The sequence below is a fragment of the Macrobrachium nipponense genome, chromosome 4, assembly GCF_015104395.2.
Source record: "Macrobrachium nipponense isolate FS-2020 chromosome 4, ASM1510439v2, whole genome shotgun sequence".
NCBI classification, from domain to species: Eukaryota; Metazoa; Arthropoda; class Malacostraca; order Decapoda; family Palaemonidae; genus Macrobrachium; species Macrobrachium nipponense.
Window position 1 is genome coordinate 92,304,903 of NC_061100.1, and position 72,089 is coordinate 92,376,991.

Sequence of the window (72,089 nt, forward strand, 5' to 3'; positions counted from 1 at the left end):
AATCATATTTTTTTTACTCTTCTCTAACCCCCTGTTATAACTCGTTGCATTTTAAATCTAAAGCCTGTTTGTCCATAAATACGCTTCTATTTCCGGCATCTCATTCCTCTTGTCTCTGACTTAATATTTTTTTTATTGACCTATGGTAGAATTATTAAGACACCTTTCCCATCATTGTCAAGTTTGTTTTACAGACCCTGACTCCCTTGACCATCTTGAAAAGTTTTCAGTACTACAGTAATTTTGTGTGTGCGTGTATACATCATAATAGATTTCACCTTAATATTGGGAGTTAATATTGGGAGCGTTCGTTAACGATTGTTTCAATTTTAACACTTGTCGAACCCACATCAAGTAGTCACAGATAAAGCTAAATGATAAGAGGATAGGTATCACCTAAAAAAAAGAATTATGACTAACTAAAGGCAGTTTTTTCAAGCAAATTCTTTTTTTTTTTTAATCACATGTGTGTAGATGTATGTGAAATTGAAATAATAATTCCGACTTAGGACACAGAATCAGAAGATTTTTGAGATAGCAAAGCATTTTGAATGGGAATCCGGTAAGCTTTCAATTATGTCAGTCGAACCGGCTTCCATATAAGCGTTTCTCTTTACTCTAAAGTGCGAGATAAGATCTCTTCTTGCAGTTGCATCTAAGGTTTCATTCCGTTTCTCCACTGATCTTCCGACATTTCTTTTTCTCTTCTGATTTCCAAGAGCTTTAGCACCTCTAGTCGTGTCCATAATGTTTATATGGCCCCTCCACTTCAGCTGATCTCCCTCTAAACTATACATACTAAGCAGCGTACGTTTAAAGTTCTCCAGACTTCTTCGTTCCTCGTTGCCTTTTAAAATCTAAGCGCTTTCATGCCAGCTGCATGTGGTTAGGCCATGTAACTGGAAGGTGCTATATCACCAATTGAGTCACAAAATGTCTTTAATTTGTAACATGATCTACACCGGGATTTTTTTTTTTTATTCCATACTTCAGGAAGAAGGCAGTATGCTTTTAACGTAGTGATGAGAATTTTATTGTAATGTCTTAAATTTATAAATCGTGGAACGTGTTAGAAAGTAATGATACATCTAGTGTTAATCAAGACAAGGAAATGTGAAAAACATGTTCAGTATCTGAAGTTGAAATGTATGGTAAAAAGGTAAGTGTGAAATAATAATTGCAGCACCATTCGTGAAACTTATTTGTATCTGTATTTGATAGATGTCTCCTTTGCTCTTGAATTTTCCCTCGCTATCAGTGCATAGTTATTATTCACATTATATTCAATTATATGTACATGCGAGAAATTTGCCTCTATATATATTATATATATATATATATCATATATAATATATATATATATATATTTAATTTATTGAAAGAAATAATAATGGTATTCAAACATTGTGTTTCCGATACACGTTCTGTTGATTGCGCGGTTCTGACCTCACTTCATATTCAAAGCAATTGATGTGTGTGATGTGAAGCGATATCATAGAAGTAGTTTGCAGTCTTTTTCGTTTTGGTTTCACGAGCGCTCTGCTTATGAACCGAGGCTGTTAAGGGCACTGTACTGAGCGCATATGAGTGAGGTTGATCGCAATGATTCATCTCCCCTACGCCCTCGGAAGACTTTATTCTTTGTATCCTAATTAATCATTTCCTTTTTACAAGTTGGCCACTTTAGAATCTCTCTCTCTCGTCGTCCCTCCCCTCCCCGCCCCCACACCCCACCACCACCACCAAAGATTACCTCATGTGAACGGTATTTTCCTTCTCTTCTTTTCCCGCTTCCATGTTACACAATATCCTCGGCAAGACATCTCCGCGGTTTGTCTAAATTTATCCAGATGATTCAAATTCCGGTGTCAAATTCAACACTGGTAATTTCATACGTTTCAATTATATTTTTTTTTGTTTTCGTACATTCTTTTTTCGTATGTGTATATCATCGACAGAACGGCAAATGGTCTGTTCAGACGCGTATGCAAGTTCATGTCCATGCTCGCCTGAATGCAATGTCCCATACTTATGTAATGATTAGCATAACCTTATCAGAAAGACATAGAGCTTCAATAAAAAGCCACAACAAATATCGCGTCTTATTTCTCCTACAATTCAAGCTTCACTGATTGACGAACACATGCAAAGAAGTTTATTCACGACACTTGTTGCACAATTCTGTTTGCAAATAAGTTTATTCACGACACTTGTTACACCATTCTGTTGGCAAAGAAGTTTATTCATGACACCTGTTGCACCATTCTGTTTACAAAGAAGTTTATTCACGACACTTGTTGCACCATTCTGTTTGCAAAGACGTTTATTCACATTACTTTTTGCACCATTCTGTTGGCAAAGACATTTTTTCACAGCACTTGTTGCACCATTCTGTTTGCAAAGACGTTTATTCGCGATAATTGTTGCACCCTTCTGTTTGCAAAGACGTTTATTCATGGTACTTGATGCACCATTCTGTTTGCAAAGACGTTTATTCACAATACTTGTTGCAAAATTTTGTTTGCAAAGACGTTTATTCACAATACTTGTTGCACAATTCTGTTTGCAAAGACGTTTATTCACGATAATTGTTGCACCATTCTGTTTACAAATATGTTTATTCACAAAATTTGATGCACCATTCTGTTTGCAAAGACGTTTATTCATTCTACTTGTTGCACCATTCTGTTTGCAAAGACGTTTATTCACAGTATCTGTTGCACCATACTGTTTCCAAAGACGTTTATTTACAGTACTTGTTGCACCATTCTGTTTGCAAAGACGTTTATCACAGCATTTATTTGCACCACTTGTTTGCAAAGGACGTTCATTCATCAGTTACTTGTTGCAACCAATCTCTTTGCAAAGACGTTCATTTCAAGTACTCGTTGAAAGACCATCATGTTTCCAAAAGAAGTTCACAGTACTTGTGCACCCTCTGTTTTGCAAAGACGTTATCACAGTACTTGGTTTGCACCATTCTGTTTCCAAAGAGTTTTTTCCAAAACTTTGTTTGCACCATTCTGTTTGCAAAGACGTTTCATTCACAGTACTTGTTGCCCACCATTCCTTTTGTTACAAAGACTTTTCAAATTCACCCCGTACTTGTTGCACATGTTGCAAAGACAATTAATCACAATACTTGTTGCACCATTCTGTTTGCAAACACGTTTATTATTTACAAAAATTTGATTTGCATTCAATTCTTTTGGTTTGCCAAAGAACGTTTATTCCACATTGTTCACAAATTTATTTGATTGCATCATTCTGTTTTTTGCAAAGACGTTTATTCACGATTACTTTGTTTGCACCATTCCTTTGTTTGCAAAGACGTTTTTATTTCACGCATATTTGTTGCATCGTTTGCAAAGACGTTTATTCACGATATTTGTTGCACCATTCTGTTTGCAAAGACGTTTATTCACAGTACTTGTTGCACCATTCTGTTTGCAAAGACGTTTATTCACAGCACTTGTTGCATCATTCTGTTTGCAAAGACGTTTATTCACAGCACTTGTTGCATCATTCTGTTTGCAAAGAAGTTTATTCATAGCATTTGTTGCACCTTTCTGTTTATAAAGATGTTTATTCACAGTACTTTTTGCACCACTCTGTTTGCAAAGAAGTTTATTCACAACATTGTGGCACCACTCTATTTGCAAAGACATTTATTCATGGTACTCTTTGCTCCATTCTGTTTGCAAAGAAATTTATTCACATACTTGTTGCACCATTCTATTTCCAAAGAAGTTTATTCATAATACTTTTGCACCATTCTGTTTGCAAAGACGTTCATTCACAGTAATTGTTGCACCATTCTGTTTGCAAAAGGGTTTATTCGCAATACTTGTTGTACCATTCTGTTTGGAAAGAAGTTTATTCACAATGTTGTTACACCATTCTGTTTGCATAGACATTTATTTACAGTTTTTGTTGCACACCATTCTGTTTGCAAAGACGTTCATTCACAATACTTTTGGCAACATTCTGTTTGCAAAGACATTTATTCATGATACTTGTTGCACCATTCTGTTTGCAAAGAAATTTATTCACAATACTATTGCACTATTTTATTTGCAAAGACGTTTATTCACAATACTTGTTGCACCATTCTGTTTGCAAAGATGTTTATTTACAGTACTTGTTGCGCCATTCTGTTTGCGAAGAAGTTTACTCACAATACTTGTTGCACCATTCTGTTTGCAAAGAAGTTTACTCACAATACTTGTTGCACCATTCTGTTTGCAAAGACGTTTATTCACAGTACTTGTTGCGCCATTCTGTTTGCATAGACGTTTATTCACAGTACTTGTTGCACAATTCTGTTTGCAAAGAAGTTTACTCACAATACTTGTTGCAACATTCTGTTTGCAAAGAAGTTTATTCACAATTCTTGTTGCACCATTCTGTTTGCAAAGATGTTTATTCACAGTAATTTTTGCACCATTCTGTTTGCAAAGACGTTTATTCACAGTGTTTGTTGCACCATTCTGTTTGCAAAGAAGTTTATACACGATACCTCTTGCACTATTCTGTTTCCAAAAACTTTTATTCATAGCACTTGTTGCACCATTCTGTTTGCAAAGACGTTTATTCACGATACTTGTTGCACCATTCTGTTTGCAAAGATGTTTATTCACAGTACTTGTTGCACCATTCTGTTTGCAAAAACGTTTATTCACAGTATTTGTTTCACTATTCTGTTTGCAAAGACGTTTATTCACGATATTTCTTGCACTATTCTGTTTCCAAAGACTTTTATTCATAGCACTTGTTGCACCATTCTGTTTGCAAAGACGTTTATTCATGGTACTCATTGCACCATTCTGTTTGCAAAGACGTTTATTCACAATACTTGTTTCACCATATTGTTTGCAAAGACGTTTATTAACAATTCTTATTGCACCATTTTGTTTGCAAAGACCTTTATTCACAGTACTTGTTACAGCATTCTGTTTGCAAAGACGTTTATTCATGATACTTGTTGCGCCATTCTGTTTGCAAAGACGTTTATTCACAGTCCTTGTTGCACCATTCTGTTTACAAAGATGTTTATTCTCTGTATTTGTTGCACCATTCTGTTTGCAAAGACCTTTATTCACAGTACTTGTTACAGCATTCTGTTTGCAAAGACGTTTATTCATGATACTTGTTGCACCATTCTGTTTGCAAAGACGTTTATTCACAATACTTATAGCACCATTCTGTTTGCGAAGAAGTTTATTCACAATATTGTTGCACCATTCTGTTTGCAAAGAAGTTTATTCACAATATTGTTGCACCATTCTATTTGCATGGATGTTTTTTCACAGTACTTGTTGCACCATTCTGTTTGCTAAGAATTTTATTCACTATACTTGTAGCACCATCCTGTTTGCAAAGACGATTTATTCACAGCACCTGTTTCACCATTCTGTTTGCAAAGACGTTTATTCATGATCCTTGTTGCACCATTCTCATTGCAAAGACGTTAATTCAACATACTTGTTGCGCCATCCTTTTTGCAAAGAATTTTATTCACGATCCTTGTTGCACCATTCTGTTTGCAAAGACGTTTATTCACAATATTTGTTGGCCATTCTGTGCCTTTCATTTTATTTCATGATAATTGTTAGAAAAAAGTAGAAAAAGCATGATCGCGATCAGATTTCCATGAATATACGCGAAGACAGCCGTATTACTGAGACCATCATAATGATTACTTTAAAAGAATAAGTGTAATCTATATATATATATATATATATATATATATATATATATATATATATATATGTAAATGTTACATAATAAAAATATGGAATGTTATTCCATATATATAAAAAACTAAAACTATGAGGTCAACCAGATTGCTTGCAGGAATGTGATCAGACCAGAGACGATAAAGTATGCTAAGATTACATATGCAATAAAGTAGGCTAAGATGACGTGCCGTCACCTGTGGTCCTTCATTTGTTTTGAAAACACTAGTATGTTCATATGTTCGAGCTACTGTCTGCTTCCTTTATGATTTGTAACCGAGATGGTAGCCAGAGTTGAATTAGCCATCATCATTGGCAGAAGCGATCAAGCCATCGTCATTAGAAGACCTGTACAAATTTTCTCTGATCTTCATCATGCAATCTCAGAGAATAGAACTATTTTTTTGTACTCGGTGTTTTCTACTAGAAACCTCACATCAGAAAGAAGATATCATCATGAGTTTAACATATCGTCGTCATAACCAAAGAAGATACCGACTTCGAAAGTTATCATCAAACCCCAAGACACTCCAATGAGTATGGAAGTGCATAACCAACCGACTTAGCGTAAGATTATCGCAAGTCTAACATAACCTCATAGGGCGCTTTATTATATAAGACAACAGCCCTTTCATTGGTGGCAGCGACTTCAGAAAACAACAAGAACTCTTCAACGTCTTCCAAAGAATAACGAATAATGTATCATATCAGAAGTCAACGACGACGAAAGCAACAGATTCTTCAAGCAACTTAGTATCACCGTTTAGTGAGCGACTTCAGAAAACAACAAGAACTCTTCAACGTCTTCCGAAGAATAACGAATAATGTATCATATCAGAAGTCAACGACGACGAAAGCAACAGATGCTTCAAGCAACTTAGTATTTTCATTAGTGAGCGATTTCAGCAGTGCATAACTTCAAGAAACAAACCCGACGTGTCTTCTTCCTACGGCAACACAAGCTTCGTCTCTCATTAGAATCCTCTAAGAAAACATCGTTTATTGAGCGTTTCCAGCACTTCAAGAGATAAACCGGATGCGTCTGCATCATCGGATCTTCAAGGGCTCGAATCATCCAAACAACGCGCACGGGGGAAACTCAAGCCAAACCAGGTCATCCGCTAAACAGAGAAGGAGAGCCAAGGCCGTGTGTCGTTATCGGAACACCGTGACATCCCACAAAATCAAGCTAAGTACAATTTTTTTTATTCAGTTGGAGTAACTGAGTGTTTCCTTTACAGGTCGAATTTTCGTTATTCCTGTGGCTGAAGTTACGAGACATTCTTAATCTTACTTTTTTTACAGAAATTATCTACATCATTGGGATTTTGCTACTGCGAGTTTTTATCTTTGAGTTTCTGTTTCTCCAGAAGTTCCCTTGAAATATCATAATCATATACTGTGTTAATTTTATTAATTTGGGTGATTATTAATTCTTTACATAACAAATCATATTAAACAGTGAATATGCGTTTACGCAGTGGACGTCTGTATTTATACAGATGCATGGATAGGGTAGATAGGCACCGTAGTGATAAGAAAACACACAAAAACAACTGGAACACCCATACAAATCTGGATAAATTAGAGGTAACACTATTTTGGGTCAAACAATTAAAGCTCCTTTGCAAAGTCCCGATCACAGTTTCAGCCTTTAGTTATGCGTAAAAAATCGAATCTCAATGACTCAACTTTAAAAAATACGGCTGGATTGCAAGGAATAACATGTCTATAAACACTTTCATTAGGTTAACATACTTAACATTCATATAAACAAATCAACAAAATGTCTAAATGCGCTGACCTGGATCCCTCACTATTTCAAATTTTAGCAAAGAATGAAGTAAACCACAGCAAGTACACGATAACGCAGTAGAGATAACTTGTCTTAATAGTAATCGCTCAATTCATAATAGTTCGTCATTCATACGTTCGTTGCTTTATACGAAACTAACAGCAACATAATGCTAAAAACACACAATACATTGCCGATGGTAGTAAAGAGAAGAATCCTAATTATTATAAAAAGAAATAGGTAAACAGCAGCCCTAAAAATCAGAAACAAACAAATCGTGCTTAAGCAAACTTGGTTACTGTGTCATCTAGTCAAACGGTCAAGGTCAGTCAAATCTGCCGAAGTGTTCAAAGCAAAGGACATTCCACACAATAAGCGACTCTAGCAGAGCGGGGAAAACTGATGTTGGATCATTCATGCCAATACCTTTTTGAATTAAAAAGGAATTTTCCTATGAATCACATGACCTTCTAACATATTAAAATCTGTTTTGAACAAAAAGAGACAGTTAATCAAATAACTTATATAGAAGAACCAATCATTTGTCTCATAAATCATAACATTGTTCAAATGACCCAACAGAATTCTCCCACAACCGCAGTCGCAGTTTGCACGCAAAATCTCGAGACGCATGCACCCTCGAATGTCTTAGTGCGTGTAAAAAGACTTTGCTGGGATCTGAAATTTTAATCCTTCCAGACACTCTGAAATATAACGATTTCCGCGAACAAAGCCCTATACACGGTTGACTCACAGCAACAAGTTAATCTAGTAATCCACAAAACCTATACATATAAATATCGCATTTTTTTTATTGTTGCTAATTTTTAATCACGCCCAACCAGTCGTAGATGAATCTCTCTTATACTCTATCTAAAGTAATATCAGTAAAGTCATTCAAGCAGAGGTAATTCAGCAGAAATTTTTTTTATCTTTTATCTGAATACCAGGATGTTTCTCCACTAGCGAGTGATCTCTGGGGGAAAAACGGATGTCATTTAACACAAAATTCGGTCTAAGGACAAACATAAAGCTATATACGCACCTTCGTAAAGACTCCCAATGAAATTTCAAAATAGAGATAAATGACAAAGTTGAAAAAATATTATTAATAGGAGTCATTAGGAGATCAAATAGCCCATATAATTTTTCCCTCAAACGTCATGCCATAAAAGATCGGACTTGGCATATCTGCGTAGATTTCTGTCGCTTAAACAAGGAAACGATTCCCGATCGTTTTCCAGTGCCATGTACCGACGATATCTTATCTTTGTTAGGTCAGAATAAATTTTTCACCAGCTTGGACTTACTTAACGGCTTTCACCAGATACCATTACCTAAGTGATTGTACCTCATACACCGCCTTCAGCACACTCAGGGGACATTATCAATTTTTACGTATGCCTCCGGCTTACGTTGGGCCCCAATTACAATATAGTATTTGGAGACTTTTAGGGGATACCCTACATGCCTATATGGTTGGTCTTGTAATCTTTTCTAATACCTTAGAAGTACATTCACATAAACTAGAGTTAGTGCTACAGAGACTAAGACAAATAATCTCAGAGTAAAATATCTAATGTGAGTTTTAAATAACCGAACATGTTTATTTACGTTTCATGTGTCTAGTCAAGGTCTTAAAGTAGTCCATGGAAAGGTGTCGGCTATTCATAACTTCCCGGTACCTATTAACGTAAGGGGGATACAGCACTTTTGCGCTGTGGTGGGTGTTACAATCGTATGTAAATATGTAACTCTTCAATCACAGCAGCTCCTTTAACAGATCTTACGAAGAAGGGCGTAGATTTATTATGGTCTGAAAAGCATTAATAGGCGTTCGACATCTTAAAATTGTAATTATGCAGTTCACCAATCTTTAAAAATCCCTGCTTTAAATAAGGAATTGGGTACAACTTCAGCAATATGATAAACAGTTCTTCCCTATAGCTTTTATTCAAGTAAACTAAAGCCTCTGAAAGTAAATATGCAGTAATAGGCAAGGAAGGGCTAGGTATCGTTAACTCACTAGTACATTTTAAGTTCATAATCTACGGTTATCCTGTTAAAATCCTTACTGACCATAAGTCACTTACCGAGTTTTTCAAAGGCTTTAATCACAGTCCCAAAAGAACTCGGTGGCAAATGATCATTCAGGTCTTTGGAGCCAAGTTAAGATATCTAACTGGGAAAGCAATTATCATAGCTGATGCATTATCCCGCAATCCCGCACCATCCTGTAAGGAACCATTAATTGGACTAAAAGATATAGAAACATCCGTGCCTATTGTTAAAACCGTATCTAAACAAGAAAATTCATTAACCCAAGAGATCATGGACATTGAATACCTGGGTTGGAGCGCTGAACTGTTACAAACTGAACAAATCAAGGTCAGCAGCTAAGCAAAACAATAAACACTTCGAACAAAACAAGGGCCAGCAGCTAAGCAAAACAATAAACACTTCGAACGGAAACAAGGGTCAGCAGCTAAGCAAAACAATAAACACTTCGAATGGAAACCTAAAGCAAAAGTATATTTAAAGTATGTGTATCAGAATTATGTAATCAAATGTAATATTATATGTAGGTCCGTGACGAGGAAAACCCGAAGAACACAGCAGGTAACTAACGACCAGGTAGTAGTAATAATCTCTTTATACCAATCGTCCTAAACTGGTTGCATTCCAATCCATTATGTCACAGAAAGCCAAAATCACTATTTTACTGGCCTACAATGCTTACAGATATAAAAAGCACATAACTAATTGTAACACGTGTCATGAAAACAAGGGACACACTAAGACACCTGTCAGTTTAAGGGCCTATCCCGTGCCAAATCAATCAATGAAAGAATACACGTAGAATCATTAACAGAGTTACGAGTCTGACAGAGGAAATAAACACTTCTTAGTGTTAATAGTCCCCTTGACACGTTATATAGAATTAATAGCACTAAAGAACAAACACCACAATTGAGTGCGCTAGGAATATTTATGAGTGCTAAATCAGTAAACATGGAATTCAACACATGATAATTTCTGACTCGGGTGGTGTAAATCAATAATAATCTCCTTAACTCGTTGTGTAAATTCCTTTCCATTAAGAAAACCAATAATATATTTTGTCACCCAGAGTCAATCGGTTTGGTAGAACGGATAAATAAGAAAGTGTCAATGTCTTACGAGTTACATTCGTGATATTGGATCTGAACTGGATTATAGCGGTTCTCGCAGTTTTAAATACCTTTATCATTCATATCTTGTATCTATATAAATGATACCGCAAGTAGCCTTATACGGTACGCCACTAGAACACTTTTCCACATATTTAAGCCAACCATTAATTTATCAAATAAAAAAAAATCAATAAATAAATGAATAAATAAATAAAAAGTATGGATACAAGTGGAGTCGATATAATACACTCCATTAGAAGTTGGAAGGGTTACAAATTATAATAAAAAAGGAATCACGATAAAATCAGTAAGCAAAACGTAACCATATGCAGCAAGTGTTTATAAAATATCAAAATACATATGCGTAAAGATTTGAACTCTAACTTAACGCTTTATTAATGACAAATAAGCTAAAAGTTCAAACACATATCAAAACCTACTGACATATTGTCTGTCCCAGCGATTTATATTCATAGTCAACGAAAAAAAAAATAATAAAAAACTAAATAAATAAATAAAAGAGATTTCAAAGTCAGGAAGTCTAGAAGTGAAAAGATATATCTATGCGAATAATCTTATACAGGGTAAATAGTATATATAAAATTTGTATGGAAACCCTTTTCATTAGTTTGAATAAGGAATATCTAATTTAACATAATTACATTTATTTTACAATCATGCAGATTTCCTACATGAAACTAATATATTGTTCAATTTTGGTACTGTTTTTTTCAGACATTCTTCTCATGTGGGTGGAGTATTAAAACAAAAAAAATATAATTTGGAAGTACTAAAGTCGTATTTATTACAGCAAGTAAAGTAACTCTTAAGCTGGTGATGACGTCATCAGTCCTGAAGGTGCCTGGCGCGTTTGCCAAATCATCATTGTTCCTTTTAACCTCAATAAACCGCTTGGAAAGCAGGTTGGCTGGAGAGAGGAATGCTTAACACGAACTTCTCATGGGCAAGACAGGACGTTAGGTACAAGTGTCTATCCGTATGTGCAATGCAACCTTAGGTAAGGAATTGCAATCGTTTTAAAATTAATGAACAAAATAAGCAAATAGAATTTCTATAACATCAAAATGAATTAATTTTTTCTGAACCTCATAGACAATTAGAGTCAATAAATCAGCTTATGACATTGGTAAACAGACACTTAGAAGTATCAAGTCATAGGTATGAAATATTTACTTGCAACATTAGCCTATTACAATTCAAGTAAATCACATTCATGGGAAAATGTCACATTTTCTTGAAAAACCCAAAGTTTATATAGAAATTAGTTATATAGTGGGTTCTTTCATTGCATCTCCTGCCTATTAAAGTTTTAAAAATTAACCTCAGGTGATGTGCGCGAGAAAATTGAATATGAACCTTTTGTTAGGGGCACATAGGATCGGATTTTATCACAGCTTAATTTCAGTTAGCATAGAGAAATACAGAATCATGATTAATATTCTCTTTGACTCTTGTGTTGCCTGGCAATCTCACCAATAGCTCCGTTTCACACTTCTTTGTCTAGTAACTTACTACCAGTAATATCGAATTTTCTTTGGGATTCGTATTGATATCTGATTTTTTATAATTATGGATATTTTTACAGTCATCATAGACCTGGATAGGTTCACTCATTGTTATAATGCCATGGATAAAAAAGTTTGTACAGCTGACTCTTTTGAATTCCATAAAATATCAGCGAATTCATGTGGGTTAAGTCTGGTTCTTAATGGCTTTCTCCCTCCCATATTTGGATGTTGTCTGAATTTACTTTGCCCATGTGACAAGTATAATTTCATTTACAGGCTGATTAAGGGAACCTGGTTACAGTATCCTACAGTACGAGAGTTTCACATCGCAACTTCAAAAACCCGTTTGTCACTGCGGACGACTGCAGTGAAGTATCAACCGCCTACAATGTGAAAGGGAATAAGCACCATCACAAGTGAACAAGCTTATTTCGTGGACTTCTTGGACTGACACCCGTATCCCGTCATTAATCTCGTTTTAATACGGAATGCTCTGGCGGCTGTTGGAAATCTACTACAAAAGCGACATACTTTCAACAATTACGACCGAAGAGGATATTTAACTCTACGTTGCCGGCGCAGGACTCGTGCTGGGGATGATTTTATTCATCGCGAACGTATTCGTACGGCATAGGATGCAGAGAACAATGCATGGACGCAAAAAAGAATGTTGGACCCTGCCCAGGCAATTCCCCTTGTTTTTAACCATTTGGAATTGGCCATTTCATTTGGCTATAGGTGGTTGTCTGGAACTGTGTAATGGACGAAAAGTTGTTCAAAACGCTAGAATGTGCAGTAGATATAACCTCGGTCATGTATCCTATATATAAAGTATCATGTATCCTATATATAAATTATCATAAATAACAGAATCCTATATATAAAGTATCATGTATCTGATATATATAAATTATCATAAATAAATCAGGTAGCCTATAATCAATCTGTTACCTTTTATCTTACCAATAACTGCAGTTATATAAAAGTTAGTATATGGATTAATGAACCAGTTAGTATATGGTTCGATGAATCAGCATAAAAATTAATAATTTTTATCACTTCATATATGAATTTTTATCAGTTAAAATATGATTTTTGTCATGTTAATCTTTATTTTATGCAATTATCAGAGTACATTAGTATTTTCTGTAGCATATGTATCTTAATGAGTTGAAGTGAAAAACTGAATCAGTATATATCACGTGATCACTATTATTTACGAATATCATCATATGCATATGTCTTATATCTTATTACTTGAATCTGTATTTGTGTACACCATGAATTTTCTTTTACTTATAAGTATTTTCTATATATCTATATATATTCACATAGTGCCTGTATCACACTCCTATAAGTCAAATGCAAGTCAAGCTTGAGTAATATTCAGTGGTTGGTTTTGTATCCGACCGAGCTTTTATGTAAGTGTTACATAATAAAAATATGGAATGTTATTCCATATATATAAAAAACTAAAACTATGAGGTCAACCAGATTGCTTGTAGGAATGTGATCAGACCAGAGACGATAAAGTATGCTAAGATTACATATACAATAAAGTAGGCTAAGATGACGTGCCGTCACCTGTGGTCCTTCATTTGTTTTGAAAACATTAGTCCAAGCTTCCTGCTTGAGACAACTACCGCGACCTATAATTCAAACGGCCTACGTGATTCGTAATCTGTCATCTGTATGTATGTTCATATGTTCGAGCTACTGTCTGCTTCCTTTATCATTTGTAACCGAGATGGTAGCCAGAGTTGAATTAGCCATCATCATTGGCAGAAGCAATCAAGCCATCGTCATTAGAAGACCTGTACAAATTTCCTCTGATCTTCATCATGTAATCTCAGAGAATAGAACTATTTTTTTGTACTCGGTGTTTTCTACTAGAAACCTCACATCAGAAAGAAGATATCATCATGAGTTTAACACATCGTCGTCATAACCAAAGAAGATACCGACTTCGAAAGTTATCATCAAACCCCAAGACACTCCAATGAGTATGGAAGTGCATAACCAACCAACTTAGCGTAAGATTATCGCAAGTCTAACATAACCTCATAGGGAGCCTTATTATATAAGGCAACAGCCCTTTCATATATATATATATAGTATATATATATATATATTAATATATATATGTATACTATATATATATAATATATATATATGATATTATATATATATATATATATATATATATATGTATATATATATATATATATCTATATATACATATATAGACGCATGTGTGCGTATGCTATATATGTGTATATACTACTTCTTAGTATATCTGAATTCGTCGAATGTTAATAATATAGTTCTTATTTTTATTATGGAGAGGAATCTTACACTCGTGCAGTCACCGAACTCATTATAAGAGCACTGAAATGACGGACAGAAGCAATGTGGTTTCTGTGAATATTAATCTTTAACATAATCTACTGACTGTTTGTACACAATTAAGATTATGATACTTCTTGTTTCGCTGCTGTTAAACTTTACTTGAAAAAACTGTTATCACATTCTAGGCATTGGAATTCCTGGGGATGATATATTTTATCCTCTTAGATTTCAAGTAGCGAAATATTCTAGACCTTCGTCTATCGCTACTATGAATATTTCAGCATCTGAATAATGTGCGATATTCCATATTTCTAGTTATGAAAAAAAAAATATATATATATATATATATATATATATATATATATATATATATATATATATATATATATATATATATATATATGCTAATAAGTGATAAGATGCTGCTCAGTATATTCACAGCCAGTTTCGGTATGTGGACTCTTATTCCGTGGACTCTTCCCTTGATCTTTTGTTCACTGAAACTAGTTCTATCTTTTTTTTTGTCTTGTCGCTAATTAGTCCATTTTCAAGGATTTTTAAATCATGGTATCATCAAGGAAATGGCTGCGGTAGGTGCAACGGACAAAAGCCAGTCAATTCTTTGATGACACCATGATTTAAAAATCCTTAAATATGAAAAGATTAGCTACAAGACAAGAGTAGAATATCAAATTTTCTCTTTGCGTTAAATTCCTCGCACTATCTACCTTGAAACTTGTTGGATGACATTCCATGATTTTTAATATATAAGATGTGTTACGTCGGGCAGCTCAAGATCTAATTAATTTATTATTTATCTCAAGTGTTCGGAGACTGCAAATGATTGCCAAGGCTGAGTGAACAGTCTATCCTCCGAAAGTTACATTCCCGTATCTCCCAAAATCTAATTACTTAATGCTAACCACGAAGCCAACGTTTTAGTAAATTTTTTTTTTAAATTCACAGGTAACTTTTTGCGTCATCCCGCTAGCACGGTCTAGATACACCCGTGGACAATAGAAGAAACAAACTGAAAAGAGACTGTGACTAACTTGTTAAGTGCTCTTAGAGAAGTAAACATCAAGTGCAAAATAATTCACAGCTTAGTTCAGTTTTAACAGAAACGATTAACTTACAATGAAGCTGCAACTGAAGGAACGGATGGACACCGAAGGGATTACGCTTTCCTTATAGAACCGACATTACCTCGAACTTCACTGCTTGTGGAGCCAGCGAAAGGTTATGATAATTACATGATTATTCACATCATGAATAACTTCCTAATATTGAGGCAACTTCAGTATTGGAGGCTTTAAAACCAGTGAATAATTAAAGAATTATGCTTTCAAGTGAAGGCACTGCCTTCCAGTTTTGGCTTTATACTGATTCCATCCATCTTGCCTCAGCAAAAAAAATAGTCATGGATGTTTCTTCCCAGTTTCAACCCAGAATTAATTCATTAGTATATGAATGGCTGCTTCCTAGCTTGATCTTCAGTTCCATGGTTTGATTCAATCACAAGCGCTATAACAAAATCAGCAAGTTTAAAATTACTTGCTTTCATTCTTTCTAATGGCTTAAAGAGGTGTTACTTATATCCCTCTTAACCAGTGATGAATTCTTATATTATTATTTCCGTTAATCGAAAATCATTTCCATCTTATGTTAGATTATAATTATAGTCTTCAAGATTATAATCGTTATATTTTCTTCTCTACGTCATTTTTCCCTGCTTGTATGTGAAGTATATACATAGTAAACACAAAGTAACAGATCCAACTGAAGGCATCGTTGACGCTACAACCACAAACACAGGCCAGGATATTTTCATTATGTTGTTGTATCAGTCATCAAGATGCGATCAAACGTTGCTGTAGTTAATCACTGTTGTTTCTCAGTCATTTAAGGATGCTCTGGTGAAAATGTGAGGGATTTGAAATTTCTGCAAATTGGAGATCATTAAATCTTACTTTTGAAACTCGCTCCCTCATGCCAGGATTTGTTTTTTCGAAGAATATTAACGACGTTGATCATTTTTTCCCACACAACAGTGGACTCCCCACATTTTCTATAATCGGCCTAACACGATTGTTAATGTATTAAAGTCATTATCGAGTTTGGTGTTCAATACATTGAAGTTATACCAAATAAATTTGGCTCTATAATTGTAGTATAAGAAAAGGATAAAGTATTGGTTCTTTTGATTCTGTTTTATTTAACGTAACCGTTAATTCACCGAAGTATGTATTGCATTATGGATTCGAATATCGTGGGCCATGTTTGTGGCATGTGGGTCATCTCTAATGTCTCATATAGTTGCCGCGCCCTGCCTTCTGAATGTTTTACATTTTAAAGTCCTCAAACTTAGCCACAGTCTCGGTAGCATGATATATTATGGCCTTGGAACTGAGTTCTTCTGCTTATGAATTTTTTTATCCTGTGTTTGCTATTTCTTGGATTGATTTGTTGAAAATGTCTGCTGTGCATTATTACCGAATAATATGATACCAACTTCTTCGAAGAGCGCAGTAATCTTATATTACGTGGAATGTTGTAGGAGTGACATTGCACTATATTTAGGAGTTGGACCTTGACTTTGCTGTTAAGCACCTAAAACAATAAAGTTATATTCGTTATCTCTTCTAGTGTTAGCTTTTTATCATTTTTGTGAAGCAGAAAGTTTTATGTTTTAGATTTTACATTTGTAGGTTTTTAAGTGTTTCGAAGTCCGTTATGTTTCAGTGTATAATATTCGCGAGTTTGGTCAATAACACAATTAATAATGAATTTGTTTAGGTTTCATATTCATTTTCCCCTTGGATGAGAAGTTCTAGTTATGATCCAGTGATTCATAAGACTTTTAGTCACATAATTATCTACGCAAAACGTGGTCAGGTGATTTGTCAAGCTTATTATGCAAAGACGAAAACACAAATTGAACCATGTTTTGTGATTAAGTGTTGTTTACTTCTGGCCAAATGAGGTGAGATCAAGAAGCTATTTGAACAACAGAAGGCTTTTGTCATTTTTCTCGTTACCATAAAACTGACCAAATAGTCATCCGATTACAGTAAGGTGAGACACTATCCAGCCTTGTCTAAAAGGAAAATTTTAATAATCCTGCTCTAATGATTATTCATTCACTGTTCTTTCATTTTTCATGTATGATGTGAATTTCCAGACAGTAAAAATACATGTCATTGATGTTGTTTCAGATCGTAATATATACAATAGCTAGTGTAGTATTTTATTTTGTTTTGCGCAACAGCAATCAACTGTGTTGACCAACAAACCGTCCTAGCCCTCACCATTTACTAACCTGGGGAAAAAATGGAACACCAAGATTGAGTCCTGACTAATCCTTAAGAGGTCCTGTCGCGAAAAACTCTTGCACAAGTTTTTCGTGATCTAATCCCGCTCGTCCACTTACACCTTCCCACCTTTTGTTGGTAGGCAAAACATTCCTTGGTAGGCTAATTGCCACGTACACGACGATCTGGCGGCACAAGCAGAATGGTTCTTTTATGACAGCTTTGATTTAGTCGTTCCTCGCTTCAGCACCCGCCCCCCCATGAAATAATGGCACATTTGTTGTGATAGCGTGAATTACATATGAGAGTAGAAAATGCTTCCTTTTTAAAGAACTAAAATTGCTTGAAATTGACTAGCCTGTCCGGGTATAACGAGCGCCTGCAGCCACCGCTCGTCCTCTCTCTGCTATCAGACCTATCCAAACCTAAATCTCTTACGGGCACAAGACTATGTGACAATGAAATCTAGAAGTAAGTAATCGTTCTTTATTTTAGCCATTGTTGGGCTAGTGTTCTAGAATCGTGATAATCATTGTTTAGTGAACTTTTGGGAATGTGTCCCTCGTTGATCGGCCAAATTCTTACTATGTTTTAAATGATTTTACATACTTTTAAGTGGTCGCGTGACCTCTCTTGAGTTTTTTTTTTTTTTTTTTTTTTTTTTTTGCATTAGTTCAGGGGTAATACGTCCCCGTTATTCATGTGTCACTATTTTGTCATATTTTTAATTCTAAAAAAAAAAAAGTTTGTCCGCCTCACAACATCGAGGCCATACCGGTGTTCAATTCACGACAGGTACGGTTCCAGAAGTAGAAGAAAACATAAGATAAAGGAGAATTCCAGAGCTTGGCGATATTGGTCTGTGGACGGTTGATATTAACACCTGTAAATTTGAAAGTTTTGGATGCCTTAGGATAGATTGTTTCGCATCCCCGACGACAGTTTCTGGATTTTTTTTTTTTATTATTATTATCAAGCCATTGTAAAAAGCATTCTAAAACATCATATTTCAGACGATGCATGTAAAATATCATTGTATATTTCGAAGCTAAAAAAAAAAGAAAAAAAAAACTGGGTATTACAGGAAATTCGACTACGGAAAATGTCTTCAGTTTGCTATCCACATAACCAGCGGTTCCCAACCAGGGTTCCGCAACCTATTATTAAGGACTCCGCAAGAAATCCTTAAATTAATTTGTTTTACAAAAGACGATAATTTGAATTGAAACAGCTCAGATAGCAATGGCCTGAATTCATCTTTCACCCAATATAAATATATATATATATATATATATATATATATATATATATATATATATATATATATAGTATGTATGTATGTATATACATATATACATACTTACATACATATCTCAAGTGTAAAAGGGCCATTAAAACACTGTGGTTTAAAGCTAAGGACTATATTTCGATAGACCGTCTACCACCATTATCAAGTAGTGAATGATGGAAGAAGTTACATTGGCGAAATATATAGTGGGAGATATGCCCTTAGGTGATGCCTGGGGTCACTGCTAAGCCGACGTTGGCTCTGTTAATTGTCTTCATCTGCTTCATCATTACCTTAAGGAACATATTGTCTATATGGTCAGAGTGCCAGGCTCCATTGGAAAGATTGATCCTATCATTTTGTTGATTTATCAGTGAAGGTTCTACCATCTGACATTTGTATCGACAGCTGCTCTTGTATAAAATTTGGGATGAGTTCCAACCATGGTATGATTCAGCAATTTTCCATCATATAAAAACCACGAACCATACCATGGATTGGAACTCATCCCGAATTTTATAGTGGACCAGCTGTCGATACAAATGTCAGATGGTATAATATTCACTGATAAAACAAGTGGACAGGATCAACCTGGGACTCTGACCATATTGACAATATCATCCTTAAGGCAATGATGAAGTGGATTAAGGCAATTAACAGAACTAACGTCGGCTTAGAGGTGACCCCAGGTGTCACCAAAGGGCATAGGTCCCACTATATATTTCGCTAATGCAACTTCTGTCATTCACCACTTGATAAGGTGGAAGTCAGTCCACCGAAATATAGTCCTTAGCTTTAAAGCAGAGTGTTTAAATGGGCATTTTATACTTGAGAAGTATCCTGTTTTAAGTGAATTTATTTACATATATATATGCTACTGTGTTACAGTGCGGATTACTGAATTAAGGAAATTCATTTCAAAGGCAACTTATAAATACTTAAAAAAAACACACGAAAAACAAATAGAAAAGGGACAAAAGGACGGTTATCCTCAACCACAAGGAAACCTTCTCATGCAAGGGCGACAAGCAATACTGCCCAGGCACCCTCAAGAAATTGGAACTGAGAAAACTTGGTCACACCTCATTTACGCCTACACCAGCCCTCTTCACAGGATTAATTGGTGCTCCCTTTTTGTGACTGGTCAGAGAGCCAGGGATAATTCCAACAGCCCATCTGACAAATGTTAGAAAAGGAATTCTATGCTCCCTTGTTTAAAAAAGGGGACGTGTTAAAACTCGAAAGCCCCACCTTTCCAAGGTGTGGTGTGCGAATATAGACAGTGTTAAGTGACAATATTGTACTCAGTAAAATTCTCTCATGCCTAGTAGACTTGCAAACAAAACAAAGTGCCACAAAATAGTTTGTCTCGGTCCAAGCGCCCAGAAACAGAAAGGTGGATATATTATAAGATGCCCTATCCAGAATAAATACACATAAGGACACATCCGTTTAATTTTTCCCAAAAATATAACTTTAAGGTAAACAAGATTGCAATTCCAGATGGCCCCCTCAGTCCAATCGCTACCTTAGAGCTGTACAACAACATATATATATATACATACATCATATATATATGTATATATATATATATATATATATATATATATATATATATATAATACATATATGTATAGAGGGTAGATAGATAGATATTTAGTGATAGCTCAGGACTCGTCGTTAATTGCTTTGTCAAAAATCGTAACCTTGGAAACACTACCACCCATTTATCATTTATAAAATGGCCGCCTCCATGCAAATGAAGAAAAAATGGCTGCCCGCCTAGCATAATCCTCTCATTTTGTCTTTGCCTATATCATTCCTCCTCTGCCGCCAAATGTCTCAAGTTTCCATGTTGTAGCAAGAGAGCCGCTGCAAAGATTGGAAGTAGCTACCTGAAGCGATGGCCATACTGAACCCTGAGGCGCTCCAGCCTCCCAAGCTCTGCCACATGCATCAAATTCGATCTCAATTGTGTTTTGGCCTTGATAGTGAGCAGATGTCCATTGTTCTTGCTCACCCGTTCCACAGGACCACCACCCCACGTGTGATGGGTCGTAGTTCAGGATACATATATCGTTTCTTTGGACTCCTACGGTAAGCCTAAGACAACTTGAGTATTTTGGTTGCCAGTTTTTCCTCCTACTGAAATATTTCTCGACTTTTAATGAACCCTCTAAGTAAATCCCATGCTCCACCACTTGTATTTCTCTCTCTCCGGTCATCTCGGTAAATCCTCCTTTTGTTTCCCTAGTCCAGCATTTCTCAGCCACTGCCACCCCTCGTTTGCATGCTAGTTTAATTCCAAATTGTGAACAGTGCAATATAAGAGAGGTTTGATTGGCTTTGCCATTCCTGGGAACATTGATAGTTTGTGAATCTTTATCGTTTTTGGTATTAGGGTTTCAATTCTTGCCAATCCTATTGTTAATTTGACACCTCTCTCTTTCAGAGGGATGTAATTATGGTGAGTGACCAAGGACACTTTCAACTTGCCCTTTCCTAGAAAGGATAAGAGAACGCTACATGATAATTCAGGCATGGAAACAGATAGAAGGAATTGCCGACAACATCATGTAGCTAAAAATATCAGAAAGAGCAAGCAGAGGTAGATTAACAGTGCCCTGAACTATACCAGGAAAACTAAGGAAAGCACACAGGACACTAATCCACTACGCACCAGCATCGATAATGCAGAGTCTATTCAATGCGTTGCCAGTTCAACTGAGGAACATATCAGGAGTGAGCGTAGATGCGTTTAAGAATAAGCTCAACAATTATTTTAGCTGCATCCCAGACCATCCAAGATTGGAAGAAGCAAAATATACCGGAAGATGTATTAGCATTAAAGGTGCCTCACACTGAGGGACCAGGGGCAACCCGAAGGAGCTGTAAGGTCTGTAAGGTAAGGTCATCCCCTTCCCCCACTCATCCCCACCCATCACCTTTCCCCTCCCCCTGCCAAAACACAGGATCAAGTGTTAATTTAGCCATGTCCTCCCCATCCCCTTCCCCTCCCCTCTCCCTCGCCCTTCCAGAAGATCAAGTGTTAACTTAGCTGTGTCCTTCCCCTCCCCCTTCCCTCTTCCATCCCCCTTCCCTACACATCAAATGTTAATTTATCTGTGTCCCCATCCTCCCCTTCTCTTTCCCCTCCTCCTCCCCTCCCTTCCCTCTTCTATCCCCTTCCCCTCCCTCCCACCATCCTCCTCCCCTCTCCCTGCCCTCTTCCTTTCTCCTCCCCTTCCCTCCCATACCCCGTTCCTTCCCCTTCCACTTTCCAAATACATATCAAATGTTAATTTAGCTGTGGCCTTTCCCCTTCCCTCCTCCTCCCCTCCCCTTCCTTCTTCCGTCCCACTTCCATCCCCTTCCCCTTCCTGCTGTAAGGTAAGGTAAGGTAAGTCATCCCACCTCCTTACCCCTTCCATTCCCCTCCCCTCATATCCCCTCCCATCCCCTCGACCTTTCACAACACATGCTCAAGTGTTAATTTAGGTGTGCCCTCCCCAGCCCTCTTCCATCCCTCTCCCCCATCCCCAAACATGGAAGGAAGAGGTACATGAAAAGAAATATACATTTTTCTTTTTATTTCCTGTAGTATTTCCTTCTATGTTTGGATCCGCGCATTTTTTAACAAGATTATTGTAACAAAATCATGGTGTCTCAAATTTTCTTTTCTCTATTTTTACTTTTTAGTGCATTTTAATAAAAGCCTGTTTTTTTTATCTCAGTTTTTTGTATTACTGTCAGCCATTTTTTGGCATTCTTTTGCCTCGGCCAAGGCTGACAAGTAACACTAGGCCAACAACAATTTTTCCTACTTCCTCGAGTGTTCAAGACCTCCGTTTTGTAGTTTTGATTTCTTTAACAAAACGTAGTTTTAATTTTATCTCTATCTTTTACGATGGTGATCATAATATTGTCACGCGGCACTTCACGAAAAAAACTCTCTCTCTCTCTCTCGTGGCTCTGACTAAATTACTTTTCTGTACATTGTTTCCGCGTGAGGTTTATAATCCCTTATCTAAAAACCGATTGCTTTTTTTTATGGAGAATAGAGCGTCGTCATGACCTTTAAGTAGACAAAACTTAATGCAATTCATAGTCACACTCTCTTATCATTCGACTTTCCGAAACAATTTCTAATCAGATTTTAGGAGGACGCTTCGTACTCGAGATATAATATGGTGTGAACTATTGGCCCTGATTGGGCTGTTACACCTTTAGGCCTTGGTTGCACCGATATTAACCATTTGGAAAAGTCAGATAGTACACTTGTATTTAAAGTAATGTTAATTCTAATAGAAATGATGTTTTATTTAATGTATTCAATTATATTGTGTGTATTTTAATATTGCTATATTATCGTATTATAAAACATGAACTCTGCCATCATGTTCCATTTGCAATCCGGTAATGATTATACTTTCAAAAATAACAGTTGATGACGTTTGAGAGGCACATCATTGCCTTTAGAGTTAAATAAAATGTAATTCGGAGGTACATTATTTGTAAATTATTTATTTATAAATGCAGTATATTTTAAATTAAAGTGATTTCGTCAGTTCCAGACGTTACTTTTGCCTACTTCGAAACGTTATCCTATCTTAAGACCTTCTCATCCCTGACGTGAGAAATTAATAAATGATATATGAATGATCTGATACGTCATAAGTTTGGTAAACCTGGTTATATGTATGACGATGTGCGTTTAGTCTACTCAACGTTTGGTTGAAAACAAACACTAACTTAACATGTGTTGTGCATTATCAATGAAACTGTCTGAAAATGTGACAGGCTCAGTAAACCTAGCCTAGGTTATTCTGCCAAAAATTAAACTCATCTGAGAGCCATTATGTGCGGTATGCACAAAAATAGCACGAAAACACAAAATACAGCATATGTTAGAATGGATTAAGACGGAATCTACGTTGGTGGAGAGCTGCTCTAGGACTAATGCCGAACTCTTTCGTTTGGTGTGGAAGAGGCGTCTCGAGACAAATAGGTATAAGCTTGTACGTCGAGTACCGAATTCGACGAATTCCACACGCAGCGATTGGTCCTTATTTATATTTTTAGCTGCGTTTGTTTTATTGTAACTTATACAATGTATTTTAATATTTGACACTTAATTTTATTGTACTAATTAGGCATTATTACTTTGTAGCTTGAAAACGAGGCTTACGGGTTAGCTTCGAAACGTTGCAACCGAATAAAAACGACACCTTTGACCTGTGCTTGTCCTGCTTTCGTTATATTGTTGGGATTTGAGAACGCTCCGTTTGTTCAAATATATATATATACTATATATATATATATATATATATATATATATATATATATATATATATATATACATACATACATACATACATACATATATAATATATATATATGTGTGTGTGTGTGTGTGTATACATGTGTATATAGGATATATATATATATATATATATATATATATATATATATATATATATATATATATATAGTATACAGTAGATAAAGGTTTTGGGGGACATGAAAAATTATTACAAAAGTTCCTTGAAGGTATAAAGGTTGGGAACCATTGTATTATACTGTAAAGTAGATCTACTCCCTATAAGCTTAATTTATCATGCTTACATTAAACGATTAACTCCATTACAGGATCATGTATTTGCATAATTCGATTTTAATTTTGGGTGTTTCCATATCCTAGACACTTAAGGAAGATTGATAAGTTTTCTGATCGGATTAGACCTGTTACCTTCATTAACGATGGCGGGGGAGTAGATCCTGTGAATGAAATTTCATTAAGTCTGGCCATTTTGAAAGAGTTGTAATTGCAGTCTGACTTTAAGCCATGGACAGAAGTCTGTTAAAACTTGACCAATGGGATGTCTGCCTTCCACTTTGCTGCAGCTCGCTTTTGTCGACTTTTAAGGATAAAGCGTCCAAAGAATTAGAAACTGAGGGAGGTTTTGATTTCATTTTCTTGTTAAACGTTTCTCCTGCGTCTGTCTGAATTACAGGGTTATTTACTTCGAACTTGAGAATCTTGACGCGAATTATAATCTTTATATAAGAAATTGGAATAAAACTATAAGAATTCCTCAGCCCCAAAACTCAAAAACATTCTAATAATATCAAATTTAATTGAGAAAACCGGCTCATGCTCAGTTTCGGAACGTGTAGGTTCTAACTCGAAAACATTTATTCCGGAGTTCCGACAAAACTAGGACACAAAATAGCGATGCCTGACAGCAAGATAACCGAGACAATCATCGGAAAAAAAAAAGCTGACAACTGACACATGAAAAGACCTATACCAAAGTATGACCAATTCCAGCCCAATAATGTTTTTCTGGTGTGTACACCCATGGGTTACCCACCGCCATCATTTAACTCATGTAATTAAGAGATTAAAGTATTCGCGGAAACTACTGAACTACAATTACTTTTTAGCTTATGGAATATTTCCTTATTAAGAGAAGAGCAGTACTTTATTTCTCGAGGGCTACCATGCCTTGGCCTTTGCTAGATGAATTGCTTCTTCATTTCTTTTAACTTTCTATTGTATAATGAACTAAACATCAACTAATATTTGTTGTTTCCATAATAAACAACAACTATGTTTAGTGTTTCTAGTCCATTTACATTATAGTTGACTGGTTTAAAAGATAACAGAACTTTCAAAATATTTTGGGAGTATTAAAAATTATCAATCACTCTGCAACATTTCTCACTATTTTAACCAGTAATTTTGTTGAACCTTCTGTAACTGACATTCCTGTTTCAATTAAAGAAATTGATAGGTATTCAACGTGTAGAACGAACCGAACTTTATTTAGTAATGAAGAAGTTTGTTCTATGCAGCAAGGGAAAGTAATGCGACACTGTTTCTAACAACTCCCAGTTTTGATTAGCTTCCTTCCGAGAGGAATCGACAGTACCTATAGACTTCAGGGTACCATCCAACAATTTACAGAAACTCGATCAAATACCTGTAGCAGAGCAACTTAGGCCGTTGAAGCCAGCAAAACTGAAGGCAACATGAAGAAAATGTTGACAATTGTGAGTAGCAGATTCATAATATTACCAAAGAAAATTTCACCTGTGTAATTACATGAGAAGTAAAGCATCCAAGAGAGTATCAATATTCACTGAACTGCCGCACCAATCAGTGAGAAGTCATGCTTTAGAATTTTATCCTTCATTTATCTGTATGTGCTTTATCAAACATTTCTAGCACCAAAACAACCGTTATTTATATATAACGCCTGCTAAAAAGGCCAAAGCGAAATAGTGTACAAATTATACAAGGTCTTCAAAAAAATTCTTTCAATTGTTTCTTGGAGCCCACTTCAAGTGATAGCATCTCCAGAATTTAAGATATTTTGTATAAAACAGTTAATGTTGGAAAACTTTCGTTTTTTACTTTTGCAAATAATTATTATTATCTAACTAGCTTGCCCCGCCTTTTTTATGGGGTGTAACCCACTAGAGTCGCTCAGTCACCATTTATTGTATCACTTCTTGGACCTAGATCAACAGAGGCAAATGAATTTTAAAGGAACGGACCCAGACTTTACCTTCCCTCCAGCTCTTGGGGAGTTGGTGGAAGGGAACGCTACCTTTCCTATGTTCAACAAGTCTTTTGGGATCAGGTTGTAGCCTTTCTTTAGTCCCGGCAACGATCCGCAACAGTCCTCTAAATGCCTGATACTAATTCACTGCATAGTTAGATTTAGCAGAGCTTACCTAAATGGCTGTCTCGCCAGGGGATCGAACTCTATCTTTGCCATTGAGAAGAGTATCAGACCATTCGACCATATAATCGAAGGAAAGGGAAGATAAATTGACGGATTCTGAAGCACAGGCATCGCCAATGGTTGCTACTTAGATTTGTCATGTTTTGGTAAAAATAAAAGACAACGCCAGTTAGTCAGCCGCTTCTTCTCTCGTGTAATTCTTATTCACTATGAAGACGTACGTTTATTTATCTTTTATAATAATAAAATCCGAGTGGATCTTTCTTGTTTGTCTGCCCCGGGTGGGGACGGGGTAGGTAGGGGAGACATGACTCGCTCTCTCTCCTCCTGCAAACCTGTTTGGTCGGCCTGGGTGGGGACGTGGTAGGTAGGGGATCGGGAGGGCAGGGGAGTCATGACGGGCAGCGCCGGGTTCCAGCGCAGCGTAGCACGTGCCATTAAGCTCATAGACAAATATTGAAGTATCGCCCCTCACACATACACACACTGAATCATATCACTGAACATGCGTAAAAGTTACCTTATTGCTTGCTACCTTTTTTCTTGTAATATTTACCGCCCTTGTAGAAAATAAGACAATAAATACCAGTACTGTAACAAAGGAATGCGTCCTTAATCCAATAATGAATAGTTCCGGTGAAAAGATTATAAGCAACAAAAATATGGGCGTTCTCCGTGTTGGTTGATCTTCGTTCCGGAAGACTGAATATTAACGAATGTTTTTCTTCACATATGTAATACAATTGGCCTCCTTTATGCATGACACGTCGTGGCTTTGTTCCAAACATCGTGTTCTCTTATTACACATCCCATCCCCACTGTTATATTGGACTCTTTCAGGACAAGAAGGAAATGCAGATTGAATTCTGCACCCGTTTCCGTTTATTAAGATAGAATGTGCAAAAAAGCAATAGCAGCTTAAATGACATCTTATGGTTATAAAGGAATTATATGGTAAAATTCAATGCTTCAGAGATAGTCGTAAATTACAGTTTCATTATCTCTAAATTACGAGGATAGAACAAAATTTCACTGTAATTTTGCACAGTGGAAGATGCTATTCTTAGATTCTTAACGTCGTTTCCGTGGCTACTCATGTGGTGTACTATGACTTCGTATCTTCTCTATTTTCCGAGTGCCTTCCATGACAGACGAACATTAGGCAAATAATATGACAAGGTGGTGTGAAGCGCTGTTGGAATTGCTCCTCCTGTTGTAGACATTTTGCATGATTCCATTTATACTTATTCAAGTTGACGTGAGTATTACCAAGCAAAGAAAAACATTGTCAGAGCCATATTGTGACTTATTGATACGCTGCAAAATAGGCGGCGTCTGGTCTGTGCGGTTAGTTACTTAACCCTGGAGCGGCAATTGTTGGACAAATTCAAGTCGCAGCAGCTACCCCAATAAAATAAATTCATTTCGTAAAAAAGCACGCTACTATATCCACAAAGAATGAGCTGTGTATAAGAAAAGAATAGTTATTTTATTCCGTAGCAGTTCTTTTGAAACTTTGGGTGTGAGTCTATAGTCTTTTTGTACAGTACAAACTCAGCAAAATACTACTGTTTTATCATGTTTTGGTTTGATTTTTGTGTTTCAGTATTTTTGGTGAGCAGGCGTTATTTACATATGCAACGCTTAAACAAGCTAAAGCACTTATTTTAAACTGGCCAGGGTTTTGGAATCCTTGGCACTACTGAGCATTTCTTCTCTCTCTCTCTCTCTCTCTCTCTCTCTCTTCACATACTTATTGATAGGTTTGTCGAGGCGATAGATAAGGTTTGAAGAGTTAATATTATATTTTCTACACTGTTTGCAATATAAGGGTTGCACTTACAAACAGCAGAATGAAAAATTATAGTAATGTTTTATAGTGTTTTTTCACATGCTTTCTTAAATGTCGTACCCCTCCCATCGTCCGGTATCCCTGTATATAATTTTCTGCCTTATCATTCAAATGCGGTTCAAGCAACCTCTCTTTTCCTACGCTAAACCTAGCCTGCTAAACTCACACACACTTTGCACTGTCAATATAAAAATTAAAAATAGGGAGTTTTAAGTACACGGGGACTTTGTAAAATTCAATGATATGATCATGTCAATATGATCATATCATTGAATTTTACAAAGTCCCCGTGTACTTAAAACTCCCTATTTTTACTCTAGCACATGTTTCATCCACTTTCTTATTATATGCTCCGCTCACTTCCTTTGCATTACACTCATTTGACTTTATTACTATTGAAGTGACATTTTCACCCCATCCTCTCCAAATTGAACTTTGTCTATCGTAACTTTTGTTTCAAGCTGATACCAGCGGTCAAATATGCCACCAGCTATCCTGTTCTCCTCAGTGTATTCATGACCTTGCTTTTCATTTACTCTTTACTAAGATACTTTCTGTTTCTCCACATTTTCTCTTGCATAATGTTACTAAAGAATGTTCTTATCTCTTCTTCTTTCCCACCGTTATCCCTACATCAAGAGGTCGGTTGTCTGATGTGCCTTCTCCATTGCCTTCTATCAAAGGCATCATCCTCTACCGAACCTCTTCTCTCCTTATCTTCCTTCACTTTATCTCGTCATCTAATTCTCTGTCTCCCTCTCGATCTTCTTCCTCTAAAAGGTTCCTTTCAAGCCCTCTACACTTCCTCCTCATTGTCCATCCTCAACACATGCCCATACCATCTCAATTGTGCCTCTCTTATCACCTCTGTAATCTTCACTAAGCCTGCCCTTCTTATTCCATCATTTTCCAATCTCTCAAGCAGCGATATTCCCATAATCCACCTCAGCATTCTCATCTCTGTTCTCTCAAGCTTTACTACCTCTTTTCTTCTTAGAGCCCATGTCTCTGCTCCATACATTAACACTGGTCTTATCACTGTGTTATATGTATATCTTGACTCTTAGCTTGATTGGCATTTTCTTATCACAAACTACGCCAACTACCTCTCCCCAATTCCTCCATGCAGCTTTTATCCTACTGTCGACTTGAGCCTATTTAAACTTTTCTGCCTGTTTTATAGTCGAGCCTCTTCTTTCTTGTATTACTTTGTTCACTTCTGTTTTATTCACATTCACCTTTAAGCCACCCCTCTCTAAAGACTCCTGCAACTCTCCAACCCTTCTCTGTAGGTCCTGCTCATTTTCAGCAGCAATCACCAGATCATCGGCGTACAACAACTCCCACAGCTCTTCATTCCTGATTTCTTCACTCAGCACATCCATGACCAGCACAAACAAAAATGGGCTTAATGCTGACCCCTGGTGTAGTCCAACACTAACTTCAAAGTTTTCTGTTTCCCCAACTGCTGTTATCATTTTTGTGCTCGTTCTTTTATATATCATCTCTTATCTGGAAACCTTAACAGTCTAGTCCCCTTCCACACATATTTGGTGAGTAATGTCGATATTCTCATTTACTGTACAAAAGCTCATAGCTCTTAACTATACCCGCTTCTTTTTCACCTTCTGTTGCATTTGAATCACCTGTCATCTATTGCTTTTTCCCTTCAACTAAGGGATCCCCGACATTTTATCAAGAAGTTTATTGCCTTGAGTTACATGAAATATGTAACCCCAAAGCACTGTTAGTTATTAGGCACAGCATTGTGCAAAGTGTACTGCTGAAATTGACTGCTGTAGCAGTCAATTTCTGTGTACCCTCGTATATATATGTGTGTAAGAGAGGTGGCTATGGGGTGCATATTTAATATTTAAAGAAAGCTTTATCTACAAATAGGTCGCGTTTAATCACAACTTGTTCATTTCTCTCTTGCTTGATTTATTTTTCATATCGTCAATATCAATTGGACCTTGAATACATTTAATCGCTAAGAATAAACTGTGCAAGGCATACGTCTCTTCTTAGAATCGCCACTCCCGTGTTGCGAGAGCCTGGCCTTCAAAACAAGACAAACTGAAAATCATACAGCTGTTGATTTGCATCCTGCAGCAACGCACCTCACCTTCACATCACTCATTCATAAACCATGTAACCGTAATGAAAGTTCATAGTTTTTGAGACCTGATTATCATACAGATTTTAGATTAGAGTTTTATCTCATATGTTCTAAGAGGCAGGTAATATATAGCATTACCTTTCTGTAGTCAAACGCTATTGGGATCCCTACCGAGTACCTTGTTGTTCAACTTTTCTTGTTTTGTTTGTATGGTGTTTTTACTTGCATGGAACCAGTGGATGTTCAGCAACGGGATCAACGGCTTTACGTGACTTCCGAACCACGTCGAGAGTGAATTTCCGTCACCAGAAATACACATCTCTGACCCCTCAGTGGAATGCCCGAGAATCGAACTCGCGGCTACCGAGGTGGTAGGTCAAGACCTTACCGATCACGCCACTGAGACGCTCAGCTTTTCTTGTATGAAACGTTATTGACAATTCAATTTTTCTGAAGACCCCATCTTGTGTCTACGTGCTGGTAATGTTTACTTTTCCCATTTTTTCCTCTTTACACTAGTTTTCTTACTATAATGGATGTTTTGTGCCTTGTGAAATAGTAAACGCAAGTTGTACTGATTGATGATATATGAAAAAGATCTGAGGAGAGGGTAACAGAATTTCGTGATGGTGGAAAAGGCTTGAAGTCAGACTCGGGTGGAACAATCCCATGCCTTGGTAGAAGTAGGATTAATGATCTTCGTGTCTCCCATCTCGTGTGATATTTCCAATGTTCTTCAAAATTCCTGGCATAACTCGCGTTTTCCGCTGTCTTGTTTCCCCATGACAATGTCCTGTCGATGGATAATGTCCTGAAATACCGAGTTGTGAATTCGATACAGAAGTGTGGATGACATGCAGTACCTTTCTGACCTTCGTCTTCAACAACCTCATCTTCATGCTTCTCGGCGATTTATGTGGAAAACCCCAAGGCCACAGCTTACAAGGGGTTAAGTTGAATTGCTGAACATTATGGCAATTAACCTCTCTCTCTCTTTCTCGTGCGTTTGTGTATATATATATATATATATATATATATATATATATATATATATATTATATATATATATATATACATATACATATACTACATACTTATGCATACATGCATAGAGATACATCTATTGATGTGGTTATGATGTGTGTACGTGATATATATATATATATATATATATATATATATATATATATATATATATATATATATATATATATGATGTATGTGTGTATAGACGTATGTATCCCATTACTGTAGAAGACTTCCTTCCATTACCAAAGCTGTAATATCATCTTTATTGTTGCAGTAATTTTATTTCAGTTATCAATACCTGAGGCATCAGTGTTGATGCAATAATTCCTTGTGTCAGATTTTATTCGGAACATTTAGTGTTGATTCCCTATGGATAGTTTTAACAAAGTAAATCTAATAATTTTCTCTTAACTTTCATTTTAACGTACCATACCATATATATAGTTGGAGGTTCGGTGTCTTCATCATATATTTGATTCAAAAGTAATGATGTCAATCGTAACTTATGAATAACCATTGTACCATTTGTCTGTTTAGTCCCGTAAGCATTAGTTATATTAAATCTGTAATTTGTTGTGTTTTGTTTTCATAAAATATTTTCGCTTTGGTTTTGAAAGGCATTTACAAAGGCTCGAACAACACTGATGGTTCATTTGATGATGTGTGCCATTTCGCCTCCCTTTGAGAAAAGGAGTCAGCGAGGAAAGTCCTCTTTTTTTCTGTAATGAATAGCTTTTATGACAATATGACCAGCGATCGAATTATCTACACTAGAGCTAGACGGACTCTTTTGGTTTGACTGGTCACAAATTCATCTGATGAACCGTAACCCACCCACCTGAGGTCGGTATACGCATCATGGTAGCTGGATTGCAAGCGCTGGCATTTACAATTCTGTATCTACTCGCCATGCTTAGCACGGTTCGCAGGCATTGTCAGTCTGAGGGTTGGTAATGAAACTTGTTTATCAATATTGTATGTTAGTGTATTTATGTACCCACCGACGATTATTTAAAAACAGTGTGCTTTGATGAAATGGTTTTGCTTTTTGTGCTTCACACTGAGATTCGGACCTCTTCAGAGAATTTCAAGCTTTCCCAGGAAGGAAATAATGGTACAACTTATTATATTTTTCATAGCAGCTCTCAGCGGGAATTTTACCGCCAGTGTTGATTTTTTAAAAATCACGATGCTATTTGGTTTCTGGACTCTTAGCACAAGAAAATATCAGACTCCCTGTAAATTTGTTCTTCTTCTCCTTCTTCTTCTTCCACGCTTAACCCTGTAAATTAATTCAAGGTTTTATTTCCATGTCATCCTTGCTGCTGATCGGTTTGCCTTTTGCCCGGCTGTGAGTGATTGTGTATTTATTTTTGTGTGTTTGCTATTTAGTCAGCAAGTCTTTGTATCATAGGAGATCAATGCTGACTCAGATAGATACCTCGGCATAACTCGCCACTGGATGATGGCAGTAGCATACGAAATAGCTAACTATTGTGTGATAGCAAAGGCCCACAAATGCTCATCCCTGATATATATGTATGATTCGCAACCTACGGACATTCGGTCATTACGTAATGAAAACTTCGATATGAAAGACCTACTGGTGGTGTCATTCCTGCAAGTGAAATGAAGGTGACCGTACTGCTCATGAGGAGCCAAGACATGCACCACGGCGAGTGCGCAGGGGACTTTGCTAGAGCCATAGAACCCAAGACACCACAGACATTTGCAAGAGTTTCGACCCTAGAACCAACCGCATTGCCTGTGTTGACCGGTTCTTTTGAAGGTCGACGGATAAACGGATAAAAGAATACTACAACGAACTGGGCAGTCTTTAAAAAGCAGAAGGCCATCTGCACTTCCAGCCCCAGGACCAGTGTGGATTTTTACCTTTGAAAGCAATTAGGCAATATATTATATATAGAATATATATATATATATATATATATATATATATATATATATATATATGTGTGTGTGTGTGTGTGTGTGTGTGTGTATACATATATATATATATATATATATATATATTATATATATATATAACACACACACACACACACACACACACATATATATATATATATATATATATATATATATATATATATATATATGTATGTATACGTACTATATACGTTTGTATGCATGTTTTTCTAGACACAGGCTCTCTAAATTATTGTTTACTTTTGCCACATCTTGGGCAAATGTGTCTCTAAATAGGAAAATAAATTTTCCTAGAGAAAGATCACTGTTGTGTATGATTATACAGACAATTATAAAGTTTGTCAATAACACTGTTTTCTTAGTGTAAGAGTTTTAAAAGACAACAATGATTAACTAATCCGAAAAGTGATGAACGTTATAAATGAAAGAATTCCACATTGATTTTAAATCCAATAGCGAAAATATAAACACTCAGCTGTTTATATCGTCGCCATCATACAGAACTTAGGACGTCTCGTCAATAAGGGGCTTGTAGTTCGTTTAATGAGCGTTTATGAACGAATAAGTTCAATATTGTTAGAGCATTTTGATATGGTGCGGCAGCTCCTCAGTTCCGTCCACTTCATCCAGCTCAGTAGAGAGCCGCATTCGCATTTGAATCGTGTGTTCGCCACTGGATTCCAGAATAGCACCCCATAAGGCACAGTCTTACACCTCGTCTTAGTCATGAAGACTTCCCCCTGTGTTTGTGATTGTCAATTGAAATAATATAGTTGTGATAGTACATTGGATCACGTTGAATAGAGATGTTGAAACTTATTCCTATCTAGATTCATGTCAGGAAGAAAACACACTAGGATCAAGCTCTTCTTCAAAACGAAACTAAGCAAATTAAGGGAACTGTAAAAAAAAAAAAAATAGCGTTACAGTGTTAGTGGAAGGCTAGAAAAGAGGTACATGATTTTAAAAAAACATAAACGCACCTCGTGTTACTAAGAGGAAAAGGTTAGTTAACACCTGATTGCCGTATAATTATGAAAATTCCACAGATGGTTTGAAGAAATATCGGTAGAACGTATCGCAGGTGGATTAACACGTACGCTGAAGAATGCCACAATAAATTTTGACAAACGTTTCCCATAATCGGTTTGGTATAAAACCTAAAACAAAAGACGAATATGCCAACCGCCGTTGACACGTGCCAAGATTAAGTTTTTAGTAAGTAACAAACATAGAACCGCAGTTGGTCCGGTGTTGATGAACGTACTTATCATTGCAACTGTTTAAAAGATTAAAGATCAAAACCTCAGTTCTGTTATACAAAATAACACTGTGCCTACCATTTCACTCTATCCTTTATAGTCGGTTGAGACCATTCAAAATTTTTTCATCGCTCATTAAAAGCAACCTCACAAAAATAGGAAAAAATACTTGTATTTGTCCTTCATACTATCATGTTGTAAAAGAGGTAGCTTTTTATTAATAATGTGGACTGAGCTAATTCTAATATGTAAAGCAACAATTGTGCCCGATTGGCACCGTCACTTCAATCAGTAGATTTACACAAGTTAACCTTCCCTTCATAGGCAGATGGGATGGTTAGGCAAGAAGTTTTTTGTAATTGACTTTGAGTGTTAAACGTTCTTCACACCTGTTTACGATGCTTTAAATGTAATGCTTCCAAATTAACAATTTTCAATACAGACAGAAGGCAAGCCAAGCAAGAATTATCTGAAAATGTCGTCATAATTATGTAAAATTCACCTTGTAAATTACACTGATGACGCTAAAGGCAAATGATGGCGATCGGACAGTTACCCATAGAATACACAGTTACAGCTGAGAGATTTGAGTCAGTAAAGAGTGAAAAACATGTATTCAATACTCCTAAATAAATTTTGTGGCACTGTTTTCTTGAGGTAAGTTGCAATTACGATTATCGAAGAAGCTATGCAGTGTTCCTAGAAACAAACAAATAATTGTTGACTTTGTAAGGATCAATCAGCCTGACCTTGAAAAGCTAGGACTCATGATTGGTCCGAATGCGAAGTAATACGCAGATAAAGGACGAGAATAACCCACGGCGGAAAAACTTGTCAGAGATAAATGGTGAACGCGTCCTCTCTGAATAGGAGGAAAGAAAACATAACGACAGAATACAATTTTAATGTTACAGACAAAATCAACGTAGTAAACATAAAATGAATAATACTCATATTTATAAAAAGTGAAAATAATAATAATAATAACATTGATATTATTATTTACATAATAATCACTTTTATTATATTGTAATTTAATATAAAATGACAAATAATATCACCTTATTTCATTGTTTCCATTGTTGCTTAGTCGCCGAAGTAAAAAAAAATATCATAAATGCAGTCACTTAATTACCTAACCATAAAGTATTATTATTTCAACAACTGCCCTAGAACTGGACGATTACATATTTATGTAAATATGTACGTATATGAATTGCCTACCTGGTTAATAAGCCCTTTTTCTTTCTTTTCCCATAAATGTTTTGTTAGTGCGTGTGTTGGGCCGCTTGGTACTACTGGGAGGAGTGAAGTTCTCGCTTGCATTAACTCATATGATGTTCGGTCCTGCTGAAAGAAAAGAAGCCGAAATCCCATCAAACGGATTTCACACAGATACATGCGCACACAAACATGTGTGTGTGCATCTATTTCAGTTCATTCCCCAAAACGTCCGTGTGATATCCGTTTGTCGGAATTTCGGTTACCTTTCTTTCAGTAGGGCCGAACATTGTATAAATAAATGCATGGTAGAACTGCACGTGCGCTTGCTCTTTTCCCCGTAATCGAGTGGTCAGGACATCATCCTTATGAGCAAGAGGTCCTGGTACCAGGTTTGATATGCGCCTGGTAATTAGTCAAGGGTATAAGGCTAGAGACCTCCAAAGCCAATAGAATTTTAAACTCTGTTGGCCTTGGAAACCTCATACCAAAAGTCGCACTTGTAATCTGAGGGCAGTCGCCTTCTGCAGCCATTCTCTAAATAATAATAATATTAATAATAATGATGATTATCATAGCTACGTCTCGCTCCTTAACCATGGGTTTAGGAACTATATTGATACAGTATTTGATTTTCGTTTTCCCAGAACCTTTGTTGTCAGTGTAAAATAGATTGTAAAGAAAATTTTTACACCCTTATACAGTATACTATACGTCCTTATGACGGTTGGCATAAGAAGCGAAAAAGCTGTTTATGGTTTTGCCATAACTTCCGGTTCTATTCCTGTATTTGTCATAATAACTTCCGGCATTTATTCCAACTGAAACCATTTATTGAGTCATTTATTTTAAAATGCGTTCTGTCTCATAAGAATCTTGCACTTCATTGATATGTTCCACGTCAAAGTGGATCCCAGACCTGTGTTCGCATGAATGTCGTCAAGAGGATGACTGGCTCCAGCAGACGTTACTCTTCATGGTAAGCGCACGACTCCTTCGGCAGTAACGTCAATCATTACACCTAACGATGAAGTGGGAGCAACCACTGCATCTTCCGCCGAGTCGAGAAGCGGTATGAAAAGTGACAAGTGAGTTGCGAGGATGTGGATCCCTAAAGATATTTCAAGCTTTTGCCTTTCCTACAGCTGTATTGTAGTATATTGGATAAGAAACTACATTGAAGCATATTACAGGTGATTTATCGTTATTTGTCAAGGTTATGAACAGTATTAAGAAAAAATAGCACGTTTCCCTTTAATTAATACCTAATTTTTTACATTTAATTTGTGATGTGATAGGATCAGTTTGAAAACATTTCCGATTTAGTATTCTATGAAAGAAATAATCCTCGTAGGAGATTTATGCTTTCCATTTCTGTTCGGAAAATTGTCATTTTATTTCAGAGTTTCTTGTTTGATTATTATAGCACTCTCTCTCTCTCTCTCTCTCTCTCTCTCTCTGTCTCATCTGCCGAGGCTATTTTCATGACATAGACGTCCTTAAATACAGCAGTGAGTCATTCAGTCTTAAGTAAATTCCACTTTCGATACCATTATGGATATCTTTTGTACTGTGCTTCCTTGTATTGAACACACACCCACACGAACACTGACACCTGCCAGAGTGATGTAATCTATCATTTCCTCGTCCACCTGCATATAATTTTCATCATTGTGTATTATTTCAGCTAAATTGCTATTATTACTTTGGTCATTGCTCAATGTAAAGGTTATGATGTTATGCCTTAGTCATATTATAGCTGCGTTATTCATATGTTATAGAAATCTTGATTTCAACAGTATTTATGTTTTTATCTTCCTTCACAGGAACTCGACGATGTCAGTGTGTTCAGTACATTACCAGGAAGTGGTATCTTCGAAAATTTGTCCAGCATTTAATTTTACGAGTATTTATATTTTACTTCACTTTTTCGCGTATTATTAAACATACTTTATATCCCTCTTCTTCAGTTATGTTTTTCTTATCTCTTCTTGTATATCTAAAGTAAATTCCTGTAGTATGTCAAATTTACACCGGTATGCTTTATAGATAAAATTTTACTAAGCACTCATACACATATATGTGCGCGCGCGCTGGTACACAAACCTTTTTACCCTTTGAAGGGGAGTTCCAAAGGCAGGATCCTATAACTGTAGCGTTCTACCCATCTCTGTTTGGTATATAAGAAATGTTAGTGGTATTGATGCTATGCCAATGTTTGTACTGATGATTAACGGTAATTGAACCTTTAATTTGTTAGTTGCGATCCCCTGCTTTTGTTTGATCTAACTATTTTAGTTTAAAAGGATATACAGTCTAAACTCTCAAATAACATTCGGAAATTTGAATCTCTCTCTCTCTCTCTCTCTCTCTCTCTCTCTCTCTCTCTCTCTCTCTCTCTCTCTCTCTCCACCGTAATGACACGTCTTTGTATTCCTTTCACATTAATTTTATTGCTCTTTATAGACTTGTCTAATGCGGCCTTTTTTTTTTTTACTCCAATTCCTAATCATGTAAAAGCGTCCACTCCCATGACGGATGGTGGAGACGCTCAAAACAAAGAATGAAAGGAAATCAGCTCAAAGGTGACAAAGGAAACAATGAAATGTCACGGGAGAGACCGGGGTGTAAATTTACACCTGGTTGCCGCTGTAAATAAAACTTCCTGTTCTCTTTCATTCGTGTCGCGAAACGATGATACAGCCTGAGCTAATTCCACCCAGTTTCAACGACCACAAATCTATCCGCATCGCTTCGAATTCTCGAATAACTTGCGGTACGAAAAAAATTGCTTCGACTTAAAATCATAGGATAGTCGCTGATGTAAAGAGGGACAAAAATGACGAGAAAACCTATCGTAAAAATCATCATTAAATTTCCTCTCCGTTTCATTATTCACAGAACTCAACTTCTCCTGTACTGTTTTTTAGTTTATCAGTAAATCACAACCGCCGTTCGAATGATCTGTATGGTCTACCACACTTAAAACATTCCATTCCTGCCAAGAGTAAGGTCACGTGGTGTGTGGGTTACACTTACCTGAGAGATGGACGTGTAAACGTTGCCTGTCTTGACGGTTCCGCCTTACGCAATTCTTCCAACGACGAAGGTAGGCGGCATCAGTTCAAAAATCGTGCTCCCTCCTTTTTCCCTGCTTTAAAACTGCTACTTAATGTCACCTTCTTTTATAGTTACCGTTCCTTGAGGTGTCGGATAAATCACAACCGAAAATGAGAGTCAAACATCCAAATGTGTTCTTTAATTTCCTTGCGTTGATTTCAAAATCGGTTCTCCACGCGGTCAATCAGACAGCCCTTGTATGCACCTGATCTAAAACGGTATATGAAATGCCCTGTTGTGCTAAATGCTTCACACACCACACTATGCCATATCCACAAACTCCAGCGTCGAACTAAGTTCCTTCTTCCATCCACTCGCAGCTGAGCAGTGTCACTGGGACTGGGCAACTCGAGGAGCCCCTGGGTCTGGGCGGTGGGTTAGTCGAGGACCGGCGAGACTCGTTGTAGCTGCTGGCGGCTCCCTCTTAGTGCGTGCGTTTGTACGTTAGTGACAGCGAAGAGAGGTGTGTGTGTTCGCTATAGCTAAAAGGTGTGTGAGTGCGTGCATGTGTGCGTTTGTGGTGGTGAAAAGATGCGTGAGTATGTTTGTGGGTAGATGCTGTGGTTAGGTAATCCAGAGAGGTTAAGAATCCTTAAGATAAGTTCGGGGTTATTGAGGGCCAGCAGGATGTGTGTGGTGGGTGAACCCTCCGGCCATGGGAGGTGGCCTTTCCCCGTAATAGCCTTGGGGTTGCAACTGAACCTTAAATGAAAGAAAACCTTAGCTTCTTGGGTTTAACCATCTTTTATCTTACTCATACGACAGCGTTATACTTCGAGACCAGTACAGACCAACGTCATCCGAGTGAATAAATTAATATACCCTTACCGTACATTTCAACAGAGAAAGAGTCGTTCATAGGAAACCGCGGAACGTTGTCAGGTGCCAGTTTTTCGGTATAGCTGTAGGAGGACATGTTCAGCTCCTTATCTACATTTCAGTAAGACATTCCTCTTGGGAGAAAGTGATTTGAGGTTGAAAACTGACGTCACAACTAACCTGCCGTGGTCGTCGGCGATGCCTTATGGAAGAATTCATTTCCTGGCGCTCGTTGAGATCCAGTGGACGAAAAATGTGCAATAAAATTCGATTTAAGGTTCTTAATTTCATCCATAAACTACAGTAGATACGATCTACAGAAGACTATTCTTCGATATATGTATGTATATAATATATGTATATATATGTAAATAAATTCTTCTGTTAAAACAGGATACGTCTCAGGTATAAAAGGCCCATTAAAACATTTTGGTTTAAAGCTTTAAACCAGAGTGTTTTAATGGGCCTTTTTATACTTAGAATATATATATATATATATATATATATATATCTATATATATAATTAATTTTATTTTATATATAAATTATATTATATATATATATATATATATATATATCCTTAAGAATAATTCTCTCTGGTCACAGTTACTTATTTATACTGTAGCCCACGACTATCGTTAAGGTAAAGTTTTAATCAGAAGTATAGTATAATTTAGAGAATAAAAACGATCAAATATGAAATCCTAAGGTGATGTTGCACCAATAGATCCTACATGACTAAGGTTTTCGGGTAAGAATGGGTGGAGTCTCTCTCTCTCTCTCTCTCTCTCTCTCTCTCTCTCTCTCTCTCTCTCTCTCTCTCCTCCGGAATCCGGGTGAAGAGTTATAGCACAGCAGAAGTTCTCTCTCTCTCTCTCTCTCTCTCTCTCTCTCTCTCTCTCTCTCTCTCTTTCCCTTAGCATATGAATGTGGACTGAAAGCCTGTAATTTAATGAGTCAAGAGCCATCCATCGTCACACTAATGATGTAACTAAAGGATACTTGACAGGCCCACATCCTATTGATTTTAAACACCATCGCTGCACCAGGATGCCAGAATCTGTTTTGTCTCAGTAAGTCTGAGGACTTCCAAAACATGACAGGGAAACTTACCAAGCCGTTGGGAGGATCATGCTCAAGGACACTGGAATTTCCCCTCAAACTCAAGTCAACAACTATATATTTTTTCCTGGAGTTTCTTGTTTTAACTTTAGAAAATCCGTAAAGTGAAACGTTTTTTGTTTCGTGATTGATATGTAAAAATCAGAATGTACATTAACGTGGTTGAATTTACTAGATATGGGTTTAACTTGCACCAAACCATTGTGAATGACTGTGAAAACACTAAGCTGGAAAATTAATGTCATCAGTTAGCATTTCCCTGCAAGTTCCATAAGTAAGACTTTATGAAGATGGCTGATGTTTCGGTTATTACTGGGGTGTTGTGTATTTATGACGAGATTGTTCGGTACAGAGCATGGAATATGTACTGATAGATATGTCATTATTTATAGCATCGATGCTGTGTTTACCTACCTTACGCGAAGTTGACTCTGTGTACATGTATGTTTGTATTCATGTATTTCATTGTACTTCTACCATTCCAGAGATCGGTTATTCTTCTTCTTCCGTGAAATTTATGAATTTCGGGAAGTTTGCTGAGCTAGTTGATAAGTATAATGTTTGATGGAACGGTAGCCTGGGACTCAGAATTTCTTTCAGTTCGCTTCCTTATGCGAGAATTGTTTTGAAACCACACTGCCTCAGAAATTATGTATGGAGACATAATTAAAATATTTTGTTTTAGCCCTTCACCTCAATTTTTATATAATAGTATTATAAAAATGATCGGGTCATTAAAGACATTTCTTTTCGCATATATTCACCAAAAATTCATTCTTGACGCGAAGATATAGTAAGGTACCTCAAAAAACTGAAATGATTGCCATGCGTCACCGTAGAACTGGACTCACCCCCATGAAAAAGTGGTTTCCGGATTGTAGCCTCGGCTGCTGGTCAATGAAATACCTGCGATCCTTGAAGGGTGCAGCACTTGCTTGCGTTTTCGGGGATGGGACGGGGACTTATTCCCTCTTTATAGGTCAAGATATAATTATTTTTCATGTTACATGAGGTTTTTAATAAATTTTATATATAAAATTGCATATAAGTAAGTTGACTACATTATAAGCATGCCTGTATAGTAAGTAGGTTTTTTAAGTGGCTGTGCGGTATCTTATACAAAATATAATTAGTTTATTGTGTTCTGCATCGATCACATTGGCAGTTAAGATGGCAGATCTGTTTACAAAGCCGGTCAGTCAGTGGACATAATGCTACTAAATGTAGGGAAAGCTTTTTTATTTTAAATATCATGGTTGATAATGCGGTTGATTAACTACCTGACACAAGTAAATACACTCTCGTATTGTACTTTGTCATTTGATTTTTAACGATTATGAAGAGAATAAATGCACTAGAACAATTAAGGCGGCAGAAAGAGACCGGCTGAATTTCAAATGGTTTTCATCCACTACGGGAGGTCCTTAGGTGAGAAGTATTTGAAGTAATATACCGCATTACAGTAAAATAACGGACAACATGAACTCATCTGCAAAGCTGAAGTTACACTTTTAACATTGGTTATGGTAAAAACACCATACAAACAAACAAGCAAACAAACAATATAAACATTTATTATTCAATCTGTTCCGGGTAGAAGTATACTTCTTACTTAGCGAACTCGACTCTAATATCAATACAACAACATAAAATATTTCACAAATAAAAAAAAGATCATTCTATTGGTAATAAAATTGTCATTTGAATTTGAACCTTTATTTTCTTTGGCATCGCTTGTTGGACCAAAAGCTTTCCTTTAATTAGATGAACCGATTTATCTACTGTTCTTCACATGAATCGTGAACATCAAGGGTATGCGATACAATGAATGAACTATATGTTTAAAGAGAGTGTGACAAATTGGATCTTGTTGATTTCAGCAAAGGGAACGTGAGAGTAAGGCAAGTGTGGGACGCAAGAGAAGAGAAGCAGGTACATAAGGTTACATTTGGTGAAGCGACACAAAATTCCATTTTATTTTTCTTAGAAAAGAATCGAACTTTCTTGATAAAGAGTAAACGGTTGAACGCTCCATTTCCACAGTAAATAAAACTGAATGACCTCCCCCCCCACCCCCCACCCCACATATATTAGGAAAAGAGTTCATGTTTCAATAATGGGCCTAGTGTTTATAGTAACAATATTAATAATGATACTATTATGAACCTGGATTTCTCAATAACTACATGATGTAAGACTCACCATATTTTAAAGGATAGTAAAAGAAATAGGATATGGTAAATATTGTTTGATCTGTCGACATGTATTTTGTCTATACATTATTAGAAGTCAGATATATATTACATAAGATTCTTCTGTGTTGCGGGTAAGTTTTAATATGGTTGATCTTATTCAAAGGGAATTATTGTACACTGTAACTGAAAACCAGTATGATTAAGTTTTTCTCAGCTCCCGCTGAAAACCCGTTGAAAAAGAATTCAGAATAAAGTACCTAAACAGGTGACTGAAACAAAACCTCTGATTATTATTAAGTCAACAATAACTTCGTTATAATGTTTGTGAGCTGCTGTTAGTCGCAAGTGCAGAAAAGCAATCATTTGCGGATACATGTGGGCATTGGTCTATCAGTGCTACCCATCAGATTATGATTTGCCAGGCGTAATTGAAAATCGCAAGTAAAAACATTTGGTTCCACTTATTTCGTATATATGCTATTTTGAACATAGACAACTCAACGTTGTCAAGGTCTTTTGTAATGACAGGCTGTCCTCACCCTTGCTGTAAATTTTGTTTTAGCAAGTAACGACTCAGCATCAGTGGCTTTCTCTATATTTTGAGGTTTTTCAAGTTTAGAATCAATGTGCTTAGAATACTTTTATTTTGATATTAAAGAAATTTGGAGCAGTCAACTTATTCCATGATCCTAACAAACAGATAACAGTCACTTGCCTTTTTTCAGTCTATTATATGTTATAAAAAACAGTAAACTTTTATTGTGATTTCCTTTGTCATCCATGTAAATCAGTCATTCTTTCGACTTCTAAGCCGGGGCTCTATTGAATGTTTCTTTTGATCCAGTTGATGTATTTGCTTACCCTTGTGTACACACCACCAACGTCTGGATCAGCGCACCTGTACCCAAATGACGTAATCCCAATCAGCGTCCATGAGCCGTTCACCTGTGAAAGAGAAAATAATGTCAGGCGTGATACCTAAATTAACATATGGTTATCACACATTCATAATCCTCAATTATTATTTGAGGCCTATATTGACGTATGAAATGTGATGTCTGTGCTTGTGATTTTCGAAATGGCGTGATGCGGAATTCAAAACTCCTGCTTTCTTACTCAACCATATGCCCATCTACTACTTCCTTTCTTACACCAGAAATTCGCTGTTGAATCTGTGAATCAGTCTTTTTTGCATTTGACAGCCAGTGCTCTGATAATATCTCCACGAACTGTCAATCTCTCTCTCTCTCTCTCTCTCTCTCTCTCTCTCTCTCTCTCTCTCTCTCTCTCTCTCTCTCTCTCTCTCTGAGATGTGTTGTGGGTTTGCATATATCGTATATTGTTTTATTGGGCTTTACACACGTACTACATAATATAATATTGATATATGCTTGTATACCTTGTACAGAAGAGGTCCTCCAGAATCACCACTGCAAGTGTCTTTACCAGCATTCTTAGTGCATAATTGGCTGTCGAAAATTTCAAACAATGGGTCAACGAACTTTTTCCTCCAGTCCGACTGACACTGGTTGTTGGACTGTACTGTCAGGTTTACTTCTTGAAGGACCAAGGCTTCTTGACCCCCGTAAGAGACTGCTCCCCATCCGACAGCTGAAAGGTTAGACATTATGATTGGTCGATACTTGGGTCTCTTTTCCATTTGTTTTGTAGGGTAAAAATACTTTTCTATACTGCCAGTAGCACAGCGTACAGCGTTAGTTATTCGTATGTCAGATTTTATTGTTTTCGTGTTACAGTAGTAGGTTCTAGGTTTATATTACCCGTCAGAAAATATGTGGTCCCTGTTTAATATGCAAATTTAATCTGTTTTATTGTAAGATTTAATAAAATACTTTGGTAGATGTGTTGCGATGAAATTAGAGCTTTGCCTTATAGTCTATAAATGATACGTAGGTTATGAAGGCTGCAGGATATAACTGAAGGAGGAAAAGTACCTCCTTTGTACTGATGACGTTTCAGCCATGTTATGCGTTTAAATGAGCATCATCTTTCCAAAACAAAAGATGACCCCTAGATTCCAGCACCTTACTGTAGGTGGGGGCATTAAGGAGAAAATTCTAAAATCTGTTCTTTGTTGCTCAAATTATGTTGTTGCTCTAGTTTCTTAACTAGTCCTTTCATTTTTCTGATCCGTTTTTCCCTCATTATCTGTCAGAACTGATTACATATTGGTGATCTTATAGGCTTAACAGTGATTAGGACTGATCGCTTTTAGGACATGAAGAAGGAGGATGAGGGCTAAGGAATGCTTTACCACCAATAGAATTCGATCAAGTCAAACTCAGTTCTGAGTTCCTGGTTCGATCTGAAGGACTGCTGCCCTAAGGTACAAGGATCATCACATGTATTCAGTCGTAAGCCCCTGGCAGCTAGTGTAAGAGATGTTTGTTACTAATTTTACTGAAGTTTCTTATAAGGCATATTTCAGTAACACTTGTCATGTGACAAGTAGCTGTTCCTGATATTAACGATTAGTACATGAATACTTCAGTAGGCTCTTTCTTCGTACATGATATACAATGATGAGATCATAAAAGGAAAAACAAGAAGCCACGTCCATCCTTCACCCCCGTTTGTACTTCCATTTCAGCAATGAAAACTGGTACAAATTTTTATATTAATGCGATGACAATCAAAAAAAATGTTTTTGAGATTGTTTGGGATATAAGCCAGAACCAAGGGAAAATAACTCGTTTTAGAAGGAAATTCAGACCTTTTTTTTCAGTTGCCCCTCTTCACCAGCCTTCGTTCTCATTGAGTACATCTTTGTCCCTTCTAATTGGCTGCCTTTGAAATTAATCCCCGTTGGAATGCAGCAGGGCCTTGTGATTCAGACTTTGGGCAGAGTTTATGGTGGTAGGAGAAAGTGGACAGACCTTTGGCAGAGCACATGGTGGGAAGAGAGAGCTGTAAGCAAGGTTTTAAAGCCAGGAGACAACCAACAATCTTTCTTAGAGCTTCTTGAACTGCTGGAGTGTTCACTTCTCTCCCTCCCATACCCTCCCTCCCCCTCTGGGGACCCCCACGTATTCATTTATATAGTGAGAAGCTTCAGCCAGCAAGTCAGTGCGCAGGTACTGTAATGGAGTAATTTCGAGTGCAGTCAGTTACCGTTTTTTGCCTCTTGAATGTTCTTCCTTTTCATTTTGTCAAGTCCCCCTGTATTGGCTCAGCATCGCATTCCCTATTTTTAGTTACCATTATGAAGTCCTTCATTGCTACCATCGTCCATCAATGCTGTAAATAATTCTTCTTGTGAAGCTAATAGTGATATTATATCTAATGGTGATATTCCCATCTAGACTAACGCCTCCTACATCAAAAGTATCGTTGTTGTTTCATGCTAAACATCCCCTTAGTTAATAAAACAAATAAAACAACGCAGTATACTTTTCTGTGTAAGCTCCCAGTCATTCTGTATCCCTGAGAGTAGACTTTGATGTGAAATAATAAAAGAGAATCGTATCGTATTTAATGTTCCCCACGTGTCTATTGCCTTAGTACTGATCTTGGAATGCAATCTCTGCAGATGCAAACATCTCGTCTAGTCGAGAGAAATATTGGGAATTCCTTATTTCTGTGCCTGGATCATTTCTCAGCCACGTGTTACAGTTGACTGCAATCAACCGCCTTCCATTTAATTTCTGGACCCGTTCAAGTCCCTGCCACCCTAAAGGTGTAAATTGCATACTCACGTAATTTTGTGTAAATATACTTCAGTTACACTAAATCTCTAGAGTTTTATATAATTTTTTCCCTCCATTGATACCAGCCATCAGCTGTAGATTTTTTGTTACGTTTCCGTTCTCCAGCAAGGCCTTTTAGGAGTGCCAGTAAGTCAATCCCACAGTTTTTTCAGACACCGAGAACGAGAAAACATAATAAGATGAAGAAAAAGAAAATTGAATGTTGATGGAAACCACTTAAAGCAACCAACTGGAACATAAAGAAATGATTGAAGTAAATCATATTAATTCCACATCATGACCACAAGAATAGCAGCACAATGAACTATACTGTTACTGCAGTTATGATAATGAAAAGGAACCGAGGAACTAGTTAACAAGAACAAGAGACGCAACCGAATTTTTGAAAGGAAAATTGACGTTCTAGACAATGATGACACATTCCTTGTAATAAAAACAAGGTTTCACTAAAGATAGCAAACCTCATATGTACTAGGCAAAACTTAATTATAGAAATAAAAATCTTTAATCAAAACAGAGGCTTTAGAATACAACCACACAATCCATGAAGTAGGGCATGGTAAAAATATTGCCAGAGGTGCATGTAAATTCTCGACTATTTTCTGCATACATTGAAGTTGTGTTCAGAAGCTCTTGTAAAACAGGTAAGCTTTAAAAAAAGGAGAGAATTCAGATATTATTGCATTGGAAAAAAATGATGAAGGGATAGTATTTATCATTGTTAGTAGGAGTCACCGCCCTGTCTAGTGTGATAAGGGCAGAATTATATTATTGCTTATCTTCGCGACGATTTTCTACTGAAGGCAAGTTCAGACTCCTTTCCATAACATTCCACCTGCCTTGTGTTGAAGTGTTGTCAAGTTAGGCTTTTGAACCTTCCCGTATCTGTGGACGGATCCATATTCGTGCATATATACCTTCGCCAAAGTTCACAATATTATCAAGTTTTTTGGAGGTGTTATGTGACAGATTTCCATGGTGTTGCACAAAATAAAATTGCAAGTAGTATAGTCTTATTGTGTTCGACTTTGATAAGAGAGGTTACATTACATATAGATGAATTTTAATTTTTAACAAGGTCAGCAGCCAACTCATTTCTCATTAGGGTGAGAGAATAAGTGGAAAAGTTGTATAATTTGTTATACTGGACTTTGGTAAAAAAAAAAAAAAAAATAGACAACATATTTGGCCTTAATATAGGAGCACCAGTGACTAGAATCTTCTGCTGTCAGTCACTTGAAAATTTGTTATTTAGATTGAGTTTAAATTGAAGAGTATTTAAATTGAAGAGTATTAAGTATCCAAAGGCACAGATATAGATTAGTCAAAAAACGCATTATTGGTCACATGCATGTTGAATCTATTCTTATGGAAAACGTTGTAACATCTTTTTGGGACTTTGCACATCAACAGAAGAAAACCTAGCCCTCGTATTCAATAATAAATGTATTCTCTTCTGCATTTGCACTCTTGTAATTCTCTTCTGCATTTGCACTCATGTAAGCTTGATATATCTGAAAAGTTTTATTTACCAACAATGCCAGTTTTTCTTACCAACACTCTCCTCTCCACCTTGAATTTTCAAGTCAGCCGGGGGCAAACAGATTGGAAGAATAAAGTCAGAGTATGTGACGGATTCCGGAATGGTGACGATGGCTACGTCATGCAGAACGAGAGACTCATCATAGTTCTCGTGAACTTTGTACGTCGATGTCCTTCTCCAGACAGAACCCTGTTCATCAGCAACGGACAAATCGTTTTTTCCCAAAGCAACCTGGTTGAAAGATTGCAAAGAGTCGGTCATTTAAACACTATAAATAAGGCTATAATTCCTGGACATAATTTATTTGTCAATCATAACGGTAACCCAGAGGGAAAAGGAAAATAAACATCTCGAATAGGAATATTATGGTATTACGAATTACCTTACAAAGCTTAGATGACGTCATCAATAAGCTTTTGAGTTATGCACGGGATGACACGAAATCCCAGTTTAACTCATACGAAATCAAATACTCAAAACAAGAAGCGCCTCAGTGGCGTGGTTGGTATGGTGTTGGCGTGCCACCTCGGTGGCCCGAGTTCGAATCTCGGGCATTCCATTGAGGAGTGAGAGAGGTGTATTTCTGGTGATAGGAGTTCACTCTCGACGTGATTCGGAAGCACGTAAAGCCGTTGGTCCCGTTGCTGTATAATCACTGGTTCCATGCAACGGAAAAGCACCATACAAGCAAACTAAGAACAAGAACTTTCGCCTTCTCCAATATGAGTCTTATGTAAACACCTTTTCTCAGGATTTAATGAGGATCTTAGAATTCTTGTGCGACAGAAGAACCAGTAGATTTTTTTAAATAGATATTGTAACTCAAAGACGGCTTAGTGACCCAACGTCAACCTCAACACCGAACACAAAAAATGAATATTTTTTGTAATGACCGCAGGAGAAAAGGCGAATAAGTAACTAAATAACTAAAATAAGCATAAGAAAATCAAATATCATTGGGGTATGTTTACTATAAACTGGTAACAATAGCCTCTTTACCAGTAGGAGTGTGCTAGTAGGGCGTCCCTTGCAAGTCGTACTGTAGACTGGATTGGAGGGTTTTAGCTGTGTTCCTTCGACCTCAGTTGCATTGCTTTCACCCTCTTAATTTTCGTTTGTTTCCTTTTGTCTCTTCGCCTGGCTGCCAACCTCTCTGACCGTACCTTGCTTCAGTTTTCATCTTATTTTAAGAGCTAGTGTTTCAGAAAAGTCCTGTTAGAGTCTTAGGAATGTGACTTATTAGTCTCTCTGTAAATTTCGGTCTTTGTATTCACATATTGACCGTGCAGAAGTCACAAAGAGCCATCTCTCATTGAAGAATCTGGCTGGTATTAACCAGAAATTTTTGACAATCATCAAACTGACTCTACCGTGGTAACGCAACAATTAGTTTAAAACGTGATAATATGCCGCGCATGTCAAACACACAGTGTGTTGATAGTTAGTCAATTCCATCCATTTTGAGATGATTGCATGGTTCCATGATTGTGAGGATTGTTTTTACCGACTGGTTTTTATAGATTCATAGAAAAGTGGAGCCTTCTTTATAAAATATCATTCGGAATTGTAGGAGTGAAAGAGAAGAGTTTTAGAATATTAATAAATTCATATTTGCTTGTATACTATATTAAAGCATATATATATACCAATTTTCTTTCAGAAGTTTGCTGACATATCAGTAAGATGTGCCAGTATCTGACTGCCGTCTAGCTATCTTTTCCTAGGTGTTATAAAGGTAGTACACGCCATAATTTCTACAGCACAGAAAGATGTTTCCTTAGCACTAGATATATGACTGGCTTTTCGTGCCTTACTGTGACTCTCAGCTGCTCCAATCAGATTCCTTAGATCTATTGTAGTGTCTAATCATTGTCCAAGACCGCCCCAGTGAGCAAGGTAGATTGGTGCGCTGACTGTAACGGCTTCAGTTAGTTTCCTCCCGTTCATATTCATCATCCTCATTTTATTTCCATAAAGGAGAGTTGGCTCAGCAATCCGTTTATGGAATCTCACCTTGGCTTCCATAAACAAAGCCTAAAAAGCTTTGGGCGTACTGCAGCATTTTTAGTCAGACACACAGAAATGAAAGTGGAATATATAAAAGAAAATTAAATAATATAAAAACTAAGCTGTAACATGAACGAACTTAAATAGTAGACATCGAAGAAAATTAAAAGAAAGGATAAACTGAAAAAATAAAGCTGGTGGTGGTAGGTGTAAGGAGAAATTCAGGCACCAGTATGAAGACATTATCAAATAATTCATTAGCGACTTGCAAACAACTCGAAAGGTAGTCAGTAGCTGCATATTCTTCTTGTGATTCAAATATGGCTCAGTGACAGTAAACAGCAATATAGTAGGAATCTCTGATTTCCTAAAATACTTTAATTGCATCTGATTGCATTCCTCATAACGTTCAGTGTGGATCATCAATGATTCATCCATCTTGAGTCACTGTCGACGAGGTAAATTTACTCCTAGAGCAAATTAATTAAAAGAACGTTATTCTAGTGCCTCCAGAATGAATTCCACGAATTTGCGTCCAATATGGACTCTGCTTTATATTTATGGAAAACTGTCGTTTTTGTAAAAAATACTTGCAAGTGATTAGATGTTTGCGAACGCAGCTAAAGTTTGGTAACGAATTTTGAACTTCTCATGTCTCACAAAACACAGTTTTGCAATTTGGGTTAGAATTGAGAAGCTTAAAAGTTTCCTCCACATTGTTTCACTAAGGTGCCATAATGCTTTCCATCCAAACTTACGTCGATTGTTCTGATGTCGTAGCCATAGAAACAGTGGGCAGCGCTAAGGATGTGCTTATTCGTAATCAGGTTCCCACCACAACGATATTCGTAATTGTATTTGCCCACGGTCAGCTTCAAGTGAACCATCCAAGGGTGTCGCTGAAAAGAAAGAACTCATTGGAATATACTGCGTCATTTGGAAGAACCTGGTCAAGGCGCATAACAAGACCTTTTTGATTATTTGAATATGTGAAAATTGAATGTTAAAAAGGAGATTGGCTGATCAGCACATAATAGAAAAATGATGTATGTTTTCCAGAGAAATACAACAATATTATATGGCATTTTTAATGTGTTTGACGTCATAGCATCATCCTGCTTAATTGAAAAAGAATAAAAATAGATCGCAAGCTTCATTTTCGAGAGAAATAACAGAATATGTAATGGATAAAGAAAGGGAAGAAGAAGAAACGGACACTATTTATGAATTCACTCTTTTTAGCAGAGCAAGACAATTATCACATAATAGTCTGTGGACTTGCCATTTTTGGAGCATTCGTCCCCCCAACGATTCTATGTTCATTCACTGAAGCCTTCGTATTTAGCGTAACGCCACATCTAGGTTCAGTCGAGGCAGTCACTCGCTGAGCTGATGGTCCTTTGGCAATCATAAGGCAGTTGTAACCTCCATTGAAGCCCGTCAAGACTCTCTTGTAATATACTTTGATCTCCCTGGAGGAAATTCTGGGAACTTCGTCCTTTCTGGAAAGAGAGATGCCAAATTTATCAAATTTTATGAAAAGCTACATTTTATTAAGATATTATTTTGAATTAAGCTAAGAGCTTTCTTATATTGGTTATGCTCATTCATTTCGGACATAGAAATTGGAAAGGGTTTTTCAAGCATATGACAAAGTTGATGAGCTTGTAGCTTTGTATTTTTAAAATAAACCCATAAAATTTCCACATTGGCTCTTTTTCTTCGATTTTTTAAATGCTGCGACATACACATCAACAGTATTGTTGTTACCGAGATCAACTATATATATATATATACATATATATATATATATATATATATATATATATATATATATATATATATTATATAAAATATAAATGTATATATATATATATATATATATATAAAATATATATACATATATATATATATATATATATATATATATATATATATTCATATATATATATATATATAGGTGTGTGTGTGTGTGTGTGTGTGCTATCATTTTTACGAACTTATTCGAGCAAACATGTTACTGGGTGTGTGGGTTTTCAAGGTTCACTCCTAAGCTACTGCCACCAGTTGGCCCATCTGTGAATAGGTATCATCAGCGGCATCTGGGAATCAAGTAAAAGGACACAGGACTGCCACCCTCATGCCTTAAGTAAGACATGCTGAGAATCTTAAGCCCCTACTCTGGCGCCACCCTTCCAGAACAACTTATGCTTTGCAAACCCAGTAACGTGTTTTCTTGAATTTGTTGATAAAATTCATAACAGTAACTAAGGTAATGACAACGAAACATCATTCATTTATTCAGGAAACCTTTTTACGGTTGATGGTTCGGTTTGTGGTGTTGTTTTTCCCGACTAAAATATTTATGACTATTCGGTGTATTATTCTAAAATGATCTAGTTTAGGTCATTTCTATCCTCGATTTCTAGTTCTTACCCATAATATTCGTGAGGATACTCTAGTTCTTACCCACAATATTCCTGTTCTTTGCCGCCAGTGCTGATTTGCAGAGATTCGAAGTAGCAGCTGAACCTGAGGCGGAAGTTCGGACATTCCATGATCAGTATCGACGAATCCCCGGCTGCTTTAAAGGTATTCTCACAGGTGTATCTGCAAGGGAACTGACGCTTCATTTATGCCGCATTTTTTCTTGGTTTTAAGTACTTACAAAGGTCTTATCTGGGAGGTAAGATGTCTTGTCACAGTCATAGAAAATTATTTTTTCATTTTTTATCATCACATCCATGGAGTGAAGATACGTACTTAAAAGCATGGTATTATTTCAATCAACTAATATTTTAAAGACGATATTTAAAAAACAGTTGTTCACAGAACACGGAACCGAATATATTCTAAAGTCACCTGAATTTATATATCCTTTCAAATCATTCCAGCTCATGCTTATGGTATATTGGTATGCATAATCATTTTGACAGAGAACGTTGAGAATCTAATGCAGCTTATGAAGGGTTACAAGGCTGAATGTTTACGAGAATATGGACCATTGTATTTAAAAGAAATTTTTATCTTAACGTAAAACTATCCCGGGAGCTTTGTTCAGGCAGACTTTCTATTTCTGTTATTTGTTTTTTTATTTATTTTATTTTTGCAATGGTTATATGACTGAATTGTCAAGTCTATCTAAAATGCTTAGAAGTTTCAGAACCGAATGGATAACCATGTTACTAGAAACAAATAAACATCAAACACTTCTATTTTGTTGCCATGTTTAAATTTCATATCAGGTACTTTTTCAAAGCCTTCTGATCTCGTATTTTATTTCATATGCCATCTCATTTTTGTTAGTCTTGAGCATTTGTTCATATTTTCATGGGCGCATGGCACAGAATTTCGCATACTTACGAGTAATAATCGCTCCTGGAATAAATCATAGCCATGTGACCATCCTCCAGAACGTAGGTAGTTCCGCAAGCAGTAGTTCTGGTTATTGATGCAAATGGATCTTGCTCGCTGGAACCATTTGAAAGCCTGATGAACTTCTGTGCGTTGTCTGAAAAAGAGGCTGATTGTCACACTTGATTTATCAGACTTCTAATGATGGATCACACGATCCACAAGACAAAAGTTATCGGGGTAAATCTCGCAACTTTGCAGTCAGTTCAACTTCATTTGGAAATGCTTCAAACAGCAGTTATCGCTCATAATTGCTTTATCTGAAGGCCATAGCACTTGACATATCATGATACTGTAGATTGTATAAAGAGACGAAGAGTAAAGCAACCACCGCTTAACACCAAAGCTCATTGCAAATTGAATACTTGGCATTTGTTAATTAAAAACGATATTAGAGACTTCCATGCCTAAGATGGCTTCGAATAATAGCAAGTTTTGCTAGCTTAAATTGTTTCATACCTACGTATATAGTTTTATCATATAATTTAGGTTCACCAAATAAAGGTCTGGAGAATACAAGGTCTTCTCACGGCAGACCCAAAATTGGGGTCTAATAGAAGCCGTGACGTCACGCTGTCTGCTCAAGTTCCTTGCTTCCGAATATTTGATATCGATATTATGTGTAATAGCAGCATTATACTTTTCTCTTTTTTCCTGCAATTGTGAGTTTTGAGCGATATGCCTAACTCTTGTGCAGTAAACTGGTACTTTGAAAATGGGGAAAAAAATGGGGATCTCATTCTTCAGAGATTTCTTATGGATGACGAGTGTAGTGTCGGAAAAAGATGGAGTTATGAGAGAGGCACATACACTCTCTATGAGCCAGATCGAAAGTGCTATGTGTAAAGGTCAGATCTTGGAAACAACTTATCCATTTTAATGTCGACACTGATATTAACTAAAATTCTCCTATTTTAATTTATTATTAAGAAAGCGAGAGTTGGATCTCCTATAGTTGGTATGGTTAATGAGTTGGGGCAACAAATATATGGTTGTGGAATTCGATAAGCATTGTCATAACTAATCCAACATTTGTTAGTCCTGCTGATAATTGCTGGGAAATTTATGTCTATGCTGATGCTCCTCACTTGATAATACTCATCTGAAACACTTTCTCGGACCATGGATCTATCCTATCGGTCTGTAGGACTGCTCGCAGTGTTAGGGTACTAATTATGAAAAGTAAGAGTGTTCTAATGGCAACTCATAAACTATTTGAAAAACATGTGAGTGTTACTTACATGTAAGAAGCATATGGCAGTGAAATTAGCGGTACAGTTACTTGACCACTTACAAAATTTTCAAACACTTCGGAGAAAAAGGTCTGACTGGGGATAGCCACTGGGAAAGTACGAGCCAGTTCATTTGTCTTGTTGATAAATGGTTTAATTTATTCAATTCTAGGGTGACTTTATATAGGAAGTCTTCACGGAATGTTTACAGGTAAAACTTAGAAAACCAAAACAAAACAAAAGATTGCAAGAGATGATTCACATATCTAGAAGAATGAAATCTCTGGGAGGCAAAGGACTTTACCCTTTCCAAAAAGACCTTGTGATATCTTACAAATCTCTAACGAACTTGCCCGGGATATTAGGTGAAAAATTTCCAATATCACACATTTTGACTTATAGGTTGAATCAAGATGGGCTGGAGTACTGTTTTGGCTGTTTTCGGTAAATGGATGCAGGTCATCAGCACATATCACCTGATGAATTTAAGCACCAAGTTAGAGCCCATCTCCTGGGAAACGATTGTACTTTTTTCATCAATGGAAAAGATGTTTACTTGTTTTCATGGGAAAAATACCTAAAATCAGGAATAAGTGCGATAAACGAGTTGAGCGATTTGATAGGCAATTGAATGCCATTACCTTCATCTGTAATTATTTTTTTTTTTTTGCTGTCGTACATTTTTCAGGATTCGCAGATTAAATAGGGATAGTAGTTTCTAAAAAAAAAGTGGGAAACAAAATGAAAAAGTTGGTAATATAATTGGTAACCTTATGTATGTATATGTACTCGTATATGTGTATCTGAGTATGAGTTGTATATGATAGTGAAAAATTTGAAGTTTTCCGTTTTAGAATTCTAGTTTTGATTATTTGAATGAATATACGTATAGAAATGAATATGGTCAACATGTGTTTTGTTTTCCTAAATGAATGAATCATAATTTCTAATATTGAAAAGAGAAACGGGAGAAAACAAGTAGACCATGTGACGTCACGTTTCTTAAATCCCAACTCCTCAACCCCCATAATCCTGCAGGTGAGAAGACCGTGTATTCTTTAGACCTTGCACCAAATTATATATGCCAAATCCTAGATTTAACATATCTCCATTACATACACACATTCTCTCATCACTCATTTGGTTTTATACGCCAAAGAGGAATGGTCCGTGTTCTTTTCGTTGGTAATTGGAAAGGGGAATCTTGTCTCTATATCCTGTCATTTGTTCTTACAGATATACCACTACGCCTTTTATAAATGCAGTATGTTTTCGCACATCAACTATCCGGGCTAATTTATGTGCAGATGCGGAAAGATACTGTTTATAAAAGGCGTAGTGTTAGTATCTCCTATTTGGCTTATAAAACCACATGAGGGATGGGAATATCTGTGTATAAAATGGAGGTATGTTAAATATAGGATTTGGTATATATAATTTGGTTAACCCAACATAAGTTATATGGTTATATGATAAAACTATATAGATCTGAGACAATTCAAGCTAACACAACTTGCCATTATTTGAAGCCATCTTAGGCATGGATGTTTCTGACCCAACATTTTTCTAGTACTCATTTCTTTTACATGTGCTGGCCGTTTCCTTTTATGGCTGAAAATGGTTGTATTATGTTGTTTCAGTGCTTGTGTGCTTTTTTATTGAATCTTGTCTTGAAGGTGAGCAGTATAGGCTAGCTGTCTTAAGTTGAGGTCAACCTTGTGATCATTTTTGGATGGAACAAAGCAGCTTCTAATGAAGGGTTCATCAGCAGCTGCGTTGATCTCTCACTTATATATATTACTAATAATGTCTTATCAGGTGCCCATGAGACGCTCACAATCTTAGGTACTTACTTATGATACCAGTGGTCTTTGATTTATAGACTCCTGCATTTGAGAAAGCTTGTCTGATAGCAGTAATCCTTCCTTGTGAGCTTCCTCCAATGAATGTTACTGTGGTTCTTGACTAGACCAGCCCTGAGTTGCAAGGTGGGTAGGACCAGCAGAAGGGAGAGTAGGAGAGCCGTTAGCACTCTTCTTCATCTTCAATTACCTTCACCGCAACCCTGCTCTCTGTTTCTGCTTGGGCAGGCATCAAGTTAGTGAACTCTATTCCTTGCATAAGAAGTCTTGACAGGTTTCTTCTGTGTGCTCTCCCACTCTGGGGATGGGGCTTGGTGTGCATAGTCATGGCAGTGATTGGCTTTCCCTAGTTAGGGTCAGCACTAAAATGACCCCCCTCTTGGACTTGAGGTATGCTCCTACCTTGTCTGTCAGTTGTATGGAAAGAGGTTTGTGTGATCTACTCAGTGAGATTTTTGTGTAACCCACTCAGTGAGGGGTTTAGTACATGACCTATTTGCTAGTTGTATACCTGGTCTACAGATTGGCGCATTTTCCTCTCACAATCCATCCATGGTCAGACAGTTGCGGTAGACAGGTGAGCAGAACGACTTCTCACTCAACTCCTCAGAGTTGTAGAGAGAGTGATTTGCATGACCCGTTTGGAGTAGGGTTTACATGGCTTATTTACTAGTCATATACCCAGTCTAAGGATCAGTTTTAAGGTTTGTGTGACAGCTTAATGTAGGGTTCGCATGACCTATTTGCTAGTTGCATACCTGGTCTACCAGACAGTTTTGCCCTGATGGTTGGGAAGTTTCTCCTTCCCTGCTTTCTTTGGAAGGTTTTTGGGTTGAACCTGCATTAATTCCATGCTCAATACGTATGTATAGTCTTAGTAATCCATCTCCAGGGACCAGGGAGAGTTCTTTGAATTCTTTGTCTCTCACAAGTGTAGCTAGCTGCACAGCAAGGAAGGCGGTATAGGGGGGCTGGGACTGTTTTGAGGATCAATGTCAGATCTTGTTCCCCTCCTTCTTTCTTGGTTTTACTGAGCACTGCATAATGCAGGTGCTGTTTAAGTCCAATCAAGGTTAAGACAGTGACTTTGTCATAGCTCATGCCTTCTCCAATGAGAGATGTATGTATATGACTCAGTATGGAGTTCAAAATGCTCAAGAAAGCAGAGTTCTGTCAGGTTGCCTCCTTTGGTTGAGAACTGAATAGCATGGTCCTCTGTGGATCAGATGGAACCAAATGGCTGTGCTTTTTCCATATTTATTGCAGACCCTTCAGGAGTCTTTCACTCATCATAAGAGGAATATCTTAGGGAGGTGACTACGACTCATCATAAGAGGAATATCTTAGGGGGGTGACTACGACTTTATTCACACCCTTGGTCTCATAAGCAGAGTTGACCTTAGGGTATACTTCATAGGTGCTTCCTAGGCTCTTTCTATACTCACAGTTATTGTGTGGTATTTGAAAAAAATTACCACCCACCTCTAAGGATCATGCAGACTTCTTCCCTGCCAATTTCATGCTAGAGATGTCCACACGTAAGGTAGCAAACACCTCCTTTGGAGGTGTTTGAAAGAGCCTGTTGTCTGATTATCAGTCTTCCATTTTTAGAAGTTTCATCAGAATGATTTCTGTCCACCACAATAATTTGTACTATGGGGGGGGGGGGGCTACTTCTACAGCATTCCTCTAGACTGTTTAGTGGTTTAACCTGGGGTTACTGAGTTAATGGTTTACACATATTGGGCAACATTTCTAGTATGAGACAGCAGTAAGAGAGGTGATTGGAGACAAAGAGTAGGTTTCTCTTCCCTGGTACATAAAGACAACAACTTGCCAAGTATGAGAGATAGTTGGTCTTTTTCTTTTCTTATAATAAGATTCAATTATGAGTTGTTCCTAGCTATGGAATTGTTCAGTTTTGGGTGGACGTGAGACTCATCCTCCTCCCTCAAGTGTACTAGAGTTATTCTTTTCACCATTCCCCTTTGGCATGCCAGGTTTGAAGTAGAGAGAAAGAAGGAAGGGGTAGGTAATCAAATGTGGCCATTCCCCCTCTCTAATGCTGAGTTAAAGGGTAACCTCTCTCACCTGTTCCCGGGTCTGATAGTTGAATTCCATGTACACAACTAGGGGTTAGAGACTGATGCTTGGCCTCTTCCCAATGAAGTGTGTTTCACAAACCAGTTTTTACTAATCTTTTGATAGGTATGATTTAATTACCTATCAAAGAGAGGAGGGACTTCTTATTTTTATGAGAACTGAAGCACAAGTACTTTTGAGTCCCCATTCTTCATAACTGGGTAGTACCTCAACTTTGCCTGCTTCAGACTGGTGATGGCCTTTCCCCAGAAATATTACATACTTTCTGTCTTTAGTGTGGCTTGGACTTTTTGAAGGGTATTCAGTTATTGCAATAACATTAAGTTTGGAGTCATGGTGCCTTAAGGGCATGCATCCTTCAGATTTTAATCAACTCACATTCTCATCACAAATTTGTGATCAGTCAAGTGAAGTCCAGTCTCTCACAGAGAGCTACCTGAGCTTACTGGCACTCAGCAATGGGGAGTGCCCATTAGATGGCTTCTCATGAACTTAAGGGGATATTGGCACAGTTCCTGTCCTACCAGGAATAGACTTCTGGGTCTTGGCAAGTGGTCCTAGGTCGTCTGTTGCCATGTCTGTGTCTGATATGTCACTGAAGTGTTGCAGTTTTGCTTTCCTTTGGTGACAGAAGCCTTTTTAAGGGTTTCCTTACTCTCCGCCTGTAATATCACCTTCATTTCATGAGCATCTGAAGAGAGGATGCTCACCTTAGATGAGTTTTTGTCTCTGGTGTATGTCTTTTAGGTGAACCTTGTCTGCACTACACCATTCTTATTGAATTCGCAGCATGTATAATGTTGCACATATTTTAATGGTTCATAGTATCAATGGTGTTCAACAGTGCAGGTGCTCCAATGATAGTTTAGTGGCCACCAGGCTGGCTGCATTATGCATTCCACACAGAAGGATGCTTCTGTATTTCAGCTCAACTATCAGTGTCAAATGCAGGGTCACTTTGGTCCCCGCTCTCCTGAATAGCAAAGCTGTTTTAGTTATTTGAGCCTCCATACTGAATGGGTGAGACTAGTCACAGAGAACTTAGGTTTATTTTCTTTACCAGTTCCTAGGGAAGTGGTGTAAGTAACTTACATCACATGTAGAACACTTGATTGTGTTGGTTGTTTTCTTTTCTCTAACTCCTTTGAGGAGTAATATACAGTGTCTTATTCTTCCTCCTCCTCCGTTTGGCACTGACAATTCCTCATTGGTTTCTAGCGGTTGGGTTTTCTGATCTACTGTTTCTCAAGTTGAAGCTCTGTGAGTGTAACCCAGATCTCTTCCCCTGTCAGCCTTTTGCTCACCGTGTCCACTGAACAATGCTCTTCCTGTAACTTAAACTAGAATTCTCCAGCAGCTCCTGAGAGGTACCAATTAGTTTGTTTCAGCAAATACATTTAAAGAGGGGTGGGAAGTCTTCTGTGATTAGCATCATAGAAGAGGAAATTCCTCTGATTGGAGCTTATACCAAACAGGTTGCAAACTGTCCCTGTTACCTATGCTGAGGCAGGGTCCTTTCAGTGTGTGATGTAAAGGTTAGGGTTTGTCCTTACAGTCTTGATTTAATTGAGTTAGCCATCTCCTCTTCAGTGGCTTGTCTTTACAGTTAGACCTCTCCTCTTCAGTGGGCTTGTCTATTCTTTTAAATGTTGAGGAGTCTCCATCTTTCAGGAACTTAAGTGTCAAGTAAATTATGTTCTTAGTGCTACAAGTTATTTTTCAAGACCATTCTGTGGTTAGACAGTCTTTACCCTTAGACTGTTCATCAGCAGCCATAGCATGTGATGGAGGGTATTTTTGCTTGCTGTATTGCTTTCAACTTTTGGTAGAGCAGAGATTAATTATGTTTAGTCCTTCCTAAGTAGAAATGGTAGCTCAAGTCTTGTCTGTTTTGACGAGAGAATGATCTGGATGAGGTACTGTTTTGCCAGCCCGTGCTTTTCAGTACTGTCTGAAATTATCCACTTCTGAAATTTGTTTTCTTCTTTCATTAGCACTGATTAGTGCTAGAGAGAGTTGTTTAGGTAACCCTTCTTTAGGCATTGTCTCTGTCATAACCCAGTGTTCAACAGTTTTTGTAATTTTCTCCCTTCCATAATTCATTGGCGGAGTGACAGGTGAAACATTGCTATGTCCGTTTCATGCCCTAAATTTTACTTGAGAAGGACAAAGAAACCTCAGCCCAGAATGCAACCACCCATTCACGAACACAGGACATCACAAGGAGGAGTTATCCAAACACTATTTCCTTCTGACTATGGGAGGTAATCTCCAAAGCCTATGAGTCCCCGATAGTATGGGAGACCCTCCAACCCTCCCATAAGGTCATTTGATTAGGGGCAATGAGCCTTCTCTCATCTTCTAGGAGAACTTCTCAGTCCATCAGGCTACCCTCATCTCATCCTACTTGAGGGATGTCACTCACTAGTCCATCGACCTACTTTCGTTTGGACCTGTCATGGCAGCTCAACATGTGGTGTTACTACTGGGAACAGTCCAGGTATCCCATACCTCATTTGAGAGCTTTGGCTAGAGTGTTAGGTTTCTGAGGGGATGGTTGGTGTGAGCACTGACCCTTTCTCTGCTCCACAATCCATACAGCAAATATTATTGCTGTAATACAATCTGGACCTGACTCAGTAAAGATAATTGATACTATCTTCCCTTCCATAACAATGGGAGGGGAAGAAAAAATAGTCTTTTATCCACAACAGAGTCTGCTGACAGTCGTTCTTCAGGATTAGTCCAATGTGATTCTGGTCCATAACATGCAGAGTAGGGATAGAAGGAAGCACTGCCCTGCTCTTAAAGGTGGTGCCCTCAGACCAGGACTGCCCAGCCATGGGGTTGGCGCCCAAAGAGCAACACCACTCCACCCTCCAGGTCAACTCCACCAAAGCAGTGTTGGTGCACTGTTTCTACAAGTGACACTCCACTTTGCTTGCAAAGGTGCTCAGCCCTGTCTGTGGGTATTAATTTCCTCCTACAGTATATGAAAGGTGTGATGTTTTTAGCCCCATAGGAACAAATACCAAATTTTTAAAGTAATTTGTATGTTCCTTAGCTATACTACAACCATTGTCTTTCATAATGGAAGTAACCCACTTCGTCCACCCTGCTTGATTTTTTCCATTCAGTTTTTCACTCTGAATACAAGCCAAAAGGACAAGGGTAAATTCAACTGGGTGAGAACGGGCATCCCCATTCCCCCATATCCACCTGGGAACCACCCTTGTTTAGTCAATACACAGCTGGTCCAGCCTTAAAGGTGCCATTGCTAATGTCGATCCTGAAGTGGAAAAATGAAACTTCAGTTGAAAGTTTTTGAAGTTGAGGAACAGAGAGAACAAGAAAGAAGACGCTTGGAACAAGAAAGAAGACGCGTGGAACAAGAAAGAAGACTCGCGGAACAAGAAAGAAGACAAGAAGAATTTGAACATCACAAAAGGCTTAATGAGTTGGAACTTGAGAAACAGGTAAAGCTTATTGAGTTGGAACTCAATAAATGGGAGAAGTCAGCTTTTATCAGTCTTAAGGCTAAGGAGGATGAAGGAAAACTTCCCACGGGATTCGATGTGACTAAAGCTAGCAGATTAGTTCCTGAATTTCAACGATAAGGATCCAGAGGTTTTCTTTCAAACATTTGAAGACATAGCAAAGTCATTAAATTGGCCACCTAATTTCTGGACAATACTCGTGCGCAACCACTTGAAAGGTAAGGCTGCATTTGATGCATCGCAATTGATTGGGGTTAAAGACTATGAAGTTCTTAAAAAGACTGTTTTAGATGCATATGCCATTACTGTGGAAGGCTACAGACAAACATTTAGAAGCTCTTTCAAAACTCAATCTCAGACATTTGTAGAATTCTGTAACATAAAGGTAAGACAGTTTAACAAATGGTTGGAGAGAACTGGTGTTACTGATTTAGACTCTCTTGAAAATCTGATTTTGTTGGAGGAATTTTTGCGTAAAGTTCCCTTTAATATTGCCACTTATGTACATTTTAAAGGTGAAACTGAAGTACTAAAAGCAGCTAGCTTAGCTGACGACTATTATCTAATTCACAAGAATAGTAAAGATCCTTCAAAGACTGTCTCATCACCTAAGTCTCAACAGATTAGTTGTACTTATTGTAAGAAAGATGGACACTCCATAGAAAATTGTCCCAGTCCAAAATGCCAGAGGTCAGAAGTAAACACTGATGGAAAGTCCAAGAAAACTAAAGGTGCAGTAACATGTCATGCTTTTGTTCCTTCACAGGATCTGGAACCATTTAATGAATTCATGTGTGAGGCTTCACTTAATGATTCATCTGTCACAGCTCTGAGAGACTACTTCATCCCAGACAATAATTTCAGCTGCCAGTCAAGACAACTTAAAATACACAAAAGAGTATATAGCACTAAGTGACCTAACCACAACTACTCTTCTACCCGAGGCTGAGGTAGATATTGCTTACCCTTATTTTACAGGTAAGGCAAAGGTTGCTGTCTTAGATAAACCATTACCTTGTTATCTTATTCAGATGATTATTGGTAATGATCTTGCAGGATCCTCTGTACTTAAACCTAAATTGATTGTAACAACACCTGAGGTAGTAATCAAAGATGAGTTCTCCAATAGGCCAGGTAAAATCTCCCAGGTAATCACTAGAATATCTAGTAAAACGCCCAGTATTAGTACTCCTCCCAAGGTAAAGAATGACAGAATAACAGAAGCTCTGGATTTAGTTTGCTGTACTCCAACAGAAGGATTAAAGTTTGAAAACACTCTGGGATAAAGTAGTGGATCCTACTGACAACCCTAAAACTCCATACTTTTATTTGGAGAAAAATATTTTGTTTTGCCATTACAATTCTCCCAAGCTCCAACATCTAATTCATGGCATGACTGTTTTCAGGTTGTTTTTCCAGAGCCCTTAAGGAAGCCCTTGCTTGACCTCCCTCATTCTACAGAATCTCATCTTGGAGTGAATAAAACCTACAAAAGGTTGTTTAAGGATTTCATTGGCCAGAAATGAGAAAGGACATAAAGGAGTTCATTGCTTCCTGTCACCACTGTCAGATCACTGGTAAGCTTAATGAGAAAATACCTCCAGCACTGCTTCAAAGCATTCCAGTACCTAAGTCACCATTTGATAAGGTAATTATTGATTGTGTTGGGCCCTTGCCAAGACTCGCAAGGGCAATGAATACATTTTGACTGTCCTTTCTCCTACCAGGTATCCCTTAGCTCCTATTAAAAATATCAGTGCTAAAACCATAGTTGGACAATTGTTGAAAACCTTCACCTTATTAGGTTTCCCAAGAGAACTACAGTGCGATCAAGGTACCAATTTTACTAGCAATCTTTTCTAGCAATCTTTTCAAGCAACCTATGTATCAATTGAATATCCATAATGTTTACTCTTCTGCTCATCACCCGCAGACTAATGGTGCCTTGGAAAGAATGCACCAGACTAGAAAAAGTTTGTTATGGAAGTATATCAGTGAAACATCACAGCACTGAGATGAGGACCTCAATCTTCTCATGTATGTACTTAGATGTACACCTCATGATTCCACAGAGGTATCCCCATTTGAGCTCCTGTTCGGTCAAAAACTAATAAGTATATTAAGTTTGGTAAAGGAGAATATTTTGCAGAGGAAGCCAGAAGAAACTACGAATATTTACCAGTATTTAAAAGATTTTAAAAAGAAATTTACTTACATTTATAATTTGCTGCTACTAATTTAGTTTCTTCCCAGCAGAAGATGCAACACATATACAATAAGAAGGCAAATATGAGAGAGTTCAAAACTGACAACCAAGTTTTAGTGTATCATCCTATTCCTGGCGCTCCCTTACGAGAAAAATATGCTGGACCTTACGAAATCCTTCGCAGGACCTCTAAAGTAAACTACATAATCAGCACTCCAGACAGAAAACGACCAACTCAGTTAGTTCATGTAAACCTCCTTAAACCCTATATCACTCCACTCAAAACAGTGAGTCCTAATATTGCTTTAGTGATAACCAGAGCTGATACAGAGGCAACAAAGGTACCTAGCCTGACATCAGATGATGAATCTTCTGATGGTGATGAAACCAATCTCATTTTATCATTTAAGGATTTTTCTAATAGTGAAATTTTAAAATCTTTAGATGCTTATCTTTCTCACCTAAATGTACCTCAAAAACAAGCATTGACAAGACTCTTACTAAAGTTTCCAGACATTAGTACTGATATTTCAAAGTGTAGCTCTACTCTCCACCATGCCATATTGCTTGAACCAAATACCACACCAATCTATAGAGCCACAGGAGTTAAACTGGAAACATTGAAAAGGGAAGTTCAGTATTTATTAGACAATAATTTAGCAGAACCCAGTACACCGCCTTGGGCTTCACCATGTATATTGGTCCCCAAATCGAATGGGCAATTCAGACTTTGCACTGATTATAGGAAATTAATTAAAGTGACTGTTAAAGATTCCTATCCACTTCCTAGGGTTAATGACATTCTAGATAATATTGTAATGCCAAATTCTTAACCCAAATCGATTTACTAAAAGGATATTATCAGGTACCACTGATTGATAAAGCAAAGAAAATCTCTTCATTCATAATGCCTTTTGGTCTCTTTTCTTACTTAGTAATGCCCTTTGGACTCTGTAATGCACCTGCAACCTTCCAGCACATGATGGCAGAGATAACTGGAGGTCTTAAAGATGTCTTTGCATATCTCGACGACCTTGTGATTGCCAGCAAGACCTGGGAGGAACATCTTCGCACCTTGGAAGAACTCTTTCAACGCCTGCAAAACATCAGGCTGACAATCAACCTTGCTAAAAGTTCTTTTGGTCAAGCTAAAGTAGTTTACCTAGGCCATTGCATTGGTAGTGGAGAAATTTTAGCTAAAGAGGCTAATATAGACAATATCAAGAACATTCCTACTCCTGCCACCAGACAGCAACTTAAGTCATTTTTAAGAATGGTTTCTTACTATGCTAAATTCATTAAGAACTTTGCTCCCCTCTATGCTCTTACATCCCCCTAAGGTAAAGTTTGACTGGACCAAAGAACACTGTCACATTTTTAAGCAACTGAAGAGCATCTTGGTTTCTAAATCCCCCTTAAGAGCACCTGATTTTAATAAAGAATTTTTCATGCAGATTGATGCCAGCAATACAGGTTATGGGGCTGTGTTGCTACAGTCATACTCAGTCAGTATTACAGAAATGCCACCACCACTTCATCATCTCCTTCCCATCATCTACCACTCTCGCTTCTTCAAAGGAGCCCAAACCAGGTGGGCCACTGTCGAGAAGGAACTTTATGCCATCGTCGCTTCGCTACTACACTTTCAACCCTACTTGGAAGGACACCACAGAGTAGTAGTACATACCGACCATCGACCACTCATCTTCCTCGAACGTTCTCACCTCCGAAACAACAAACTACTTCGTTGGTCCTATATCTTGTCGGCCTTCAATCTATGACTTCAGTCGATCAGAGGTGCCAACAATCTCATCGCTGACACACTGTCGCTGTTTCCACTGCCTTCAACACCACAACCATCTGGTCCCACTATAGTGGGCCCATCTTAGTGGGGTGCAGGGACTCTGATGAATTGCCACTCTCCCTCTTTGTACACATATATATTGTATATATTTTATTTTCAATGATGTGTACCTTTTCCCTATTTGAGTATTTGTCTCTTTTGCTTCAGCGCCATCTCTTGACCGCACAACCTACTTCCACTCTGTGCTCCTTGCTTTTGTATTTTCAAACCTTTCTTCGGACCTTAACTATGGGGATGAAGAGGAGTATACTTCCAACTACTAACAGTGACAATTGTGATTGTTATATTGTTCTTACTTGCTATTCAGTACCGTAAGTCATAACTATATTGTGGAATATTTAATTAATATTCGTGTTGGTGTTTTGATATCTATTTTACGTAATTGTTGGATTATTGGTATTATATTATAGATAAATACATGAGCAGTGTTTTCTTTGTCACCATTTGAGTAATAATGGTTCGTTGGTACGATACTAAGCTAAGGTACGTAAAAAATTCTCTTAAGACCTGAGATATTCCATCGCAGAGGTGACAATACATATCCTTAAATCCACAGTAGTAAGGTTGTAAAGACAACATATTTTCAATGTTTTTATTTTCATTTCAACGACTTGCTAAGTTCCAATCTAAATCAATCAATGTAGAATTCTCTGGCCTTTCTGCCAATATAAATATCATGTGTACACACAGACTATGTCTGTGCATATTATTATTTATATGTCTGTAAAGAAACACAAGTTGTTGATCTCTGCGTTCAGTCCTCTGTAGGCCCGACCCAGGTATTACATGTCCATCCGCACCTGTCATTGTATACCCCGCGCTTGGGCTTTAAAGCATCAGTACCCAGTTATCTTGCTTATCTATGTCCTCACAACTGGTGACCTCCCAGACTGGACGGTAAACACAGCGGTTTTGGCCTATCTATTAACAGACTCACTACAGCCGCTTACCTTCAGAGAACCTTTAATGGAATCATATGGCAATACAAAGTCTAGATCTCTGAAAGCTCCTTACCTTGATTGACATTGACGCCACTAACAGACTCATTACAGTGCACCTTTCCAGGTGTGTTCTGGTGTCTTCGAACAGTTTGGCTCCCGCCATTAACGACACACTTCGACCACATTCAGAAGCCATTAATGGAACCACACGGTGTTTAGTCTTGATTCTGAAAAACCCGATACCATTAACGGACTAAATACGGTGCTTTTGCATTTTGGTTTGTGAGACAGAAAAGATGATAGAGTCTGTGGTACATAGTTCCTCCGACAACACTCAGATCCTCCACAACACTCTAACGTCCACGAGAGTATCAATCAGCCTTACAGTCAAACTGCCACCATTCTCACAACAGAATATGGCATCATGGTTCCTGCAGGCGGACATCCACTTCAGTGTAGCAGGAATCACAGACGAGGGAGCCAAGGCCTACATCATCATGACAACACTACCAGAGGAGGTCTTCAGCTGCATCACCCCATGGATGGAGACACAGGTTGGGCAGATAACCTACGGGGACCTGAAGAACAAACTCGTTGGGACATAGTCCCTTCCCGTTCCTGTGAGGGCCACCCAAGTCCTCGACCTCATCAACCAGCCCCTGAGAGACACAGCCCCCAACGACGCCTGGGATGAGTTGATGTGCCTCCTGTTGCTGCCAGAAATCGATGCAGATGGGCGGAGGAAGGAGATCAGCCTATTGCGGGAGATTTTCCTACGACACCTACCGCAGGACGTGAGGGTGCAGATCACCAAGGCGGACACACTCCAATGGACATCCTGGTAGACAAGGCCCAGAAGCTCCACAAGGCCGCCAAGGCCTTGAGATATGCCGCGAAGCCTTCAGCCAACACACAGTGTAGTGGTGGAAGAACCTGATAAGATGCACGTGAATGCAGAAGCAGCAGGGGAAGATTAGTACATCCTGGTACTATTATCATCAGCAGTTTGGAAAAGATACCAGGAATTGCAGAGCATCTTGTTCCTTTCCAAAAAACTAGGATGGTGGCCACCCTCAACAGCAGCCGTGGCTGCAAACGCTACAGGATCCCACCCAGTGGGGTTCTACATCCGTGACGCCCTATCTGGACGTAGGATGCTGGTGGACACCAGGGGCGATGCAGTTGGCATTCCCGCCATCGGAGGAAGACCACAAACACACACCTGACGCCGCAGTTCTGGTAGACGTAGGCTGCAAACGTTTACTGGACACGGGGACCTGTGGTTCTCGACCACTCCCAGCCGGACCAGGCATACCTGCCATATTCTCCCTCGTGCTGCACAAGTGCAACGTCCTCCTGCGAGAGTTTCCTGACATCTTCAAACTGGAACTGCGTCAGGTGGCTGGAACCCTGGCCAAACATGGAATCTACCACAACATCTCCACTACAGGACCTCCTAAGCATGCCAAGTTCCACCATCTGCCACCCAAGATGCTCCAGGACGCCAAGCATGCGTCCACCAACATGAAGTGAATGGGAATCTGCAGAAAGGCATAGAGTCCATGGGTGTCGGTCCTCCACATGGTGAAGAAGTCTGACAGTACTTGGAGGCCCTGTGGGGAATATCACTGCCTGAACCTTGTGACGACGCCAAACCACTACCCTCTGCTGAACATGCAGGACCTCACTGGGGCCCTTCATGGGGCCAAGATCTTCACGAAGATGGACTTGCTCAAGTCCTACTTCCAAGTTCCTGTACACCCCGATGACATTCCTAAGATGGTTATATCATGCCATTCGGGACGTACACGTTCTCTTACTCCACTTTCGGCTTCAGGAATGCCGGGGCTACCTTCCAACACCTGGACAGCATCCTGGGGGATCTGCCTTCGACATCCTAGTCTTCTCCAAATCCCCAGAACACATGAACCATGTACAGGCAGTCCTGAAATGCTTCCAGGAGAACGAATTGGTCATTCGTTTCTGCAAATGCACCTTTGGAGCAGAAAGGGTAGATTTCCTTGGCTACGAGATCTCCCCAACTGATGTTCACCCCATGGCCTCAAAGGTGGCCACAGTGAGGGAGTTCCCAATGCCAGCGACACTCAAGCCCCTGCAGTTCATCGGCATGATGAACTACTACCGCTAAATCATGCCGAACATCGCCCGCATCATGTCTCCCTTAAAGAAAGTCCTGAAATGAAAGCCAAAGAAGTTGAAGTGGGAAGCCCCCCAACGATAGGCCTGCGAGCGAACGAAGGCATCCCTCACCAAAGCCACCACATTGGTATACCAAGACCCATCGCACCCCTGAGACTCACCACCAACACCAGCAATGTCGCCTGTGGAGCCATGTTGAGACAGATCGTGAATGGTTCCCCTCGACCATTCACATTCTTCACCCAAAAGCTCCAGCCGCCGGAGACCCACTACAATACGTTTGACAGGGATTTGACAGGGAACTGCTGGCCATCTACCAAGCTGTGCGTCACTTCAGGCACCTCCTAGAAGGCACTCCCTCCACTATCATGACAGATCACCACTCGCTGGTCCACGCATTCATAAAGATGGGAAACACATGGTCAACAAGACAGCAACGCCACCTGGCAGCCATCGCTGAGTTTGGCTGCACCATCAACTACGTCCCGGGCAAGAGGAACCTTGTGGCTAATGCCCTGTCAAGAATCAAGATCAACTCCGTCCACCTGGAGATCAACTACGAAGATCTGGCATGGGAATAGGCCACCAATCCTGAAGTGCCAGCCTACTGCATGGCGTTTACCATACTGAAGTGGGAAGACGTTCCTGTAGGTCCATCCGGCTCAACGCTCCTCTGTGACACCAGCACCGGCTGCCCTCACCCATTGATACCAGCTTCACGAAGGAGACATGTCCGATGTGATTCACGGACTGTCTCATCCATCAGGACGAACGACGACACGGCTGATGACGGAAAAATTCATGTGACATGGGATCAGGAAGGACGTACAAGAGTGGGGCAAAAGGTGAGTAGCTTGCCAAACAAGCAAGAGCAGCCTACACACAGAATCAGGTTTGGGGGATTTCCCTGCAACCCAGGCAACAGTTCGGACACATCCATATCAAAGTTATGGGCCTTTTGCCTCAATCAGGGGATGCCAGATACCTCCTGACTACCATTGACCGGTGCACTAGGTGGCCAAAGGTGACTCCTATGACAGAAACCACTGCTGGTGCTTGTGTGGAGGCCCTTCAATGTACCGGACAACATTAGCACGGACCAAGGTCCTGCCTTCTTGTCCGACCTGTGGGCCTCCTTGGCTCCCCTGATGGGAACGTCACTCCACACCCCCGCAGCCAACAGCATGGTGGAGAGGACCCATTGCTCATTAAAGGCTGCCCTGACGGCATATTGCACGGATGAGAACTGGAAGTCGCAGCTACCCTGGCTCTTGCTCGGTCTACACACTGCACCGAAAGCAACAGCGAGGCATCACCTCAGAGAAAGTCTACAGTGAGGCATTACCCGTACCTGGAGAATTCTTCCCCACAGATACTGGCTGAATCATATACGTCGATTCCAAGACTGCAGAATATCGCAGGAAAGTTTACGCCCTGCCTGAAAACCTTCTCCGACAGAACCAAACACTTCAAGCCCAAAGGCCTGGATACCTGCCAACATGTCTCCGTAAGGAACGATGCCCACCACACCCCCCTGACGAGACCCTACCTTGGCCATACCGCATCATCAGCTGAAAAGACAAAGCCTACCTCGTCATGATACATGGCCACAAAGACTGGGTCTCAATTGACAGATTAAAACCCGCCTTCCTGATGGACAACGATGACACCAGGGAAGAATACCTCCACAAAACAAGGCCATTCCCGAAGCCCCCAGCACTCCCAAACGCAGCCGTGGACGCCCATGGACGACAGTCGAACCCCCCAGGCAACGCCCCAGGGGAGGCACCTTACAGCAAAAACACCGAAGGACTCGGCAGTCGATAACGCCCCACAACAACTGATCTCAAGGACATGGGGCTGACTCCTGCCTCCACGATGATACCACGACTAGAAGTTCCTCATT

General features: G+C 38.1%; 1 protein-coding gene and 1 long non-coding RNA gene across 2 annotated transcripts in view; one reads left to right on the forward strand and one right to left on the reverse strand.

Moving 5' to 3' along the window:
- The first annotated feature begins 20,895 nt into the window (after positions 1 to 20,895).
- Positions 20,896 to 23,750, forward strand: LOC135211671 (uncharacterized). Its single transcript, XR_010313700.1, has 2 exons — positions 20,896 to 21,280; positions 21,636 to 23,750. It is a non-coding gene; the product is annotated as an uncharacterized LOC135211671 (long non-coding RNA).
- Positions 23,751 to 43,664: 19,914 nt separating this feature from the next.
- LOC135211672 (chymotrypsin-C-like) overlaps positions 43,665 to 72,089 on the reverse strand; it is a 38,767-nt gene continuing 10,342 nt past the window's right edge. Inside the window, exons 2-8 of the mRNA XM_064244939.1 lie at positions 54,268 to 54,415; positions 53,374 to 53,514; positions 52,187 to 52,406; positions 51,663 to 51,803; positions 48,909 to 49,128; positions 45,026 to 45,237; positions 43,665 to 44,571 (exon numbers count right to left, since the gene is read on the reverse strand). Coding sequence (XP_064101009.1) covers positions 44,446 to 44,571; positions 45,026 to 45,237; positions 48,909 to 49,128; positions 51,663 to 51,803; positions 52,187 to 52,406; positions 53,374 to 53,514; positions 54,268 to 54,415 — 1,208 coding nt within the window. The 3' untranslated portion in view covers positions 43,665 to 44,445. The remainder of the gene's footprint in view (positions 44,572 to 45,025; positions 45,238 to 48,908; positions 49,129 to 51,662; positions 51,804 to 52,186; positions 52,407 to 53,373; positions 53,515 to 54,267; positions 54,416 to 72,089) is intronic.